The 72,089-nt window shown below is 47.5% G+C and overlaps 1 protein-coding gene across 1 annotated transcript; it reads right to left on the bottom strand.

The window, feature by feature from the left end:
* Nucleotides 1-42,451: 42,451 nt before the first annotated feature.
* Lgi2 (leucine rich repeat LGI family member 2) lies at nt 42,452-69,466 on the bottom strand. The gene is made up of 8 exons (XM_075943549.1): nt 69,034-69,466; nt 67,121-67,192; nt 65,240-65,311; nt 63,318-63,389; nt 58,751-58,822; nt 57,907-58,076; nt 52,775-52,939; nt 42,452-44,402 (listed from the first exon to the last, which is right to left on the bottom strand). The coding sequence occupies exons 1-8, from the start codon at nt 69,219-69,221 to the stop codon at nt 43,585-43,587; spliced, it is 1,629 nt and encodes a 542-aa protein (XP_075799664.1). The 5' UTR covers nt 69,222-69,466; the 3' UTR covers nt 42,452-43,584.
* Between the last annotated feature and the right edge of the window lie 2,623 nt (nt 69,467-72,089).

Here is a 72,089-nt window from a genome sequence, read left to right as displayed (position 1 = left end):
GTCTTTTCTGGATTTTGTTTAAATGTCTGTTTTCTCAGTAACCCAAGACAGATCTCTGATTTAAAAGGCAGACGTTGGGCTGGGGGAATAGCTCCGTGGTGGAGTGTGTGTTTAGAGTATGTAAGGCTCTGGGCTCAATTCCTAGCATTGACAAATGCATAGAATAAAATGAAAAGTCCTTGTAAAAGAATAAAGGGCAAACATAACTGAATGTTGGGACCTACAGGACAGTATTTTGCATTTTTTAAAGTGTTTATGTATATGAGTGTTTTGCCTGTATATCTGTATGTGCACCACATGTGTGCCTGGTGCCCACAGAGGACAGAGGAAAGTGTCAGATCTCCTGGAACTAGAGTTACTGATGGTGGTAGACACCATGTCATACATCACTGCTGGGATTGAACCTGGCTCTTCTGCAAGGCAACAGGTGCTCTTCACTGCTGAGCCATTTCTCCAGTCCCAAGGAAAACATTTGGATATGAGCTTTTTGTTTTGTTTTGTTTTGTTGTAGTCAAGTAAGCCTCGGGCATCAGTTAGCATTCCTAATATATTAACTTATCCAACAAATATTGATCAGTCCTGCAGTAAGTAAATGCAGTATTGTCCTAAAAAATGAGATTACCAGTAGTTAAAACTGCATTCTTATCTTGGAAGTAGGGAGATAGCTCAGTGGTTAAGAGATAGCCACACAAGCAGGAGGACCTAGGTTCATGACCCAGAACCCACATAAGAAAGCTGAGTACATAACAGAGGTATTACACACTTGTAATCCCAGATTAGGGGACGTGAAGACAGGTACCTGGGCTCGCTGACCAGCCAGTGTAGCCTGTTCGGCAAGCTCCAGACCAAAGAGGAAACCCTATATCAAAAACAAAATGAAGCCAGGCGATGATGGCACACGCCTTTAATCCCAGCACTCGGGAGGCAGAGGCAGGCGGATCTCTGTGAGTTCGAGACCAGCCTGGTCTACAAGAGCTAGTTCCAGGACAGGCTCCAAAGCCACAGAAAAACCCTGTCTCGAAAAACCAAAAAAAAAAAAAGAAAAGAAAAAGAAAAGACAAGATAGGTGATTCCTACAGAATAGACTCCACATGTATGCAATCACACCCATACTCTCATATGAACAAACACCTGTGTAACCATGTGCACACACATGGAAACGCATGCACACACACACACACACACACACATCCCTTATCTTTCCTGGTGCAGCAGCACATGCCTATAATCCAAACACTTAGACAAGAGGGTTGTGAGTTTCAAGGTAGCCTAGGCAACACTGTGAGGAACCAAGATCTACACACTATTATTTAACTGGCAAAGACCTATTTCTTGCTCAGTATCTGTAGGTGACAGGAAGTTCTTGTCTTAATCATTTTCTGTTGCTGTGAATAAATAAATACTTGACAAGAAGAAACTTAAAAGAGGAAGTATCTATTTCAGCTTACAGTTTATTGTGGAGGGGAAGACATGACAGAGGTGATTCCACAGTGGCAGCAGTGCTGAGCTGAGACACCTCACTTCTGAGATGGTGTCAGAACAGGAAGCGTAAAGATGACAGGAAGAGGTGAGCAGGGCTACGGAACCTCAAGCTATGCTCTTGTGATGGCTAGAAAGAAAATGGCCATCAAAGGAAGTGGCACTATTAGGTGTGGCCTTTTGGAGGAAGTGTGTCACTGTGAGGGCGGGCTTTGAGGTCTCTTTGGCTCAAGCTTCCCTCAGTGTGACAGTCAGTCAACTTCCTGTTATCTGCAAGATATAGGACTCTCAGCTCCAGCACCATGTCTCCCTGCATGCTGCCATGCTCCTTGCCATGATGATAACTCCGAAACTGTAAGCTAGCCACCCCAATTAATGTTTCCTTTATAAGAGTTGTCGTGGTTATGGTGTCTCTCCACAGCAATAGTAGCGCTAAGAAAGCTCCCAAGGACCTACCTCCTTCACCTCTTAAACATTCCACAGATGAGCAGGCGAGATGCTCAGCAGGCAAAGGTGCCTGCTGCCAAACCTGGTGACCTGAGTTAGATACTAAGAGCCCACATGGTGGAAGTAAAGAATTGACTCCCAAAAGTCGTCCTCTGGCCTCCACATATGAGCTATGGCACATTTGTGCGCACACGTGCGTGCACACACACACACACACACACACACATACACACACACAAATAATAAGTTTAACTTTTCTTTAAAAAATTGAAGAAAAAGATTCCATGCCTTTTCCAAACAGTGCCACCAACTGGTTCAGACACATGAACCTCCAAGGGACATTTCACATGCAAACCGACTCCAATCCACTTGGTCAACCAGAGATTCAGGGAGATAAAGGTTGTGCTCTTTGAACAATAGATTATTTCATATCTCATTACTAAAGAGGAGAGGAAAAGATAGAGACTTGCACATTGGTTCTTATATGCTCAGGTATTGAAGTGATATACATTACCTCTGCTCACAACCATTGGTCAGAATTAGTCACGTGACTCTCCCTAACCATAAGTGGGCAGATACATATGGGAGAGTACTTGGAATTTGGTGATGAGTCAAAGAAGAGGGAGGTTGCAATCCTTTGTGAGTTTTAGGCCCCAAATTCATGCTCTTCTCTAAACACTGAATTGCATCCTTAAGGATATCTGCATGTCGGGGAGGGAGCATTAACCTTCTTCCTGTTGGAGCAAGTTATCTGAGAGAAATGATTTAAGGGAGGAGAGATTTATTTGGGCTCACAGTTTCAGATGTTATGATCCATGACCTTTGTGGTTCTGGGCCGTGGTGAGGCAGATCATGGCAAAAGGATAACCTGGAGTAAAGCTGTTCACCTCATAGTGGCCAGGAAGTAGAGAGTGCAGGAGAGAGCATACCTGCCTGCCAGGCTTCCTCTGAATTTTCCATCCTCCATCCTAGCAGACGGCATTCAGGATGGGTCCTACAAGTCCATTGTATCTGTAAATAACTTCACAGATAAAGCCAACGGTGTACTTTGCTAACCTTTTAGACATTTCAGTCTAATCAAATTGATAACCAACATTAGCTAGCATTGTAAGTATTTAATACTTTTGCATATGCCTTCTTATTTCGCTGCAAAGATGCTCACACAGAATGGTGGCCCGTACATGCTTGAAATCTCTTCTTGACTGATAGATTGATTGATATGTAACATGAAGTTCAGTCAACTGAAATAGCCATAGTTCACCCGGAAGACAAGCTCCAGGTAACATCTATCCAGTTCACCCAGGCCCTAAGAATGCATCTATACCACTCATCCCTTACTGGCATCAAAGAGAAGTAATATACCAAGTAGGAGGAATATGAGTTTGGGAATACCATGGGCAAAAAAGGGGGAACACAGTTTTTTTTTCTTTGACCATTAAAATAAGCTTTACTTCTCTGCAGGAAACAGCATTAAGTGCTTAAAAAATAAATACCTTTTAAAGATGCTAAATCTGTTGCCAAGGTGCAAGTACCCTCCTTTAATATAAGCAAATTTGGAGAGCTCCTATGTGCTGACTTCCAACGATGCCCTAAATGACTTGAGCAGATGATGATAATGATGATAGTGATGACGGCTATTTCAGGCAAGCATCGCTTGCGGCGTCATCAGAGCGCTCAAGGGCAGGTCCATTATTGGTCTTGGGTCCTGCCCCCGCGGCTATGCTTCCTCTCCCTTCCTCTCCCGTCAAACCTTCCTTTGTCCTTCAAGAGGTAGTTTTCCAGACATTTGCTGTGAGCACTGGGTGCTGCCTCGGGAGACAAGCATGGGTAACTTCTGGGATCTGCTGGTCACATTTTAGCATGAGTTCCCACACAGGTGCTAGCTAGGATCCACTCCTAGGCTGTGACTTGGTAGGTCCAGGGCAAAAACCTGAGAATTTGCACTTGCTAAGTAAATAGCCCAATCCATGCCCATCACAAACCTCAGAGTGTAATCCTATTGGCTTCTGAGATGAGATAAAACAGGACATGCTCCATGTGGTATGGCTGTAGATACAATGTAGCCGGACTGGAAGTAACAGCCTTGTAGATTGCTCAGTGAGGGTGAGATTGTGCTGGCTTAGGTTGGGGTCTAAATTCAATATAAGTCTTTATAAGAAAAATAAATGCAGCTCACAGACCCAGAGAGACATAGTAGAACGCTATGTCGATGTCCGAGGCAACATTCGGAATGATGAATCTGCAGGCTGAGAGACACCAAACACTGCTGGGAACGCCAGGAATGGGGAAGAGGCAAGAAAAGATCCTTCCTCTGTCTTCCAAGTATGTGTGGTCCTGCTGGCAACTTCATTGTAGCCTCTGGCCTCCAGCACTGTGAGAGAAAGATTGCCATTGTATTAAGCACTCTGGCAATGTGTTCCGCAGCCCTAGGAAGCAGATGCATCTTGTAGTGCTGATACTGTTGGCATGGGAACCATAACTTGAGAACCCTTGTTTCCAGGCCTTTCTATAGGTGGAAAAATAATAAAGAATTCAGAAGACGACTCTGCGTGAAAACGGACATTCTAACATGGATGTTTTTTCTCTTTTATATTGGATTTGTAGTGGACATATGTTGTTTGGGGGTCACCCCAAAGCATCCTGGATTTTATTTTACAGACTATTATGAAGTTAGAGGCCTCTTTCTGTGGTCTGATACAACAGTGGTCGGCGCATGACCCAGCCTTGACTGTGTTATACTCTCTGTTCCAGGACTTTGGATAGGAAAGTCATGCTGGTGCACAAATCTGGCATTTGCTATTCCCACTGCTGTGCCCAGACACTGCGATGAAATGGGTGTCCTAGCTGGGGTGACTTGCATTAACCTTCCGTCTCCAGGTCAATTCCCCAGCCTCCTGAAGAGTCTGCGAGTCCCCAAAATCCTTCCAGTAAATCTCGTTTTGTTAAAGCGAAGTCTGTTTTTGTTGCTAACTACAAATAATTTAACACAGACTATGTGTTGTCTGCCTATGTCCCTGGCGTGGTCTAAACTCAGTTAAGCTGAGTTTTTGTTGCTCTCATTTTGTTCTGAAATGCTGCCCCACTTCCTCACAAGCTCGTGTTTTGAAAGTCTAGTCCCCAGTGCAGCAGTCATCGAGGTGAGGTGACTGTGACAGGGTTGAATTGAGGGCTCCGCCCTCATGGGAGGAATCATGCATTTATGGATTCGGAATCTAACAGATCTTAAGGGAAGGGCTTTGTTATAAGCACGAGCTCTCTCTCTGCTCCCTAACCACAGTGAAGTGAGCAGCGTTGTTCCTTCGTGGGTATGATCACACCACACTCCTATGCTACACCAGACACAGACACAAAGCAAAGCCTGTAACTGTGAGCACCAAATCAGCATTTCCTCCAGGAAGTGGATTTTTCTGGGGCACTTGCCGTGCTACCGGAATGCTAACACAAATATCCTAGGGCTTTTCCTAGGTAGAGACACAAAGGGAAGGTGTCTGTCTGCTAAATATTTATTTTTAAAATAGCCTTTTAAGCTGCAGAGAAGGTTCACAGGAGTGCTTGCTGCTCCTCCAAAGGACACAAGTTCAGGCAGAATCCACATCGAGCGGCTCACAATTCCAGCTCTGGAGTATCAGATGCCCACTTCTGGCCTCTGCAGGCACCTGAACACACACGACGCACACGCACATGCACGCACGCACGCACGCATACACGCATACAGGCACAAATAAAAATTACTTTTCCAAAACAGCTCTTTGCTTGACTTTGGTTTGGCTAACCGCCATTGCACAAACAGTAAGAATGAGATTGTTGGTTGGTTAACTAGAGTGATCCCTTGAGGAAGGGTATTTCTACTGAGGACTTCTAAGGAGACAGCAGAAATGATGAAAGTAAATCTTTATCCCAGCACCGGGCAGGATGTTCACAATCACCAGCTTACCATGGAAGCTGATACTAATCTTTATAACTTATTATTAGAGGCTTGGTGACTGGCGTAAAGGTTCTTCTCGAATTCGTGTTTATATGAACTCCTCATATAGCCCTGAAAAAGATGCCTCTGAGTAGTATTCAGGTGTAGTCCTACCTTCCCGTTATGAGCTAAATGACCACCTCTTGCGGATATCACCTGCCTCCTCCCTCTGAGCCTCTTTATAGCGCTTTTCATGTGTTGAAGTCAATAGCTCCTTCGATTACTTAGAGGTCAGTTTCTCATGCAGGGCATTGTAACTATGTTTTGTAACCATTGGCTAAATTAGACTAACTTTCCTCCCTTTCTTGATGTAATAAAATGAAATCATTTCAACTCATACCTGCTCTTTGTTTGCCAAACTCCTTCCTCCTAACCTGGACACTTACTCAGACATCTTGAATGGAATTCCCATGGGCCCCTTCTCCAAATCCCATCTTCCCCTTCCATGAACTCCAAGCCATAGCTGCCCAAATTTCTTCAACAAGCTTCCTGCAAACACAGGAAACAAATTTTGCTGCCAACCCTCCTATAGGTTTCACAGAGCATCACAAAATGTTCCTGCTTAAAAATTAGAGGAATAGCAAAGTGCCTTCCAAAGTTCAGCCTGAGTTTAGAAAATTCATTACAATGAAAAGAGAAAAAGAATTTTTCTTTATTGCTGATAGTTAGTGGCATTGATGGATCACGGCAGAACCATCTGCAATATGGCCAAATAACTTCACTAGAGAGGGTTTTATATAGCTACAGCTAAAATTCAATGAACTGATTCAGAAGACTCAGTATAAAATATAACAGTGGCTTCCAGTGCCAAATCAATTTGGGGGCTCGAAGGGAGAGAGAGAGCCTTCGTTCCCTCCCCTTTCATGGATGTGACTTTAACTAGACTATAAATTCCGAGGCAGAGGAGTGGCAGGCAGTGGGTTACAGCAGGTGATTTAAGAGACCTACCATGAAAAATCAGCAAGCGGTGGCAAACACCAGCACTCGGAGAGCGTATGGCTATGGAGACTGTCCTCGAGAAACGTTGGAAGGCTTGAAGGATATCCTGGGCGAAAGGTGCATGTGCGTGTACGTGCGCGTGCGTGTACGTGCGCGTGCGTGTACGTGCGCGTGCGTGTAGAAGACAAAGGGGAATGCCATCTTCCTCTATTGCCCTCCACCTTATATTTTGAAACAGGGTCTCTCACTAGAGCTGGAGCTCACTGAGTAGCTAGGCTGGCAGCCAGCGAGCAGCTGGGCTCCTCCTAGCCTCACCTCTCGGCTCAGGGACTATGGACGTGTGCCGCCATGCCTAGCTTGTTACATGGACGTTAGATTCAGACTGGGGCCCCCACGCTTTAGCAGGAAGTGTTTTACTCGTGGAGTCATCTCCCCAGCCGCCCTCACTCCTGACTTTACTCTTCCCAATCTTTTGGCTTTCGCGTTCTTCTGTCTTCTCTTCCACGATGTCTCCTGATCCTTAGAAGGAAATTCCTTTTGGTTCCAAGAACTCGGCAATCACTTATTCCCAGTACTTTGGCCATCACCCACTTTTGAAAAGGCGTCTCTTATCAAGCCTGAGAGCCACGCTAGTCTATGTAAACAGAAATACGTAGAAGAAAATCTAACTACATGTCCATTTGGCAGACTACCAGGAGCTGGTTTTCCCATAACACCTGTGATGTGCCTAGCCACAGGCTTCTGAGCAGTTCCACAGAACCAAACATGTATTTCCTACCATGAAGTCAACCTCAAATTTGATCAGATAGTGGTTAATTAACTCCAGACCATTGATGCCAATATGGCGCCAGTGGGTGTATCATGCTAGGCAGTTAAAAACTGTAGCATATAGATGATATAACTGGGTATGTCTGTTGATGACTTCCCCCCACATCTTACATACAGCGTCTACTGGCACTATGAAAGCTAGCCAGCAGGAAGGAAGCTTCCAGCTCTGCATTGTATCCAGAGTCTCGTTGTCTAGTGTTGGTGGGCGTCTAAGAACAATGGTAGTAGCCTGCATTGTTTGGGGGAGCTGCTGGGGCTCTCTGGTCAACAACTCATAAGAAGAATCTCACCCCTGGCATCAAGATATAGGATTGAAAACCTACAACTTCTGGGAACAATGTTAGCTACCCATGCAGAGTACTTCTAGTCAACCCTAAAGAACAAACAAACAAAAAACCATAGTTTTTGTTAGGTTATAAAGTAGTAGGTTTCTATGTAGTTTTTTTTTCATATACTCTTAGTTTTGGTTGACCCACCCCCAACCTCCACGTTTCTTTAACCCCCCTACTTCCATTCCCTTTTAAACACCCCCCTCCCTTAGTATCCTCCAACCCCTTCTACTTCCATATCACGTGTGACTTACTGTCTGTTCCAGTTGGTTCTGTGTTAACTTGACACATGCTACAGTCATTTGGGAAGCAGGACTCTCAATTGAGTAAATGTCTCTATAAGATTTGCCTATAGGCAGGTCTACAGTACATTTTCTTAATTAGTGGTTGATGTGGGAGGGGCCAGCCCAGTTTGGGTGGTGCCGTCACTGGGCAGGCAGTCCTGGGGTGTCTAATAAAGCAAGCTGAGCAAGCCATGGGGCACAGACCAGTAACTAGCACTTTCCACAGCCTCTGTATCAGTTGCCGCCTTGACTTCCTGCCCTGAACGTTCCCTGATCGATGAACTGGAAGATTAAATAAATCCTTATCTCTCCAAGTTGTTTTTTTTTTTTTTTTTGCTCATTCATGGTGTTTTATCACAGCAATAGAAAGCTAACTAAATATTATCCTCCCCCTCCCCATTTAAATTTCCCCCTATTCCTCATCCCTCCCTCCTTTGTGGCTACGTGACCTTGACTACTCCAACTTAAACACAGCTATCAAAAATTAAATCTAAGAACTACGCAGAAGAGAGAACACGAGGTGTTTTCCTTTCTGGGTCTAGGTTATCTCATCCCAGTATGATATTTTCAGTTCCTGTTCATCTTCTTGCATATATCAAAAGCCCGTTTTCCCTTAGTCACGAGTGGAATGTCACTGTGCACGTGTGCTACATTTTCCTCGTCTGTCCCACAGCTAATGGACATCTATGCTGATTCCAAGTCCTAATATTGTGACTAGGGCAGCAATGAACACAGATACACAGGGATCTTTAGGGCAGGACATAGAGCCCTTTGGGTAGATGCCCAGGAGTGGGATAGCCGACTCGTGTGTTAGTTCTAGCTTTTGCTCTTGGAGAAACCTCTATACTGGTTTCCATAGTGACTATGTCAATCTATACTCCCATCAGACACCATCCCCCAATCGTATATTCTCAAGGAATTACAGTTCTAACACAGGAATTCTGGAACAAACCCCTAAACCATAGTCAAGCCTTTCCCCAACATGGTACCAGGGCCTCTGTTTGGGAGGAAGAAGTGGAAGCCAGGGCTTGCAATTATGTAGAAGGACTTGGTCCCTGTGATGGGTGATTAGCACATCTGTGGTTATCCCTGGCCTCTAGCTGGTCCCCCAAGTGACAGATCACACGTGTGCCTCCTCGTTTAATGTATTCTTATCTTCCAGATCTCCCTGTTGCCGAGTTTCCAGGGCAAGCTGCCCCAGATGCTTCCATGCAGACTGATTCATCCTCACTCATGTCTGGAAGCTTTTAAACCTGGGGGTGGACAGCGTGTCCCTCGGGAATGTGCTTTCACACATTAGCAGTTGATTTTCAGCACCAAATATGCAGCCGTCAGTCATGGAAGGACATCATAATACAGCCTCAAAAGTGCAGGGTCCGAAAGAAAGGGCGTTATTAATGGAAAAAAAATTTAAAGTCATATTAAAGAGCCTAGAGTCTAGTGGAAAAAGCCAAGAAATGGGAGCAAAATTAGCATTATTATAGCTTTTCATGGTAACTTACCCTGGGTTTTTATGGTAGCTTTATAAAAAAGGGAGGGGAAAAAAGGGAAAATGTAGCTGACCATAATTTATCCAACCAAATACATTTTCCATTCCCCGTGCACCTGCGATCCTGACTGGATTTAAAGGGTTTGCTTTTCAGGGCCCTTCTGTGGCCATTTACACCTCACAGCGTCCTTGGGGAGACAGCATTCTGTGTGGACCGGTAAACAGCAGAGCCCACGGAGGCCTTTCAGGAAAAGTTTAACTTAAGGGCCAGGGATTGTGACTATTAATTTACATCTTAATAATCCAAATCTTCACAAAGCCCCAGGTGACTGCCAAAGGTGACAGTCACAACAGCCTTGATCTCAGGTATCAGAGGACAAGATGGTCTGAGAGGGCCAGGCCTTCTCCTTCCCCCACTAAGAAGTCACTCTGGCCTGACTGCAGGGCACCGGTGCCCAAGGTCTTGAGGACGTCTTCTCAGTTCACATTTTGGGTTTGTCATTGATGTTTCATTTTGGTTTTGGTTTCGACAGGGTCTCTCTGTGTCAGCCTGGCTAATGTGGGGGTCCCCATGTAGACCAGGCAGGCCTCAAACTCAGAGAGATCTGCCTCACCTCATGAGCGTTGAGACTAGAGACACGCACTGTCACGCCCTACCTCAGTTCAGCTTTAAGACCCTCACAGTGACACTCTGGGGAGCTTTACAAGACACGCATGTGTACGTCACACAGACTGTGTATAGCTATGTGTGTCTTCTGTGTGTGCATGTTTCTCTGTAGATTTCTGTGTGTGCATGTGTCTCTGTAGATTTCTGCGTGTGCATGTGTCTCTGTAGACTTCTGTGTGTGCATGTGTCTTTGCAGATTTCTGTGTGTGCAGGTACAGGTTAGTCTGCTCATGTCCCAATGCCACTGACTGACTGGTACTTCATTGAGTCCTCCTCAGCCCACACCTATTGTAACTCATGCAGCGTCCTCCACAACGCCACAAAGGAAGAAACCAAGCCAAACTCAACCAACTGATTTACTGACTTAATATCTAGGTATAGGCCTAAAACTACCACCAGACTACAGCAAGAGAGAGAGACAGAGACAGAAAGAGAGAGAGAACTCAAGGGTTAGTTGCCAAGTGAGCAAACTCTGTTCTATGGGCCAAATCTCCCCCAAGTACTTGTTTTTATAGATAAAGTTTTATTTAAACAGCCATGCCTAGTCACTTTTATATTATTTGCAGCTTCATTTCTACTGTGACGACAAATTTGTGTGCTTGCAACAGCGACCAGATGGCAGACCAAAGGTAAAATATTTATTTCCTAGCCCTTTGCTTGCAGTTTGCTAGTTCCTTCCTTACTCACGTGGTTGTTAAGACAATATAGTCAAACTGAGAACAGAGAGGTCTGGGAAAGTCAGACGTGGACAGAGCCGTGGGGGTAGACACAAAGTGTAATAACGTTGAGGACTGCACGAGAGCTCATAAGAAGTGATATTAACTGCAGAAGAGATATGAAGCCATCAATGGACCAACGACTCAGTCAGTACACAGGAGCCTAAGCCCAGCCGTGATCCTGCCAGTTTGTGTGCTATGGGTTCATGAGTGGAGTCACTCTGGCTGTGACAGGAGCTTGTCATGGGCTCAGTAGCCCAGGTTATCTCTCACCAATGTTCACAGCTACTAACACTGCTGAACCTGTAAACCGCCAACCATGGAGAACCATGAACTGCCATTTCTCGGGAGTCCAACAGCCACTTTGAAGCCAATAGATTTTATCTGATGCCTTCCGGTATGAAAGGACAACTTCACCCTGACCAGGATGTGTCCTCGATATTGGTTTGCCTCCAATAGCATCACAATCAAAAGGCCTGCAAAGGTCTTCTCTATTTTACCAGAAATGCTAAAACATTTGCCACCCCAGCAGTCTCCAGTGGAAAGGACGAAGCAGAACCAGTGAACGCAAAGTTGGAATCCATCATATAGAAATAGCAAAACCACCTAAAAACTATTAAAAGACTCAGGTTGGACCAGCTGTGTCCTTTAACCACAACGGAGTTAAATTTGAAATCAATAACAGAAATAAATACCTCTGGAAATTTTGCAAACAGTCGAAGTGGTTTTTGTTATTCAGTTTTCCATTGCTTTGAGAGGAATGGAGGGAGGGAGGGGAAGCCGTGGTTGGGATGTATTGTATGAGGGAAGAATAAATAAAAAATTTTTAAAAGAAAAATACCTGAGATAGCCAATTTATAAAAAGGCTTATTTGGGTTCTCAATTTGAGAGGGTTCAGCACATGACTGGTTGGCCCCATTACTGCAGGTCTGTGGTAACATCATAACAAGAGTGCAGAGTGCAGCAAAACCATTCATTTCAGAGGCAGGGACAAAAGAGAAAGAACAGGTACCCATAATGCCCTTGACATACTGCTGATGACCTAAAACACCTCACTAAGGAAGGCTAAGTTGGACGTTTCCCAACGGGCTGGGAACCAAGCCTCCAGAAGTCAGGCCTGTTTGTTATTTTGAGACAGGGTGTCATATAGCCCAGGCTAACTTCCAACTCACTTTGTAGCTGAGGCTGGCCTTCTCCTGGTGAGTGCATAGTTACAGGTAAAGACCACCGTACCCGGTTTGGAGATGTGTCTTTATCAGCTCGTAGCTGCTGGAACCAGTCGTCTGTTCCCGGAGCACAGAGCGGCAGGTTAGAAGCCGGAAGAGCTTCGGCACCAGGCAGTTTGGTGAGAGTCAAGGTCAGTTGCGCCTTTGCTTCTCACGAGTATTTTTAGCGGCAGATAAACAAACGGGAACAAATCCTGCAACGGAGCGGAGCGCTCCTGTGCAGTCCACAGTCAAACTAGGTCAGCCTTGGCCTTGTCAACAGAGGCGTACAGGGCCGCTGAAGTGGAAGCGGAAGGTGGCCAGGAGCAGGCTTCTCGCCACGGAGAGGGCTAGCACCTTGGAACTCTGAGACTCTTGGACTTGAGCAACTTTGGAGTCATCAGCTCCATGTCCCCCACTTCAGTCGGTCACTGGACCTAGGATTTGGTGTCATAGCTCCTCAACCACTAAGAAGACTGAGGAGAACTAGCCACATGTCACAAAAGCACACACCCAACACCGGTACCTGTGTACAGCAAGCCTGAGTAACCGCCACTGAGCTAGGACTGAACACAGCGGCCCAGGGCATTGTGGCGCCATGTTTTAGCTGCCCCACCCCTAGCTGGTACAATCCTCAGTCCCTGTGGGTCTCCATTGCTGTCTGTCCCCAGGGGCACATGCGGGGTCAGAGTTAAGGTCTCTGAGCAGCTTCACAGGACCGGAGATGCGGTGGGGCACTGAAGATCTCTTCTTAACTCTCTCTTGCTGGGGACCTCTGACCTCTTCTCTCAGGGGAGCTCAGAAGCACACACCTCACCTTATGGCTGGATTTGGCCCCGGTGTGATCCCACTCTGCACTTAGGCCTACTCTCCTCCTCTTCCTCTCTCTCCTTCCACATCTTGTTGGAATGTTCTGCCCTGGTTCCTGTGGGCTGGATCCTTCCCCATCTGGCTCAGCTCAGCTGCCACTCCTGGCCTCCCGCCCACAGGTTCCCCTTCCATTGGTCTCTTCACCCTCAGGGAACCTGTCCTTGTCTGTAATGACCAACCTCACGTCAGTATACTTCCTATCTCATGGTCTGTCTTAGAGAAATTAAAATATTTGCCTATTTCTTCTGCTAACTTTATAACCTGTGCTTAGGGAAAAGTTGGCATCTACTAGATCGTGTATAATTCCTCAGCTCGTGACTATAGAGGGGAATCCTTTCAGAGCCTGGTTCAAGTCTTTGTTTTGTAGGAAAAACAAGACTGTTGACCAGGGCCACCCAGCAGGATTTGGCTGCTGCGGTATCCTGAGAGCCTGCTGGTCAGCTTGAGGAGAGGCCCTTCTGAGTGAAAGAGAAGACCGTGTGTGTATATGCAGGCAAGCTGGTGTTGCCGGCCTGACCTCCAGCCTCTCCACTGGGAAATGAAGGAGCCAACTTCCCTTACTCCCAGGCTGTGGGATCACACTCCTTCCTCCCATCCAAGGGAAGGTTTTGTTTCTTAAGCCCAACCTGGCCTCCAACCTATGATAACCTGCTGTTATCTCCCAAGTGCTGGGACTACTAGTGTGTGCCTCCATGGTTGGCTCAGAGCCCAGCATTTGATCCATGATGGCCTCTAATTGTAGGATTACCCCAAGGGTCGCTCAAAGCTGTCTGGGTTTAATCTGCCCCCTCCTCGACTACATTGGCAGTGTGGTGGTATTAAGAGCTGGGCCTCATAAGAGGGGGCTGGGCTGGCATTTCCCCTCCCCTGTGAACAGAAGCAAAGCCTTTCTGAAGAGGCATGTGTGGTGTTCTGCTGGCTTGCTGCCTTTGCCTTTCCTTCACCCAAGGACACAGCTGGAAGGCCCTCCCCAGGTTCCAGCACCTTGGTCTTGGACTTCTCAGCCCACAGAACTCTGAGAAGCAGATCTCTGTGTTTATAAATGATCCAGGATCCTGCATTCTGTTATAAGAGCCCAAGGACAGGGAAGGAAGGGAGGAAGAAAGGGGAGGATAAAGAGCTGAGGGGACTGAAGAGAGAAAAGGGAGTTGGAGAAGGGATGTTGGTCACTCACATGAGGCCAAACACTAAGCCAGTATCTTTCCTCCAAGTCAGGTTAGCTCTGACACATAAGTGGCTTGGTGACTGGAACAGGTGTAGAGGTCAGAGGACTTAGGAATCAGGTTCTCCCTCTCCTACAGAGTAGATTCCAGGAACCAGACTCAGGTTGTCAGTACCTTTATCTACTGAGCCATCTTGACAACCCTGTTATGTTCTTTTAAAGATATTTGTGCTCAAAAGGATCCCAATGAGTCAATCTGAGCCTTTGGGGAGACGCCTGGTCCGCAGCTTCTAAAGTGATGTGCTCTGTTCCCAGTCCCAATTATCCTGGGACAGAGAAAAAGACTGGGGCCAGTGGTATAGGGAGCAGTTAGGAAGGATGGGAGGAAGTATTGGAAGAAGTGAGACAGGAAAAAATGGGAGCCATGAAGGGGGAATTTGAAGCCTCCTATGGGCAATGAGGGCTCAGTCCTTGGGGGACACTTTGAGAAAAACAGAGCAAATCACAGCTTATAATTGTCCCACTGAGGACCGATAAGCTGAGGTATTTATTCTCTAAATTTTATTCCCTGAGGTAGAGAGGCAATCTGAGGACATTTACTTTCTGGTATTTTCAGCTGATGGTGTATGCCTCTGGGCAGAGGATGCCCCGGGGCAGAGGGCTGCAGAGAACCTTGGACGTGCAGATCGTGACTGCAGGTGAACTTTAGGAGGGGCTATGACAGGTCCAGATGGTGTCTGCAACACCACAGAAGACGGGGGAGAAATGAAAAGCCCTTGCTGAGTGTTCCTCTTTGCTGGGAGCAAACCCTCCCTGAATCCTAATATCTAGAGTTCTCTTTTATCCACCTTACACATTTTACATATTTAAGAAAAAAAGTAGTTTGGTGGTGAGTTTTCTGGCTTTTGCAATGTGATAATTTCTAACTCATGTCACTCCTAAAATTGTTCTCACAGCCAAATAGACTCTTGGTGACTTCAAAATCAGGAAACAGGGCCCGTGAGAAAACTGAGTCTTCATTTTCTTCCTGAAGCCAGAGTGCGTTCGAGGGTTAGAAGGTGAGGGACATGGCATAGGACAGTGGTTAATTCCTCTTTATAACCCAAAAGCCACCCTAGCAAAGCATCCTAAATGGGGACTTGACTCTGTTGTGGTTTGAATGAGAATGGTCCCCATGGACTTAGACATTTGAATACTTCATCCCTCGTTGGTGAAACTGTTTGGGAAGAATTGGGTGGTGTGGCTTTGTTGGAAGGGGTGTGTCACCCAGAGCAAGCTTGAGTTCAAAAGACCCTAGTAACTCCCAGTTAGTTCTCGCTGCATAGTGCTTGTGTTTCAAGATGTGGGCTCTCGGCTACTGCTCCAGCGCCATGCCCCCTGCCATAGTGGTCATGGACTCTAACTCTCTGAACCTATAAACCCCTAGTAATCTCTTTCTTCTACAGGTTGCCTTGCTCATGGCATCTCCTCATAGCTATAAAAAGGTTACTAAAACAAAAGTTGATACCAAGGAGTGGCTGTGTCAGTTCTGACCACGCTGGATTTTGTTTTGTTTTGGTTTTGGGAAACAGGTTTTCTCTGTGTAGCCGTGGCTGTCTTAGAACTTAGCTCTGTAGATAAGGTTGTCCTTGGCCTCGAACTCATAGAGATCCACCTGCTTCTGCCTCCTGAGTGTCGGTATGAAAAGTGTGTGCTACCCCCTCCCCTGCTGCCCTTGCTGGTTTTTAAAGGGTTATGGAAGACACTAGAACTCTGGAATAGGAAAGTGGTTGAATACTATAAGCCGGCCTTAATGGACCATTCTAGAAGGGACTTGGAAGACAAAGCTGAAAACAATGTGAACTGTGGAGGTTTCAGAAGGGAACAATATCAACAATTGGGCTAGGAATCATTCTTGTAGTGTTTTGGCAAAAAAAAAAAAAAAGGGAGCTGCTTTTTTTGCCCATATCCTGCCTGAGGTGAAGTTGAAAAATATTGGAGTAATTTCATTGGCAGAGAAGATTTCAAGACAGCCTAATATTGACTTTGTCATGTGGTAATTAGTAACCATGGTTATATAATTACACAATGAAAATGGACAGATTGGATAAAAAGAAATACAAAATATACAGTTTGAGGTAAAAAAGAATGCCAGAGAATTTAATGTTGGAGCCAGGGCTCGTGCCGAAAGAGTTAAGGTGAGGCCCACTGTGGAATGGAGTAAAGGTGGGGGATCCCTCAGGTGAGACCCCACATGGCTAAGCTTCCAATTTATAAGACTGAAAGGCCTGGGGAATTTTTCTACCTCTGAAAGGCACCAACACAGTAAAGCTTATGCAAATATAACTGAAGGAGAGGGCCAGGCTCCATCACAAGAGGGCAGCTGAAATTGGCCGTAACGTAGGCAGCGTCAGGCGGCTCTGGCTTTACAGTTGTGAAGGGCACACAGTAGAGGGGTTGTGGAATCCTCTTTGGTGGTTTGGGAGTGCTGCTGAAGCCAGGGGTGGCAGGGGAGTCCTGCATGGAGGCCCAGGGGTGCTACCGTATGAAGATGAGAGAGTAAAGCTTGGGTTGTGTTAGAGACTCTGAGATGCTAGAGGTGCTTCCCAGAGCCTCGGGATATCTGCCAAGGAGAACTGCAGATAGTGAGTGGGCCCAGCCCAGGAGAGAAAAGTGTATTACAGTCAGCAAAGATGGAGGGGTGGAGCCATCAGACATGGAGCTACCGAGTTCGGAGTTTACCCTGCTAGATTGTGGTTTTCCTTTGGTTCAGTATTTCCTCACAATACCGCCTTTGCTCCCTTTTGGAATGGTACTGCACATTCTATGCCATTGGAGGTTGGAACTATGTGATTTGCCTTTTGATTTTACAAGGGGTTACAGTTAAAAGATTGTCTTGAGTCTCAGAAGAGACTTTGAGCTTTTAAACAATTTGTTGACACTGTAGAAGACCATGGAGACTCTGCAGCTTGACTAAATTCATTTTGCATTATGATATGGCCATGAGCCTAGGGGAGCCAGGAAGTGGAGTGTGATGGTTTGACTGAGAATGCCCTTCCTCATAGACTTGGATATTTGAATATTCATCCCCAGTTGGTGGAACTGTAAGGGAAGGATTAGGATGATGTGGGAGTATCATATATCAATCTGTTGATTTCATTGGCTAAGCAATAAAGAAACTGCTAGGCCCATTGGATAGGCCCACCCTTTGGTGGGTGGAAGTAAACAGAACAGAACGCTGGGAGGAAGAGGAAGTGAGGTCAGACACGACAGCTCTCCTCTCCGGAGCAGACGCAGGAGAGACGCCATGCTACCTGCTCCAGGGAAGACGCACGCTATGAAGCTCCGACCCAGGATGGACTTAGGCTAGAATCTTCCCGGTAAGCGCACCTAGGGGCGCTACACAGATGATTAGAAATGGGCTAAATTAATATGTGAGAATTAGCCTAGAAGAGGCTAGATAGGAATGGGCCAAAGCAGTGTTTAAAAGAATACAGTTTCCGTGTAATTATTTCAGGGCATAAGCTAGCCGGGCAGGGCAGGCGGCTGGGGTGTTGGGGACACAGCCCCGCCGCTCCATATTACTACATTAGGAGGTGTGGTCTTATTACAGGAGTTGTGTCACTGGGGCTGGGCTTTGAGTTTCAAAAGACTCTAGCCAATCCCAAATAGCTCTCTCATTCATGCTTGTGAGTGACGATGTACGCTCTTAGCCCTACCCAATGCCATGCCTGCCTGCCTGCTGCCATGCTCCTCACCATGAAGATCGTGGATTCTAACCCTCTGGGACTATAAGCCCCCAATAAACTCTTGGTTATGGTGTTTTCTGCAGCAACAGAAAAGAAACCAAGCCATTCTCCCATCAGCTCCACCTTACAAACTGAGTACAGCTCCAGCCCATTGGTATTTACCCCCAACGTGGAATTCTTACAATCTCACTGTGAAAGGCTCCTGCAGGCTTCCTTGATAGCCAAAGAATTCCCATAAGCAGTAAATAGGAAATAATCAAGAATTATTTAATATGTATTACAGAATAATTGTTTTCATAAATCTGATAATGCTAAACAGGAAAAGGAGGGATTTCTTTTGTCACCAAAATGATCTCAAAAAAGTTCTGTGGAGTCCGAAACACCGCGTTTCTGGAAGATTGGCTTAACCTCTGAGACCTCCTGACTGCCCTTTCTCTAGCACCCAGTCTCGGGGAAGAGATCCTTTCCACTCCCCATGTGGCCACAAGAGGGCACACTCGTTGGTCTCCTGCAACTGGAAAGGAAGCCCCGGTGGGTAGGTGAAAACTAACAAAAGAAAACTTGGCTTAAAAGGCGTCGTGGGATCAACCTCTCCCGACACCCTGCCCACCCCTTTCTTGCTACAAGCGGAATGCAATCAGCGGAACACTTCCAGTCTGCCAGGACCCTTCTCGGGATGCAAGAAGTGCGGTCCTATTAAATCTAGGTCATTTGATGATGGGCATCCCCATATCCCGAGAGCTGCTCCCTACACTTTACGAGGTGACTGTCAAAGCACCAAGATTCAAGACGCCGAGAATAAGGAAAGTTAGTGCTGAGCCCTCGCCTGGTACACCGACAATGGAGCCGGAACAACTGTTTACCTCTCCGAGATGCCGGTCTTCCTTCCCGATTGTTTCTGAATAATGCCCCATCACCTCCCTTCCCCCGCATTTGTCTAGATCTTTTCTATTCATATTTGGATTGATCCTCGCTCACTTTCCCTTTTTTATTATTATCATTTTGCCTGGGACTTTGGATCATTACAAGATTGCGGGTAATGACAGACTGTAATTAAGCTTAACACAGATTTTTCTTTTAGGAGAGAGAAGAATCCACCAACTGAAACTCAGATTGCCTGGGCTGTAATTTGTGGCGCTGTCACAAAGGGGCCCTTTTCCGCATGGTGCGCAGCGGTGATGAGCAAGCGCTGGGCCGAGGGTGTGCGCTTCTCTCTCCCTCGCTCGGGAGCGAGCTGCAGGACTCGTAAATAGCTAAGTATAGCTTGAAGCTGATTACAGCCCCGCTCCTCCTATTGTGCCTCATCACTTGTCATTGTTGAGGCGGCAATTGCCGCTCCACGTTTCTCTTTGTGGCTGGCTGCAGCCGGTTTCCAGGACAGGAGGAGCCTCGAGTTGGGGAGACTGGTTCTTCCCATAGGATGGGCGTGGCTGGTGTTGGCAATGAGATTATAGAGCAGGCTCCCAGGCCGGACACCTGTTGCCCCAGAATTGCTGTTTATGCACAATGTCAATCCATGAGGATGGCAGTTGTCACTGAGACAAGACTAGCTGCGGGAACGTGAGCAGGCAGTTCAATTTCTCTGGCTTGGTTTACTCATCTGTAAAAAGGGACCATAATATTTAATCTCTTACTCACAAAGTAGATTTGAGGACCTGGGAAATGAGTATAGGAATACCCTAGGAGCAGGTATAGTCCCCAAAACACTTGAGCATCCCCCTTCACGTAGGTACGATACTCATAATGTATAGACTAGGCATAGAAACCGCCTGCATGCCTTATTGTAAGGAGTATGGTTGTTCGTGCACACGTGTGAACATGGTTTCAAGATATAGCTATTTGGGGCTATAACAATGACCACTGGCATCACGGGGGCTCTTCCTGTGAATCAGGCACCCTTCTGAGCTTTTCTCCAGAACCAAAGAAAAGCCTCCAGCAGGAGTAGGAACCTCCCGGGACAGAGCAATTCTTCATCTTCAGGACCTTCCTTGCTCTGGGTGTGTGGCTGCCACGGGTCTTTCTGTACCTTCAATAGGTCTGCTGAAGTCAGTGAAGTCAGGTGACAGCCTCACCTCCCTGGCCTTTTGCAATCCCCTTCCTGGTGGGAGGGAGGATGGAAATTGTAAGAAAGTAATAGCTGTTTGCCACGATGTTTCTGGATCATCCTCGAAAATTGAAATGGCACACTGTACCCCAGGAAAATATGCAATTAGTGTGTCAATAAAAATTAAAATATACTTAGAAATGTACATTCCCATAGTTGGTGGGGGAGGGATTAAAATACCCCTCTGCGAACAAGCTTCCCAAGCATAGGTGTGGTGCCAGGTGCAGCTGTGTGGCCGCAGGTACCACTGAGCGCTGTAGAGAAGGCCGCTGTTCCCAGCAGGTCGTGCTGCAGTATAAGTGGTGCTGATTTGTATTCTGGTCCAGGGTAGCCTCAAACTTGCTCTGTAGCCGAGGACAACCTCCCAGCCCCGACCATAATCCCACGGTTAGATTACAGGAATAGGCCACCCTATTCAGTTCATGAGTGGCTGGAGATCCATCCGGGACCCTGGGCACGCTCTGTGGACACCCCACCCACTGAGATACAGCCCAGTCCATCTGTACTGGCGACTTTTCCTGCCGCTGTGTGCAAACATCTGACAAGAAGGAAATTTCTTTGTCTCATGTATTGAAGCCACAGCCCACCATGGTGCTAAAGCCGGCTGCAGGTGAAGTTTGTCCTGTGGCAGCAGAAGCAGGAGGCTTCTTGGTGGGTAAGGAAGCAGAAACAGGACAAGAAACAAGGCTGACTATAAGCATCAACCCATTCCACGAACACTCACTTTCTCTAGCGAGGCTCCACCTTCTAAATATCCCAACCCTACCACCACCCAAAACACAGCAACACGAGCTGACAATGAGTGTTCAAATGTATAAGCCTGGAGGAAGGGGCATTTCCCCTCCAAACCATGACAGTGTCTCATTGCTGTTAATTGTATCATTGTATAAAATGATGAAAAGCAAATGCCTAAAGAAGATGTTTAGATTCATCTCATCCTTTGATTGTTTATTTGGTTATCCTGGGTTGGGTCTCACTATATAGCTGATGTCAGTCTTTTATTCTATACTCATTCTGAGTTCTCATGTGCTGGGACCAGGCGTATGCCACCACTCCCAGTTTCTTTGCCATTCTTTTTTTTTAATATTTATTTATTATGCATACAATATGCTGTCTGTGTGTATGCCTGCAGGCCTGAAGAGGGCACCAGACCTCATTACAGATGGTTGTGAGCCACCATGTGGTTGCTAGGAATTGATCTCAGGACCTTTGGAAGAGCAGGCAATGCTCTTAACTGCTGAGCCATCTCTCCAGCCCCTTCTTTGCCATTCTTAATGTAGCTACTCGAGCATGTGATCAAGTGCACTCCTAGCCTGCTTTGGGGTTTGAATTCTGTTTTTGTAGGACAGGGCTTGTCTAGACAGTGGGATGTGGTGAGGGGTTTTGAGCCAAAATAGCATCCAGCTGCCATGGCTCACATACCGCTTCAGTCTCGCCAGTATCCGTGCCCTCTTCTGTCTTGGCTTTGTCCTGGATGGGCTTGTGCTAAAAGACCCTTACTCTTACATTACTGTGTGATTTCTGTCGAAAAAAAAATTCTAAGTGGACATCAGCTGGATGGGACCGAGGGGGTGTTATTAACATAAGAAAAAGAAGGGTCGTCATGGAGACACACACCTGCAACCCCAGCACTCAGGATGCTGATGGTGAGGCCTATGCCAGCCTAGGCTATCTAGCAAGAACGTGTCTTAAAAACAAAGCAAAGGCTTGGCATGTGTCTCAGTGACAAAGAGTCTGCCTACATGCGGAAAGGACTGTGTCTGAGTCCCAGCACTAGGGGTGGGGGAAGAGACAACCGTCAACCTTTTACCCTTCACTCTTCCTTTCTATTTTTGCTTAGAGTGAAGACACAAAGTCAAGGGGTGGCCAGGCGGTGGTAGTGCACGCTTTAATCCCAGTACTCTAAAAGCAGAGGCAGGTGGATCTCTGTGAGTTTGAGGCTAGCCTGGTCTACAGAGTGTGTTCCAGGACAGCCAGGGCTATACACAGAAACCCTGTCATGAAAAACAAAACAAATAAGCAAAAAAACAACAACAACAACACAAACAAACACAGAGGTGATGCAGCCTCCTTGGCACCAGAAGACTAGCAGTCACAGAGGAAAATGGAGGAAGGAGACTGGATCCTTGAGCAGCATCTCCAGGTCAACACAGCCCATCTGGGGCTCTGTATCCTGTGAGCAGAGGGAACATTACCTACGGTTGGGCCACAGCAGCTGGGTTTCTGTTATGAGCTGGCTGTATTTCTGGCTGATGTCCTCATTTCACACAGAGTCAAGGCAATGAGGGTTTGATATTTTCAGTTTTCCCCTAGCCTTTGAGCATCCTTGCTTTGCTGGAAAAATTCTGAGGGGGACCCCCATGCAGACTAACCCAGAATCTTCCATAGAAGTGGCCATCCCTACCACCAAGCAAGAAGTTCTGTTGAGTGCTTAAAAACCTAGAAAAGAACACTATGCACCCCAAATGCTTTTTAGTAAACCCCTTCTGCTTAGCAGCTGAGTCGGCTCAGTTGCCTGCCTTCGTATTCTAGCCAGGGGTCTCTAGCAGAACAGAACCAAGGATGGTATATATATATATATATATATATATATATATATATAGAGAGAGAGAGAGAGAGAGAGAGAGATCTAGATAGATAGATAGATAGATAGATAGATAGATAGATAGATAGATAGATAGATAGATAGATAGATAGATTCAGAATTTATTAAATGGTCTTTAAAATAGTAACAATGGTCAAATGACAGATAAGAAGACAGTCGTGTGCCCTGTGGTCTTAGACAGGTCACTTACCCTCCCTGAGCTTCTGTTCCCTCCTCTCCCAGGCTACTGCCAACAACACAAGAACTGTGCACGATGCCTCCATTCCCAGCTCCTCTGCTTAGCTTCCTGTCTAGCTATTCATCATCGTTAGGAATTCTTGAGGAGAGGACTCGCCTTTCTGGTCTGCATCAGGCCCTGCAGATTATGTAAGCAATCCTGCTACTCTGTAAAAGAGGAATGCTATTTACCTCAAAGGCTCACGGTGAGAACTAAGTGAGAAGACATCTTGTATGTGCTTAGCCAAGTAAGAGGGAATAGAATGTTCTCTAGAAGCGGCAGCTGTTACCTGCTAGCCGGGTTAATTCTCTCGCAGTATCTTTCCCAGCAGTAGAGCCCCACTCCTCATGGACCTCACTACCCCAAAGACCGGATACACATGAAAGTGGGGGCGAACACGATACCCACTGCAGCAGTGAGTATATGGGAGCTCAGAAGCAACCTTAAAGTCCCTGAGTGGGGACCTCATTCCGTAGCACCCAAACACACACTTGTGAAATTTCCTGTGTGACCTGACACTGTGGGTGGTCTTTCCTAGAGGACTCTGGGCTAAGGAACCCAGGCTGTGGCTGTAGGACGAATAGAAAGGCTACAGTGTCGATCCTCTCCACCCCCATCCCCATGAGCTGACTCTTGTCTCCACAGGAAGGTTTAGAGAGCAGACACACCTGTCTAAAACGCTGCGTAAGGCCTCCAACCTTCCTCCAGACGGCCATTCCCACAGTTACCGGATGCACTGAACCTTCGGCTAACTTTTGGGTAGGTGTCACCAGCTCACACCTCATTCTTTCCCACTGGGAAGAGTTACAGCCTGAGGTTACCTTGCAAGGCACCATGGGAGTTTGCCCATCTCAGATGTGGGGTAGCTAAATATAGGGTGTGGTCCCCCCCGGCCCCTAGGGAATGAGAGTTGATGGCAAAACACATCTCTTTCCATCACCTAACTATGTAGCCTCCAGACCACCACAGCCCCCCAGGAATCCTAGGGGCCAGCCGCATCTTGAGCACCAACGCACTGGTCACCTGCCAGCCCTCCCTCAGCAACTAGGGCTATGGCTCAGTAGGACAATTCTGGAAGCCAGGCCTGTGCCCCTGGCTCTGCCTGCTCCCAGAGTCCCTCTGTCTCCCCTGAAAGGAAATCCATTTGCGATATAATATAAACTCCCTCGGCACATGCTTTATTACATCGATGTTCTGTTAAGGTTGGAGTGTAAAATACTCCCCGCAGGTTGATGTTCTGGTGGCGACGCTCTGGGAGGTTGTAGAACCTCTGGGAGGTGGGGTCTAGCTGGAGAAATGCATCCTGGGGAATGGGCCACTAGAGCTATAGAACCCAGGTCTGCTTCTTGTTCCCACTCTGTTTTACTCAGCTGTAAGGTTTTCCAGCTAAGCTCCATCACCATGATGTTGCCTGCATGATGCCTTCCCGCTGTGATGGGCTGAACCTTCACATTGTAAGCCAAAATAAGTCCACCCTCACTTTCAACAAATGTTCAGTCCTGGTGGAAGAGAAGTCACTAGCATGTTCGGTATTCTAACGGACTGTTACTGAAATGAAATAAATATCTATCCCGGCCACAGTTGCCTAAATAGTCAAGATGGCTATGAAGTCCGGGTACCTTCCGATGGACTTAACCTGAGAAGAGCTCACCCAGAGGAGGGTCAGGGGCCAGCTCTGCCCTTTAACCCCAGGGGAGGGTCAGGGGCCAGCTCTGCCCTTTAACCCCATGGGTCTTTTGACTCCTTTGTCTTGAGCATCTTCTTCCTCGAGGCTGCAGTATGGCCTGGTGCTGGTACTGGTTAAGGAGCATTCCAGATCTCTCTTGACACAGTCTTCCAATCTTCCTGCCTTTGCTGGATGCTCATTCTCCCGTTCTGGCCTCTCCGCCACTGTTAGATCAGCCACTGCCAGTGGGAATATTAATACCATCGCTTTTCCTGAGCATGTACGCCTGTCAGGCACTGACGTGGGGCCCTCGCTGGGAGGCACCATGGTCCTGGGAGTAGACAACTACCTGGATCGATGGTGGAAGAGGAGATAGATGGGCCAGGGAATAGCTGAGGGTGGCAGAGGCAGCTAAGCAGATTCCCTAGGAACATCATCGCACAGAGGGGCCAGTCTGAGTAGCTGCTTTCTAACTGTCCCCTATTTGGGATGCCTGCTTCTCCAGTGACCCCAGATGTACAATGAATGGCCCTAAAAGCTTGGGGCTTAAAATCATAATAATCTGTTTTTCATCTGTTTTTCTTCCCGTGTGTCTGTCAGTCCACACTTTCAGGAGGTACTCAGCCAGGTGCCCAGGTGATGGATGGAGTTGCAAGAGCGGGAGACTGAAGTGGCCAGGCTGTGGCAGCTCTTGTCCCACAGAGGTACAGGACCTCTCCAGAGATCTCCCTGCTGGAGCTGGCCTGTACTTCCTTACACCATAGAGTCCTCAGGACAGTGATCCTTCCCACATGGACGCCAAGAGTCTTAGGAGCAAGTGAACCAGAGAAGAGTCACCACATCTCTTGTGGTGGACTTTCTCAGAGATGCCCTGGGAGTCTTACTTTCCCAGTCTCTACAATGAGTATAAACTTGTGATGTCTATGGTGCATTGTACTTCTCTAAAGTCTATACTGTGTACAACCTGCAAGGTCAACCTTGTGTATGGTCTGTATTGTGTGTAATCCCCTAATGTCTACGCAGACAACACTGTACATGATCTCTAATGTCTACATTGTGTGTGATCCCCTAATGTCTACGCAGACAACACTGTACATGATCTCTAATGTCTACATTGTGTGTGATCTCCTAATGTCTACGCAGACAACACTGTACATGATCTCTAATGTCTACATTGTGTGTAATCCCCTAATGTCTACGCAGACAACACTGTACATGATCTCTAATGTCTACATTGTGTGTAATCCCCTAATGTCTACACAGACAACACTGTACATGATCTCTAATGTCTACATTGTGTGTGATCCCCTAATGTCTACGCAGACAACACTGTACATGATCTCTAATGTCTACATTGTGTGTGATCCCCTAATGTCTACACAGACAACACTGTACATGATCTCTAATGTCTACATTGTGTGTGATCCCCTAATGTCTACACAGACAACACTGTACATGATCTCTAATGTCTACATTGTGTGTGATCCCCTAATGTCTACGCAGACAACACTGTACATGATCTCTAATGTCTACATTGTGTGTGATCTCCTAATGTCTACACAGACAACACTGTACATGATCTCTAATGTCTACATTGTGTGTAATCCCCTAATGTCTACGCAGACAACACTGTACATGATCTCTAATGTCTACATTGTGTGTAATCCCCTAATGTCTACACAGACAACACTGTACATGATCTCTAATGTCTACATTGTGTGTGATCCCCTAATGTCTACGCAGACAACACTGTACATGATCTCTAATGTCTACATTGTGTGTGATCCCCTAATGTCTACACAGACAACACTGTACATGATCTCTAATGTCTACATTGTGTGTGATCCCCTAATGTCTACACAGACAACACTGTACATGATCTCTAATGTCTACATTGTGTGTGATCCCCTAATGTCTACGCAGACAACACTGTACATGATCTCTAATGTCTACATTGTGTGTGATCTCCTAATGTCTACACAGACAACACTGTACATGATCTCTAATGTCTACATTGTGTGTAATCCCCTAATGTCTACGCAGACAACACTGTACATGATCTCTAATGTCTACATTGTGTGTAATCCCCTAATGTCTACACAGACAACACTGTACATGATCTCTAATGTCTACATTGTGTGTGATCCCCTAATGTCTACGCAGACAACACTGTACATGATCTCTAATGTCTACATTGTGTGTGATCCCCTAATGTCTACACAGACAACACTGTACATGATCTCTAATGTCTACATTGTGTGTGATCCCCTAATGTCTACACAGACAACACTGTACATGATCTCTAATGTCTACATTGTGTGTAATCCCCTAATGTCTACGCAGACAACACTGTACATGATCTCTAATGTCTACATTGTGTGTGATCCCCTAATGTCTACACAGACAACACTGTACATGATCTCTAATGTCTACATTGTGTGTGATCCCCTAATGTCTACACAGAAAGCACAAGGCAGTGCCATGTTTAGTCACCACAGTGCAGCCATTTGTCACACCACATTCCAAACTGACATGCCTTCAGTGATGCAACCTGGGATGCCACAGATCCACTTCTGTAGCACTGTATTGGTGACAAGTGAACCATAGGCCCATCCATACTTCAGTATTGGAAAGCGATGTATTGCCGTGGCTGGACAGCAGCTCCCAGCCTGTGACATCTGCAGAATTGAATTTAAATTTGTGGCCCATAATTAAAAGTAGAGCTGGCTCTCTTCATTCGCATCATCTTAAATTGCACTGCAGGTCTCCCATTCTTCACATTGTGCTTCACGGGAAAACCACGTGAGCTCTTCTCAAGGGTAGAGTCCCCAACTCACACAATGGCACGAGCTACTGTGAAGCAGGCTGTTCCAAGCATGCCCTCTTTACTACACAATGTCTTCATAGGCAAGAATGTGATGGGCTCAGATCTGAGCCTGGAGGACACCCAATGAAGCTTCTAGATTTTTGTGTCCAGAGGCACATAGTTAGCAGTAGAACTAGAGACCACTTACTGAGAAAGAAAGTGCTCTAAGGATCAGAGTGGTCTAGTAAGTAGGGAGAGAGCATTGGCCCCAAAAGCACTGAGCCAACAGGCTCATATCCCTTTGGTGTGGGACAATTCAGTTTTCTGTCAATTATGTTTTAAATAAATGCTGATTGGCCAGTAGCCAGGAAGGAAGTATAGGTGGGACAACCAGACAGGAAATAGAAGCGGGTTAATGAAAACAGGAGAACTCTGGGAAGGAGGAAGCCCATTCCTCTGCAGTCCTGCCCAGACCACGGAAGAAGCAAGATGTGACCTACCCAGCCGAAAAAGGTACCGAGCCATGTAGCTAACGTATACTAGAATAATGGGCTGGTATACATTATAAGATCTAATACAAAGTCTGAGCTAAGGGGCCAATCAGTTTATATCTAATGTAGACTTCTTTGTGATTCTTTGGGGCTAAACGGCTGTGGGAACTGGGCAGGAAAGAAACCTCAACAAGCAGGCCCTCGTGCTACATCCCTTTGTATGTCATTTACATAACACGTCTCCCACATCTGTATGCTGGGGAGTTTTCTTGAGCATGCTCTGACTGTTGTGTGTAGCCTGGGTGGGGAACAGTTTCCAGTCTTCTCTTGCCCACTGGTTTCTTTGGTGTTAATACTGTTCCTCTCTCCAGTCTCCTTCCTCACTCGCTGCAGGAACAGTTGTGTCTGTCTGTGAATTTCCCTCATCCCTTACCCTTCCCACCACTGCCACCTGCTTCCACTGAGCACACCAGAAAGCCTGGGCACTGGTGAGTGTGTGCCTCAGTCTCTTGTGAAGTGGCTTGTGGCATAGGAGCAACCAGCCAGTTCTCGGGGCTACACCTCTAAGAAGTCCCTTCTGGCCCTGCACTGTTCCAGAGACCCAACAGAAAACCCATTAGCTGTGATGCCGGCTCTTGGACTCTCAGTAAGGAAAGACATTTAGGCCAAGCAGACTGAACTGGGGCTCAGTTGTCTTCTGCAATACCCCCACCTAGTGGATCTGCTAGAACGCTTCTCCAAAGGGGATGATGATTCCCAGTTGCCCCAGGGAAGGAAAGGAAAAGTTCTAGTCTGAGAAAGAGGCCATCGGGCAGCTGGAGTCTTCTTTCTTGACCTCTTTAGCAAAAGTATAGACTTGAGAGCAGCCCCTGTCAATTGAGATGTGAGTTCTAGATGCCCTCTTATTACCACACTGAAGCTTGGCTGGCTGTATCACAGAGCTTTTATGAAGACACAGAGGAGCAAGCAGCCATGGGATGGTGCAGAGAAAGTGGGACCACCATGCCTTCTGATCCAGGAGATTGGGGGTGAACAGGGAGGGAGGCAGGGGCAGCAGAGAGCATCTGACTGAGGTCCTGGGTGTTGGAGGTGTGCTTGGAGGTCAGGCAAGGACCAACAAGGATGCAGAGTCTGGGACACCCCCTCTCACACATCCCAAGATAAGCTTCCTCCCTTCAGTCCACACCGCCCCCCAAATGCACACACCCTCAGCATCCAGGAGAGAATCCCCGTGGGCTCTTTCAATATGGTCACATGAGAGGCAGCTTCACTGCCAGATGTAGAACTTCCGGCTCCATGGAGCTCCGAATGTATACATGTACTCTTTGAGGTGAGGTGACCTTCAGGGACTGAGAAGATAGGGAAGGGGCCTTTGAGAGGGAAGGCTGCAGGAAAGTTCTTCACTGGGTCAAGTGGCTACTACACAGAGATGCTCCTGTTCAAGTACAGTAGCACTGGATGCCACTGGACCCCTTCCCAAAAGCACAGCATCATTGCAGGGCCATCCACCCGTTCTCTCAGGTAAATCTTTGAATCCAATGTTTAGGTTAGGAACAATGACGATCCTCATTTTGGCACAGGAGGAAACTGTGGCACCTGCCTAAGGTCACTCAAAGAGGCTAGACAGAACCAACTTGACTTCAGGGCTCATATTATCAGAGTTTAAACCAAGACAAGGCAAAGGGTAACCAGTATCCAGAAAGTTCTATGTGTGTCTGAGGACTCTCCCTGCCTGCTCCAAAGACCCTGAAGGAGTCCTAGAAAAACTTATGAGGGTGGGAATCTGGAAGACAACGAACTGGTTAAGGCTCATTAAAATATCAACTTCGTTTAGGGTTATTGGGTTAGTCTGAGAATACTGGATAGGCCTATGTATGGTTTACTTGCTACTCAGTGTTGTGGGATCCATAAGGAAATATTAGCATAGGCTGGACTTGGCATATCAGTCATTGCAGAACCTAAGAGACTGGGGCAAAAGGATCAAGAGAGCTCGGGAGTAGCCTGAGCTCCACAGCAAGTTCCTGGCCAGCCTGGGCTATGTAGCAAAACGCCGTCTCAAACAAGCAAGTGAGCAAGCAAGAGAGCAAGCAGAGGGAAAATGAAGAAACTTGGCTTCTGGCACACCTGAGTTGCCTGATGCCCTGATTGACTACTTAGCCCAGTCTACCCAAGTCAAGTCTTGATTTGAACTTCTAAGTCAGGCAGTTCCGGGTTGGAACGCACCTGAGCCGCTTACTGGTAGATCCACTCACTTAATCATCAGGGCTTCATTTTCTTCACATCAAAGTGAGTAGAACAAGTGTATTTCACGTGTGGCATAGCACCAGCAAGCATCTTTTGAGACAGAGAGTAAATACTGAGGGCTTGAAGTTCACAGGGCCTCACCTGCAGCTGCTTCACTCTGCCACCCAGACAGGAAATAGCAGCAGACAATACTGAGTAGGCCCTATGTATCAATAAAGCTTTATTTACAAAAGTAGGCAGACAGAAAGCCAGATTTGCCTCAAGAGGAGTAGTTTGCCAACCCCTGATTGTGGTAGAGAACATTTTAAACATCACCCCTCAGCTAAGGCCAAAGTGTCATTCAGTTTTGACAGTCTAGCGAAGACCATGTAGGCAGGACAGATTTGCTCCCACCGTCCCTCAGGGACCAGGTTTCTCTCAGAATCCTGGGGAATATCCAACAGCAACAAGGCTGAGGCCAGTAAGACTGTGGCTGAGAACACGGAGGTTGTAGTAGAAAACATAGACAGCAAGTTAGCAGTGTGATGGTTCTGGAGTGAGAAACACGGACGTGGCATAGAGAGGAACTGGTGTTTGAAGGCCACTGTGAGGGGGTTAGCACCTGTGACTGACGGGAAATGGTGGAGCTTTGCCCTGAGCCACCTAGATTTGCCTTTTCACAGGATCCCTCCAGCCTGAGTGGAGGACAGACTGTGGGGAGTCGGGCAGGCAGCGGGGACCCACAGGGGAGCCAGGGTGGAGATATGGGACAGACAGCAGCAATGGGGCAGTGAGAAGCAGCAGGTTTGGGACAGAGTTTTAAATGCTTTTTCTTCTTTCTTTTTCTGCTGAGAAGGTTCATGATTTCGCTCAGTTTATCAAAAAAAATTACAAATCACTCACCAGTGACCAAAACCCTCTGTGGGCAACAAAAGTTTGCAGGGGGCGGAGGGTTAAGTCAGGAATTCCTCTCCACAGATACAAGAATTTATGGAAGTCCACTGCGTAGCAAGTCCCCAGAGTCAGTCATAAAGCAAACAATGTGTCACCCTCCTTGAGATGTAGACCTTTCAAGTATTACAGTTCACTTCCTGTGGCCTGCAGATCAAGATGTAGAATTCTCAGCTCCTTTTGTAACACCATGGTTGTCTGCACCACCAAAATAATAATGAACTAAACCTCTAAAAGTGTAACCCCCCCCAATTAAATGTTTTCCTTTCTAAGAGTTGCCACGGTCATGGTGCCTCTTAACAGCAATAGAAACCCTAAGACAGAGGTTGGCACTAGGGACTGGGGTATTGTTGTGGTAGACCTGACCATGTTTTCATTTGGAGGCATCTGGACTTTGGTGATTTGGGTTAGGAAAGCAGTGGAATCTTTAAGCACTGCTTAATGGGCCATACTAGCAGGAGCATGGAAATTTTGAACTGTGGGGACCTGACTCAAGAGATATCAAAGGGGGAAATTTTTAGTATGTTGTCTAGAGATTGTTCTTGTGATATTCTGGTAAAGAATGGCTGTTTTTCACCTTTGTCTGATGAAGAGTCTGCCTGAGGATAAAGTAAAGAGATTTGGATTAATTCCACTGGCAGAGGAACTCTCAAAACAGCCTAGTAGAGACTCTGTTGTGTGGCTATTAGTGTTAACTCTAATGAAGATTTATAACGGAAAGGTGCAAGTTAAGCAATGGAATATACAAAATGTACAATTTGAGGAGAAAAGAAGCACCAGGAAGTGGAAGGGAGCTAAAATCCTGTGTTCAAGGAGATAAGATTAAGAAATGATATAAAGGGAGTGGTGACCTCAGGGTAAGATCCCACCCAGCTAAGTTTCCAACTTGTGAAAAAGAATTTTAAAAAGTTTAGAGCTGGGTGTGGTGCTGCACACCTTTACTCCCAGCATTGCAGAGGCAGAGGCAGGTAGATTTCTGAGTCTGAGGCCAGCCTGGTCTACAGATCCAGTTATAGGTCAGCCAAGTTTAGGCAGTGAAGGAAACTGAAAAGTTTCCATGGTCCCATAAGCCTCTCCACCAATGCAACAATCCAAATCAGACCAAATCAAACCGAATTAGGATACCAGCGCTCCTGGATGGCTTTCAGGCCCCAGAGAGGAAAGACCAGGAAAACATGGAGAGGGGAAAGGAGAACCAGGAAGACCACGGAGAGGGGAAAGGAAAACCAGAAGACCATGTGTTCGTTCTCTGGGGAGCAGTTTAAACAGCTTGTAGGAGTGGTCTTGAGTCTCTCTGGGGAGGAGTCATTGTTTGGTGGGCTTTCTCAGAGGTGGAGTCTGGATTGCAGCAACTCACAGGGGAGGGGCCTGGGGATGGAACTTTCCACCAAACATTCCAGACTCCTTGGATATATTTATGCTAGGGGCTGGGGTGAAGCCCCAATCCAAGCATGTCTGCCTGTATATCACCATGTCCCACCATGGTGATAATAGACTGAACCTCTGAACTGTAAGTGAGCTCAATGAAATGTTTTCCTTCATAAGAAAAAAAAAAAGTAAACTTTTCACTGTAGAATTCTGTCAGAAAAGAAATCAATCCCAAGGTGAAATGGAGGTGTGGCACAGGCTAGTCCACTTTACCTTGAGAAGCCCCAGACTCTTGGGACTCCTCTGGAGATGGCAAGGCCATGGGCCTTCATGGTCCTGCTCCTTCGGCATGGAGGTGGGTGAGGAGGTTCAGCAAGCAGAGGGATTCCAGTGGGTATCATGAACTTCACCTTGGACAGTAAGGGCAAAGAATAAGGAGGCTTGGGGAAAAACACAAAATCTATAAATCTTGGCTTCCTCCCAGACCAGCCAAGGGCTCAAAAAGATCCCAACCTCGTACGGCCCATGACTCGTGATCAGGCTTGGTCTCTCCCATGGCCTGGTGTCAGAGGGAATGGCTGGCTAGTGGGGCAAGTGAGTGAGCACAGTGGACAGGAGAAATGACTAGCCTCAGAAAGTGTCCCTCGTGCCTGTCACTAGGCAAAGGCTACATCAGGGTCAGGTAGGACCATTTCCATATCACTCTAAGCAAATGTCATGGACTGTCTGAGTCTCAACTTCTTCAGTCATATTGAAGTTGCTCTTGTGAAACATTACATAAAGCACAAACTGTCCACATATACAATCTAAACGAGGCCAGCAGTGCCCTGCCACGATGCCCTTATGATTTGTTGAAAAATGCATGGCAGAAGTTAAAAGTATGGGCTTTGAGGGAGGGTCACAGGATTTAGATGCGTGAAGGAGAGATAAAAAGGAAGAAGAGACACGGAAGAATTTAATTTATATTTCAGGGTGGTGGGAAGATGGCTCAGCCAGTGCTGCGCCTTGCAAGCACACCCCCTCCCCCAGCTTTAATTCCCTGCATCCAAGTAAAAAGTGGAGCATAGCGATGCTGGAAAGTGGGGACAGGAGAATCCCTGGGGCTCAGCAGCCAGCCAGTCCAACCTCACTAGTGAGCTGCAGTTTGTCTGAAATTTAAATTTTACTTAGCAATCCACATTGTATCTGGCCCCTCTATTCTAGGGGTAAATGGGTTGTGCTCTGCTGTGTTCTGGGTACAAAGCTGAATAAATTCTCTAGCCACTCCAGGCCCTGTCACCCTAATTTTGCCATCCTTTCACTGTGTGACCTTAGTGAAACCTCTCAGCCTCTCTGTGCCTCGACTTCCTCATCTGTGAACCGGCAGATGGGGAGTGTCTACCTCCCAGAAGACTCCCTAGAACTAATGAGCGAAGGTCTAATCCACTCTGCTTGGTCCCCAGCACCCAACAGGGCCCGCCCCTCTCTGTACTCCCAGGGCCAGGGGCAGGCTAGACCAGGCTCAACTCTGCAGCCAGCAGTTTCTCCTGCCCCAGCCCCCCAACCACCACCCCTGCAACACTTGGCTGGGGTTTGCTCTCATTCCCTTTCCCAGCTGCCCACTGTTTCCTTCCTCTGAACTGTCATGACTATAAGTCACTGTCTTGGATTCCTGGACAAGGAGGAGCCTGGGCTAGAACCTACATACTGGGGGTTCTGTTGGGGTTACTTACTGTGACAGAAGATGCGAATGGCTCGCAGTCAACAGAGGGAGGGAAAGCCACCTCAGCAGCATGTGACACTGTAAATACAGATGGCAGGGCCGTAGGGAGCTGAGTGTTTCGTAAGTAGAGCAGATACTCCACTCAGCTGAACATACAAATCACCAGAAACTCCAGACTTGCTTTGTGAGAACTGACCAGTTTCTCTCAGGACCTCGGATGACACTGTGGTTCACTGTCGCTGGGGCGCTGCAATGTCAAAATCTGAAGGGAGAAATTGGTAAGAAGGGAGGGGGTGAGGAGATTGGTGTCTACCTCTTCACCTCGGGATGAGTCCTTCCTTACCAAACAATTCTCCTTCCCTAACCTGCTTCAGAGAGAAAAAAAGCTCTTCTCCACCAGGGTAAAAATAGATTCTCTGGTCTCTGGGCAGAGCTTGCAAAAGGAATCGGGAGAAGGGGAGCCAGGCTCTCGAGCTTCTCAGGGACACCAGAGCGTTGTCTTGTCCTCAGAAGGGGACGTGATTGACAGCTGGCCTTGGTGGGAAAGACTTTTCTCCTACTTCATAGGATTCCTTTCCCTGCAATGGGAGTTCTGCCATGAGGCCCCTGACCTCCTTGGGGCCTTGCTCTCTCCAGTTCCTACACAGTGAGCTGAGTGACTTAGGAGCAGACAGCTGGGGCTGGAGAGATGGCTCAACCGTTAGAGGCTAGGCTCACAACCAAAAAGATAAGGAGTAGGGAATTGGTCATGGAGATGCTTGCCTCAGCCTGGTCTCTCTGGTCCTCCTGTAGAGAGTAAGAATTTCCCAGACCTGCTTACTCTGTTAACCCATCAGCAAGGCTGCAGCAGAGTGAGCATTACAAACCCCACAGTATGAGTCTTACTGCTCAAAAAGGTGCTGTTCAGACGTTTCTCTGCTTTCCAAGGGGTGCGGCACTCGGTTGAATGTATAGCTTGGGACAGGGTGACTTCACACCCCAGAAGCTGGCAGGGACATTGTTCTACAAGGCTCAGAGACTGCTGTATCGTAGCCATACCTTCAGTTTCAAATGAGTGAGTTTAAGGATGTAGCACAGCAGTGGCCAAGAGATGGACAAACGTCATCAAATCAGGTGCTTGCCACATCCAATAGAGACAACCGGACTTGTCTGACTAAGAGAGAGCAAACAGAGGTAACATACACCAGCCCAAGTTTAAATTATTTATGGAAAATGCATCTCTCAATGGTGGGGCAAGTATGTGTTGGTTCCTAAGCCTTCTTAAAGTGATGTGTCTATCTAAAAGTGACTTCATCCTATAAGGCAATAAAAAGGATATATTACCCTTTGATTCATGCCAAACTTTCCCCAAACACAACAGAAAACAATAAGCACTCACCAGGCAGTGATGATGAATGCCTTTAATCCCAGCACTCAGGAGGCAGAGGCAGGCAGATCTCTGTGAGTTCAAGGTCACCCTGGTCTACAAAGCAAATTCAGGACAGCCAAGGCTGTAACAGAGAAACCATCTAACAAACGAACACAAACAAGCACTCAAATCTTATACCGCTTCTGTGAGCTAGGAAACATGCAGTGGTCTCACGGCACAGGGAGGTGACATTCAAGATGGCAGCCGGACCTGTGGTCACCCAAAGGCTTGGCAGTGGCTGCCACAACGGCACTAGCTGTTGATATGAAGCAGGTTCCTCCCACGGGCTCCTCAACAGACTACAGGAGTGGCTCGCATGGCAGGCCTTCCTCAGAGAGAGAGTGATCCAGGAGATGAAGAGACACCCGGTATATTTTACCAGCTGTTCCCTTGAGTGTGAGTCCTACCTAGTCCAGCCTGATCTACATGGCAAGTTCAAGGCCAGTCAAGACTTCTTCATGTGACCTTGCCTCAAACAAAAATGTCTATTCTTATACATCTTTAACCATTCTCTTAATTTGTGACCTAGAAGCAAGTCTCCAAGCACAGCTCACACCCCAGGGTGGAAACCCAGGCCCCACTTCTTGATGGAAAGGGCATGGAGAATTCTGGGGAAATGTTAAGTAGAATGGTGTAGCGGAGGGAAGCAAAGGCAGCAGGACTTAACAGTAGGCTGAACTGACGGTAACAGCAGGAACCATACATGAGGGTGAGCTGGCTTAGGGCATCCCCCGCCCCCTTCATCCACAAAGGGAAATGGATGTGGAGAAAGGAGGAGAGGCTGGGCATGAACGGAGCTGGGCATGTGGTGAGTCTGAAGAGGACGGAAACAGGAGAGAGCAAGAGGCTTGGGGATGCCGCCAATCAGAAGTGGCTCATGGAAGGTTAGACGTAACAGGCCTTTCTCTTCTGTCGGGGGCATGAGGAAAAGGATCAAAACAGCTTGCCCTGTCTGTGTGGCTTGCGGACTAGTTCGTTAAGAGTTACACTCTAATTAGTCCCCCTCCCCCCTCCATTGGCAGGACTTGGGCTCTCTCTGTGTAGACCAGTCTAGCCTCATACTGGGAGATCTGCCTGCCTCTGCCTCCCGTGGCTGGAACTAAAGGCATGTGCCACAGTGTCCCACCTTTCTCTCTCTCTTAAGACTTTGTATTCTCAGCACACTCACAGCACTGGCCACACGGTGGGAACTCAGAATTAACTAGAAAGAACCCGATGAACAAGAGAATTCGGGCTTTCCTGTGACTCGGGCTCCAATGTGCTGTATCCTATAAAGGGACTGGAAATGGATGGAAAGCTGAAATTTACCTACAAGTCTTATGGCCATGACTGGTCCAGAATCCATGGACCAGTGAAAGGAAATAAAGGTGGGAGCCTTGGCCAGCACAAGCATCCACAGTGAAACTCTACCTGATTAGTCCTCATTGTCCGCTATGTTCAGAGAGTCCGGTTTTATCCCAGGCTTTTCCAGACCCAGGCCAGCTGGCCTTGGTGAGTTCTTGAGAACTCAAGAACAATGGCAATGGGTTTCTGATCCTACTGCATGCACTGGCTTTGTGGGAGCCTAGGCAGTTTGGATGCTCAGCTTACTAGACCTGGATGGAGGTGGGGGTTCCTTGGACAGGGAACCCCGATTGCTTTTCGGGCTGGGGGGGGGACTTAATTGGGGGAGGGGGAGGGAAATGGGAGGCGGTGGCGGGGAAGAGACAGAAATCTTTAATAAATAAATAAATTTATAAAAAAAAAAAAGAAACTCTACCTGAAGCCCCTCCCTTGTTTTCACTGGAGCCAATGGCTAACGAAGCCCTCCCTGGGCAAACTGGTTTGGGAGTGGCTGCCTCTCACCCAATCTGGAACTGGAGACAGGGCTCTGAGCTCTATACTATCTTGAGGATGGGAGCAATGAGAGTCTTAATGCAGTGAGATAAACTTTCCTCATGCCCTGAGGGAAACCCAGCTGTCCTTTCCCTCCTGTCTATTGGAAACCTCCTGGACCAGACATCCAGAGGTCTGGACGGGACATTCTGGGGCATCCATAGAAGGCAGCAGTTGCTAGGTTACCACCTGAGGAAGCCTCTTACCTTGCTGGGCAGCCTCCCTGCTTGCTCAGTTTGCTGTCTGACTCCGGGCAGGACCAGAAATTCGCATTTAAAAAGAGACTGCCTACAGCAGAGCCCAGGAGGTTGGGTGTTTTGGAGACCTTCAGCATCACCTCTGCTACCAATTTGTTGTTCTAAAAAGAGTCATTTGTGCCAATTAGAGCTTGGTTAGTAACGGGTGTCCTGTCTGGGAGGCAGGTACAAGCCAATTGATCAGGGAAGGTGACACATTCCTCGAGGCTCCAGTTCTTCCCGGACAGTTCAGCTTCAATTAGAGCTCTGAGAAATGGGGAAAAGAAATGTCCTTGCCTCTATCGGGCTGCGGAACCTCGAAGAGCTCTTGATATCCAAGACCAGCCACCCCAGGGTGTCAGGATGGGCCTCTGCCTGAATGAGTTTCAGGATCGCAGGCCTGGGGATTTTTGCTTTCGTCACTTTACAAACATGACACCATGATTTCAGAGCAAAAATCAGGCACAAAGGGCCAGATCCTTCTCCTGTGTCTACTGGATGAAAAGGTATTTCCTGTGGCTCACAGTGACATTTCCCCTAAGAATCGATTCTCTATATGGATGGCTCAAAGGAAGGGAACCAGGCCAAAGGGATGGGTTTTCTCTTCTGGGGCTCCAGGCGACCTGAAGAAGCCAGCAGCTGTAGGGTCGGAGGACCAATGGGAAAGAAGAAAGACCTGGGCGGGGGGGGGGGGGGGGGTTCTAGATGCTGACAGAGGCATCCAACCAGTGGCCAGCAAACGAGGTGGGGACCCCCCCCCCATCAGTCACAAGAAAATCAACTCTACCAACAATGTGAACAAGCTGGGCCTCCAGAAGATCCAGGCACAGACTTGGGAGACCTTGCACAAAGGCCCCAGCTAAGCCATGCCTGGGCCCCCACCCCTGGGAAATGGGATACAGATGTAGCGATAGAAAGCCAGTACTATGTCATGCCTGGGCCATCATCCCTTATCTATAACCCTAATGGTCGTTTTTATTGATCAACTAGTCACACAGCCCCCATGATGGATGCTTGTACCTACACCCGAGCAATTTGTAAGGAGCCCATAGCACAGCAGAGTGCTCTGCACACAGTAGGTATTGCCTAATTCACAGTAATGAGAATAGGCTCTTGACCCTTCCTTTGTCCAGCTAAGCCAATGTGTCTTAGGTTGAGGTACATGTGGCAAGCATGTGTTGAAGACCGATTATCCTCCTTTCTTTCGCCACAGACAACCATAAGCTCCTCAGAGATTCCTAGAACCCACAGCCCGTCCACCAGGTTTCTGAGTCCACAGATGAGGTAGATATATACTGGAAAGTTCTTCAGGGTTTTTTAGTGGCTTTTAAATGAATTCTTAGTTTCCAAGCGAAAAAAGCCAAGGGCCCCCATGGCACCTATCTTCCATTTAAACAGCAAAGAAGGTATCTCCATCCTCCCCAACCGCCTCGGCTCTCTGCGGCACCCTTGAGCCGTGACTCAAGTGGACACAGCCGTTTTTAAGCAGACCAGACATCGAAACTGTGTTAGGCATTTGCTACTTTTTATTCACAGGATTACAGAATATATAGAATTAAGAGGCATATCATGTGTTGACTCTATTTTCCAAAAAGAGCTAAGTATATCCACAGCTTGAAAACACATCCATCATTGTCTGCTGGAAAACTTACTTCCGTACACATAGAAAGTATTGTTTCGCCTAAGTTGTACATTTAAAATACATAAAAACAGTACCAAATGGCATATTGGCCTATTTTATCACAGTTCTCATACATTCCTGATAGTCAAGGGGCTGGACAGGGAATGCATAGTTTCCCACTAGAAAGGTGGCTGCCGGTGCAAGCGATGAGAGGGGGTAGGGGCCTCAGCTGAGAGCTCAGAGGCCCGATGACGTCATTATTTGAATCAGCATCACAATGGACGCTGTTCAATTACTGGCATGCTGCTGATTTGCCTGGTCATTCTACCCTCTGCTAAGGCAACAGAAATTGTGATTACTCTTTCCTTTCAAGCGTATTCCCACTCTCCCCAATGCATTTGCTCTGTAGCCATCTGCCCTGCGCTTCTCCCCCCTTTTCCGACGGCGCCCCGGATCTGAACCACCTTGTTCACTGCACCTGCTGGTAGACTGCTGATTCTGTCCCAGCACGCTGTTCAACAAAACCCTGGGCACTGCCTAAGGAGGTAACTTCCTTTCGAAGCTTCACACAAGGCCTGGTTCTTCTGCAGAAGGATCTGGAAACTGGATAGAGGTTTCCTTTTAGGTGACATGCAAACAGGAGCCCCTCCCACAGACACCCATCGTGAGCACCCCTGGCGGCTCAACTTCCAGCATCTCACACTGATTTCTTTCCTAAAAAACACGGCAGCCTCACTCCTCAGAAAGAAGAGCACAACACTGTTGCTCTCCGTGAGCTCTCCAAAGGCCGGAGAGGGCCCCAGAACAATTCATCATTGCTTCTGCATTTGGGTTTTTCATTTCTCTCACAGAACTCATCTTTTCTGGTGGACATTGTGACAAGAACCAGATGTGTCCAGCCTCAGCACTCCTCCCATGGCTATGTGGGAGGAGTTACAGCCATGCCTGCTAGAAATCCTCTCCAGACAACTGAAGCTATCCGACGTTTCCAGAAGGCTTTCTCGAGCCTGGCTGGGCATGTCACAGAGTTGTGGGGTGTTTGCTAATTGTTCAGTGTTACTGATGGTTGAATGGTGTCTGTCAGGAAGACTTTTCTTCTGGCTCTTCGTCCTGCTTGTCTACTTTTACTTTAACCTACAAGAACTGCTGTCTTCATTGTCATGGCAACAGTGTCTGTCTTTGGGTGGGCACAGCAGAGCATTAGAGAGAAGATGCAAAACCCACCATCCAAGGGAAAGTTCTAGCTTTGCTGCTTCTAACTGGATAATGGCAGGCAGGCCATCCACTTGGGCTCTGTGTCTATTCCCTTCTCTCTGAAATTAGAGTAACACCTGCCCTCCGTAAACCAAAGACACATGACACGTGAGAGGAACACAGATACACAGAGCAGGGACACAAAGCATCTGGGATGTGAGCTGATCCTATCCACAGCCCAAGAACAAAGCCCTTGTCAGCCCGAAGGTTTATTTTTCGTCTTTATAGAGATCTATGACTGATCCTACAGAGTCTGAGGACTAACCCCCCTTTCAGGTTATGGCCTTAAAGTCACATGACTACCGACTGGTGGGATCAGCCTAGGAACCCAGGTGCAGAGATGACAAAGGGTAAGCCGAGAAGGTGACAGTGTATGGGTGATGGGAAGAAAGAGAAGGATGGGGAGGGGAGACGAGAGAAAGGGAGGGGGCAATCCCCCTCGGCTGGGCAGTCCTATGCTTTTCTCTGCCTTGGGCTTTTGTCATGGTTGTGTGGGTGGGTTTTGTTATTGTACATCATTACTGGAAGAGAGCCTTTTGCAAAAATTGCTTAAAACTTCAGGGATTCTTAGGAGAGAGCAGTAAGATTAATGAAGCAAAGCTCTCCCACCTTATGCCAAGAACGTCTCTGCTCCTTCGCTGCGTTTTGGCCAGAACAAATATCTCCCCGCACAGCACAGAACGCAGAAGACTGCAGACTCTTGTATAAACTTAATTTAAAAGAACAAGGAACCTTGACTGTAGCAGAGAGGACGGCCAGTCGTCTCACACCCCAGCCCCACCACCTACTACGGACCTTTGCGGTTATTCAAATGCTTCTTCTGGGTGTAACAAAGACCCCATCCCAAGCTCAAACCCCCGTGTTTTGTGACTTTCCAAACTCTATGCAATGGCGGGGCGGGGCTCTGTGGAGGCAGCACCCTCAAAGATGCCCCTGTGGGTTCCTCTCTGAGCAGCAGGAAACAGGATGTCAGTGCTACCAGCCTGTCTGGGGGACACATGCCTGGGGAGTGGGGGGGGGGGGCATGGCTCGCTTGTTTTCTAGGGGAAGGAAGAGCAGAAGCCTCACACCTTCAGTCTCCAACATGGAGAGCTGGAAACTCGTGGTCAATTCAAATGAACCAGGAAGACAAAAGAATGCAAAGAAAGAGTCACTTATACTTAGAAAGTTAAAGCAGACCACTCATTCTGTTTGCTTGGCATTTAGCACCAACGTTCCAAGCAACCACATTAAAGAGTGTGAGTGACAGGGTTCATTAAAGTCCTTGGTCCCCTAGGCTGGAAACAGCAGCCAGGAGCACTGCTTACCATCCATGCACAGCTCTCCAGTGTGGTGTATCTATTGATCAGTCCCTGCCGCTTACAGAGAAGAACAGATCCATTCATATTTCTGATACCCCCTCTACCTATCTACAGGGTGGCGATGAGGGTTTGAACTCCACAGCACACTGCAGTGGGATTATGCCACCTTCATGGCTGGAAGGGATGTAGTGGGTTACTCTGCAAAGGGCTCCCCTAAAAAAGCATCTGCTTTATCCTGCTGTCCCCATGGGGAGGCCTGGTTTGAAATAGCCCACCTGGTCCTGAGCACAGACACGGACTATGAGATGCTGGTCTGTCCTGACGCTCTACCGGATGCCCCACCACTAGCACATGGCCAAGCTTCCTTTGCCTAGTGTGCTGGAAGAGGGAGGTGTGCCCCTGTTGACAGCAGCCACACTGGGATTTGGATGTTTGCACGTGCAGAAACTGCAGCAGGGTTACACAAGCCAGCCACTGTCATCGCTGCGACTCAACAAAGCCTTGTTCCAGGAGCAAGGGAGGCAGGTGGGCAGGGAGACAGGTTTCCATTCAACCAATTACTTGAAATATTAAGTTGTCCAGAGGGCAAAGGCATGCATCAATCAAAGGGCCCCCTCTGAGCCTCAAAGCGCATCCAGATCTGAGTAAAGTCCCCTCTGACTCCGTACAATCTCACTTCAAAAGCCCTCCCCAGCGCGCAGTGGATGGAAACACCTGTTCCATCCCTCCAAAGGACAGATGAAAAGCACCGCTCAGCCTTTGGCCCGTCTGCCAGTTACCCACAAACTAAAAGGATGGGTTCAGAGATGCAAGTGAGCAACAGCGCACATCAGACACACATGATTGCTCCAGCCACCTCGAGGGTCACCTTTGAACCACAAAAAAAAACCAGGGGGAACCCCTTTATCTTGCTGCTGCTGGACCCACAGCCCATGCTGGCCTAGACACGTGTCACCAGAATATTTTCTCTGTGGCAGAGGAAGCGATATCAAATATTAACCTAGGAACACACTCCATGAGGGGGATCAATCCAAACGAGGGCAGAGCCAAGGTTCTGCTCCAAGGAAGATGCCGGAAGACTGGCCCTGACTTTCAGGAAACTGAGATGGCTCAGAATAGCACTGCAAAGTGTTCTGAGATGTTCAAGCGGATGATCAGCAGCTCTTTTCAGCTCACTTTGGCTTTACAGCTCTTAGCTGAAAGATTGCGAAGATGGGATGAGGCAGGTCTGTGGGCTTAGTGGGGCGGGGGCGTTTTGGTTTTGTATTTCACTAAAAGGGCTGGCCCTTCTTGCTCGGTGTTCTCCTTTCTCATTGAAAATAAAGTAGTAGCACGCTGTTTGCTAGATGGTAAGATGCTGCGCTCTTTTTTCAGAAATTACAGGCTTTAAGATGTCATATTTAAACAGCAGCACGGGCCTGTCATGCAATCAGCCAAAAAAAAAAAAAAATGCAATCCCTGGTTAAAATGTGACTCCTAAAAGTTTGAAAATGTCTAACTACTTCCCCAGTGCATTATGAATTTTAATTTCAGAGCTCTGAGCCTGGCTTATTTTATGATTTTTTTTTAAATTTTATTTCTTCTTGGTCCCCTTTCTCTCTTGCGAGAGCTAACACTACACATCTTTGAAATTCCCCCAATCACACCTTTTACAAACTTAAATCAACAATGATATGTTCAAAAATCTTTGTCTTCCCTTTGAAACTGGATGCAAAAAAGAAATCTCTCCTGTCGGTGGAGACGGCTGTGAAAGACCGGGGAGCCTGCACATAGATTTCTTTAAACTTTTTAAACTGCTGTTTCTCTTTATCCCACTGGTATATCTGTGAGAAGGTGTAGTCGCTCCCCAGGGCCAGGTAGTGGTTATCTTTGAAGGAGAAGGGTTGCAAGGTCATGGCCCCCCGGGACGGAAGAGCCTGGACCTCCACAAACTGCTTACTGTTCCACCGCATGACCCGAGAGTCCCCGATGAAACGGGTGAGCGAAAGGTAGAGGGCGTTCTGCATCCGGAAGCTCTTCACAGCCAGGACATCCTCCATGTTGGGGATGTCACCGTGGGGGACAAACTTCTTTGAGCTTTTGTTCCACTGCAGGATAATGGGGACCTGGGAGCGGCTGGACAGGATGAGGTGTGACTTCCCATCGATGTCCACAAACTCTGCATCCGTGTCCCTGAACCACTCATGCAGAGACTGGTACGAGTAGAACCCTTTGCTGTTCCACTTGTAAACCGTGGACAGGCCGGCCTTCGAGCTGTCGGCGATGATGAAGAACGTCTCATCGTCGATCTCAAACAGCTCAATGTCGTTGGGCTTGGAAATCCGAGACACTTCTATGTCTTGGAATTTGACAAACTTGGTCCAGCTCTCATCGTATTTGTAAATGTGAGAGCCACCAAAGAGCTGGGCCACCACCACAAAGACCTGGTCGTCGATGAGGATGGCCTTGCAACCCACGATGGACTGGCCTGTGGCCGAGAGAAAGAGAAGGCTTTAGTGTGGATGAAGTGAGTGCTGAACCTCCCCGACCCCAGACCCTGCTTGCCCAAAGGGACTGTGGTGCTGTGGAAGATAGCATGGTGGTTCCTCGCAAACTTAAACATTGACTAGCTAGGTGACAATTTTACTTCTTTATACAAACCAAAAAGAGCTCAAAGCAGGGGCTGGAATAGAAACCTGGATAACAAATTGAGAGATCAAATGCTCATGCATACCTCAAAGTCATACACCGAAACCTGACCTTGTTAGGTTTCAAACAAATGTTAGGGTTGAAAGAGTGAGGCTCGTGTCTTAGTTACGGTTTCTATTGCTGTGATAAAGACATCACCAAAGAACATGTCCAAAAAGCAACTTGTGGGACAAAGGCTTTATTCCAGCGTACAGTTCCACATCACAATCCATCACTGAGGGAAGTCAGGACAGACACTTAAACAGAACAGGGCCCTGAAGACAGGAATTGGATCAGAAACCACGGAGGAGGGTAGTTACTGGCTTGATCCTGTGGTTTTCTCAGCCTGCTGTCTTCTAGCATCCGGACCACCTACCTAGGGGTGGCACCACCCACAGTGAGTTGAACCCTCTCATATCAATCATCAGTCCACAAAACGCTGCACAGATAGATGCAAAGACATATCTACAGGGCAGTCTTATGGACGCCTTTCTCAATGAAAGTTTCCCTCTTCTTCCAGGATACGTTTAGGTTTGAGTCGAGTTGACAAAAACCAACCAGAACATGGGGAAAGATAAAGAAGAGGGCTTGCATGGGGGGTCTGAGATAGCCAAGCAGACCATGTAAGAGGAAATCCAGGGCTCTGGGAAAACCATCAAAGCCAGTCTTGGCCAAATCCCACAGAAGCCCTCTTTGGGGAACGCACTGGCTGGTTTTATGTCAACTTGGCACAAGCTAGAGTCATCAGAGAGAAGGGAACCTCAATTAAGAAAATGCCTCCATAAGATCTGGCTGTACTCAAGACTGTAGGGCATTTTCTTAATTAGTGATGAATGGGGGATGTACCCAGCCCAATGTGGGTGGTGCCATCCCTGGGCAGGTGGTCCTAGGTTCTATGAGAAAGCAGGCTGAGCAAGCCGCGAGGAGCAAGCCAGTAAGCAGCACTCCTCTGTGGCCTCTGCATCAGCTCCTGCCTCCGGGTTTCTGCCCTGCTAGTGCCTGTCCTGAATTCCTTTGATGATAAACTGTGATATGAAAGCATAAACTGAATAAACCCCTTCCTCCCCGAGTTGCTTTGGTCATGGTGTTTCATCACAGCAATACCGACCCTAAGACAGGGAACATGCACCATTGTACTTTCTCCTATTAAACGTGTTGACTATATTGGTAGTTACTCCTTTATATGCGTTCTTGCACCAAAGACATTTAATGACAACAGACTGAGTTGTAGGTAAAAATGATTTCAAGAAAATCTTCAGCTGTTCTGGAAAAGCGATCACCCCAAACCACCCCACGGCTGGCTAACTGGAGAAGCAGTGGGTTGTGAAGGTGGGGTGGCTGGTGGCCACGGCTTGCCTGGGTCTGTCCTCCATTCTAGAGGGACCTCTTTTCTTTCACTTATCCTCCTGTTGAACATCAGCAGCCTGCTCACTCTAGCTGCGCCCCTATGTGAGCTCTCCCTCTGCAGCACAGAAATCTGTGTTGCCATGACAGGGGGCTGGAGGCCATTAGGGAGTAGGGCTTCTCCATCCCTAACAACCTTGGGGGATGGGACCAGGAAGCAGGGCTTGGGGAGGAGACTAGGTCACTCATGACTAGAATTACCCCAGAAACCCTAGGGATCTCCTGCTCTTCCACCATGAGGAGACTGGGGAGGGGTGTGGGGACCTGAAGGACTAGGGAAATGGCTCTGGGTGTGAGTACTAGGATCCTAGAATCCCTGTGCTCCTACAGCAAGATGGGAGGAGGAGACAGGAGAAGTCTACGTGGTGGAGGAGGAGACAAAGAGGCTAGCTTGGTGCAGACAAACAACAAGAATCCATCTCAGACAAGATGGAGTGCAGGAAAGACCAGAAAGGATACCCAGGGTTGTCTTCTGACTTCCACAGATGTAATGTGGTACATGTGCCGGCACACACACACACACACACCACAACATACCACACCACACACACATACAACACATACACAAACATACCACACCACACACACATACAACACATACACAAACATACCACACCACACACACATACAACACATACGCAAACATACCACACCACACACACATACAACACATACGCAAACATACCACACCACACACACATACAACACATACGCAAACATACCACACCACACACACATACAACACATACGCAAACATACCACACCACATACACAACACATACACACACAACACATACACATGACACACACAACATACACGCATGACACACACATACCACACACACAAATTCACACACCACAGACACATACCACACACACCACAGACACGCACACACTCCACATACACCACACACATACCACAGACACACCCATACATACTACAGACACACACCACACACATCACAAACACATACACCCCACATACACCGCACACACACCATATTCATACACCACATACACATCACACTATATACATACACCACACACACACACACACACACACAGCTATGAGATGATGTGGCACCAGACATTAAATCTGCCATTATCTTGAACTTGGATGGCTCAGACTCCAGAACTTGAAAAAGAAATTTCTGTTGTTTATAAGCCTTCCTATAAATAATAACAGCACCAAAACGAACCAAGACAGTCGTATTGAAAGCATTGTTACACACAAGAGCTGGAAGATGGATGCAATCCACGCTCCCACAGACAGATAAACCAGCTGTGGTCCATGAGCACCAGGAATAGTCTTCAGTCTCCAAAAGGAAGGAAAGTCTGCTGCATACTGCAATATGGTCCAGCCTAGACGGCATTCCACTAAATGAATGAAGCCAGCCCCGAAAGGACAAAGCTGTCAGCCTACCTGCAGGAGGGGTCCCAGGGACAAAGACTGGACATAAAGGACTGGGGAGGGGGTGCAGTTTACTAGATGCATTATGAAAGAGACGTGAAGATTGGTCACACACAACACCAGTGTACCTAACCCCATAGCACAGTACATAAGAAGTAGTCAGGATGGTGAGTTTTGCACTGGGTATCTCCATGGTCCCCGGGGTCTCTGGAGAAGTCAAAGAGTGTGCAAGACTGTTCAGAGCAGAACTCTGAATGCATGGTGCAGGCACACAGGAGTCTCACTGCAGGATAAGCGAAGCAGCTGTCCTGGCAATCACGAGACAGCCCCCGCCCCCTTAATGCTCGCCCACAGTTCAAAAATGCCTGTGGGATAGTGATCTGAGACCCAGCTCAGGCGTCACAAGGAACCCTGCTCCCGCTCCGCTCTGGGTCACCACTGGCATGCTCTCTACAATCGATCCCATCCCCCGCTGAAGAAGGCCACCCTCTTAATCTTAGCTAGAGGACCACTCATATCTCAAAGATCACCATCCCTCCCTCGAGATCATTACAAGTTTCGTCTTTCTTTTAACTCGCTCGGTAATATGACCAAAGTGAATTTGGTCTGTAAATTACAAGGCTAACAATCCAATTTCTGTCCTGCAGATTAGCTTAGGGGGCAATGGGAATCGGTGGCTTCCGGAGAGGTACTTTCTCTTTCATTGGACTTCCTAGAACCTGGCCCTTTGCCTGTGTCTAAATTGTTTTTCTGAGTGCTTGTTCACCAAATGTGATAAGAATGATAGGTAGAACCTAGAAAGTGGACTCCTGTCACCAGGCACCACCCTGAGCACTTTAGCATATCTACTCATTCTTTCCAGTCACCACTGGAGACAGCTACGACTCTTACCAGCATGTCCATTTTTACAATGAGACACAGAAGGGTTCAGCGATTCATGTAAAGTCACACAGCCAGTATGTAGTAGTACCTGGGTTTTAATCTAGGTTACCGTACTCCATCACCAAAGTGCCAAAAGACACATGCACACAATCTACTTATGATGCAACCAAAAAACTCTTAACATACTTCTTTCATCTTTGATTTATTTTATCAATGTCTATATATTTACACACACATATATATATATATATATATGCATATAGCTATATATGCTTCCTTTAAAACATTGGGGCTTGTATTCTATACATGCTTTTTAAAGCCTACTTTTGTATGTATGCACATGTGTGCACATGTGATCATATACATCCAAAGACAAGAATACTGGTCTCGGTATCATTTCTCATTGTAAGTCCCAGGCATCCACCTGTCCGCCTCCTCAGTGTGACACTATAAGCAGGAGACACATCTTTTTTTTCCAGTGTGAGTTCTGAGGATCAAACACTGGTTTGAGGATCAAAACATTCACAACTGAGCAGTCTCTCCACCCCTAGAATCTATTTTTTCACTGAATCCCTATGTTATCAGTCATCTTCTACAACTAAATTTTTTTTTAAAAAAAATACTATACAATGGGGCTGGAGAGATGGCTTGGAGTTTAAGAGCACTTAATGCTTTTCCAGAGGACCCAGGTTTGGTTCCAAGCACCCGCATGGCAGTCATCTGGAACTTGAGTTCCAAGCGATCCCATGCCAACTTCTGGGATTTTTGATCACCAGGAATGCAAGTGGTGCACATATATATAAGGAGGCAAAACATGCATAGAAATAAAGTTTAATAAAACTAAAAAGGAAAAACCACAATACTATACAATATTACATGGCATGAATGCACCCCATCCTATTCAACTAATCCTCTGCTGTTGGACATAGCAGTTCTTTCTTGTTTTTCATTATTGATAAATGACATGTTTCCCTTCACATATTGTTAAGTAAACATGCTTTGATACCATCTGGTACTGTTCTCAGCTGTAAGAATCTGCTAGAATAAGTGTTTGGTATCTTTTGTAAGGCTTTAGGGTATAAACTGCCAAAGTACTCAAGAACTCCCACCCTACAGACAGCAATTCTAACTCAAGCTTCTTGTCCCTCTGGGCGGGGGGACTGCAGAGGTACCTATGCCAGGAGGGGGAGACTATAGAGGTCCCTATGCCTGGGGGTATACTTAGAAGTCTGTCTCTTTTAAAGAACAACTTCAGTCCCACTGTCAAGGAAGAACATATGCTGATTGGCCAGTAGCCAGGCAGGAAGTATAGGCAGAGTGAACAGACTAGGAGAATTATGGAAAGAGGAAGGACAGTCGCAAGCCAGATGCAGAGAAAGCAAGATGAGAATGCCTTACTGAGAAAAGGTATATAAGAATTATGGGTTAATTTAAGTTGTAATAAGCAATAGGACAAACAACATATAATTAATATGTCTTTGTGTGTTTGTTTGGAACTGAACTGCTGTGGGACCAGGCAGGACAGAAACTTCTGTCTACAAATGATGCACAACAGGGGGCTCAAACCCACAACCCTAAGATTAAGTCTCGTGCTCTACCAACTGAGCCTGTGGGTATGTCAGCAGCAAGAAAGATTGTTTGTGTGTGTGTGTGCCTCATCTGTTTGCCTGTCTGTCTGCAAAGATTACAGGCTGGAACATGCAGAAATCCCAAAAAGAAAAAAGAAAAATACAAAAAGCAAGAGTGAATAAGAGAAGAAGACAGAGAGGAAGCCACAGATGTCAGTGTGAACATAGCCACTGGGTTCCTCACCTGGAGACATCTGACCAGAGCCGCAGCAGAGAAATGGGTGCCTCTCTGATTCCTCAGAGACGCCATCTAAAAGGCATAGACTGAGAACACACTGAGAAGCTTCTGCTGACTTCAGAGTCTCTCCATGACAAAGTAGAATGCTGAATGAGGCAGGCCCAGCCCAAGGAGGTGAGAACTATCCACGCTCCCTCCCTTACTCTTGTTGGTGGCTAATGGCCCCATATGTGGCTTTGCTTTTCCACCACACCTGAAGACTTTCATACCAACTCAAACCTCAGCGACCAAGAGACAGACAAACGCCCCCCTGCCCGAAGTCTCAGGCAGTCTCTGCAAGTTCTGAGGTTCCCTGTGCCTACACAAGTCTTAGACGTCTTAGCTGAAGCCAGAAAGTTGGGGTCTCTGATGGAATAGAGTGGGTCCCATTGTCCTCAGGTTCTGCTCACTACACAGGTTACCCATTACCTCCCCACTAGATTGCCAAGTCCAATACTACACTAACCCATTTTTAAAAAAAAAAAGCCACAAAATTCCCATTGCAGATGACAGAAGCATATGAACATTAATGTGCTTGCCCAAATACTATGTGCCCACCCACAAGAACACAGCTGGCTCAGAGGAAGTGCCCACGTAATCTTTATCAATGAGTGAATGCAGGAAGGAGGAAGGGTTTGAAGTTGCCACCAGGGGTAGAGTTCCTGACCAAGAAAATAGAGTCTCTGGGCGAGATGGATACCATTCCAGCTAGATCAGTCACCTTGACTAGGGAGCACCTCTAGGGAGGAAGGCTCAGCTTAAGCCATGCTAAAGAGTTAGATGGAGTAATTAGTCCTTTAATGAGATTTTTCCTTCCCAGAATCCTCACCTTTAGTGCAGAAGCTTACAGACCCGGACCACAGCCAAGCAGGTTCGTAAATCTGACTGATTCTCTGAATTATTCAGATAAATGCCTAACTTCCCTTTTTAATCTCTTTTCTAAGTCTGCTTCCCTTAACACTTCGGGCTTCTCCCTGCTTCCTCACTCTCTCTGAAGCTCTTCTCTCCACCATGGGGCTGCTTCTTCGTCTGTGTCTGACTGTGCCAGCTTCAACGCATGGCTTTTTCCTTCTCTCCTCCACCACCCCTTTCCAGGCAGCTGCTGAGATTTGGTGTTTCTATGCCTTGCACTTTTCCTTTTAATACTAAGAAAACTGCCTTCGTGGTTACATTTGAGCTTATTCTTAAAACCTTGTATTGGTGAGACTAAGAACCCTAAGGAGGACCCCAGTTTGCCCTCTATCGCCAGCTGCAGTGAGTGGCAACGGCAGGGAGACAACGGTGCCACCCCATACCTGGGACAGGGACACAGAGATAGGTTCTGTCCCCAAATAAATAGAGTAGGTCACTTGCAAAGCTGTACCAACTGTACTGACACCCAGGGAGAAGACAGCCCACACCAGGCTCCAAGCCCGAAACCATACAGCTAACTCTGTTCCCCAGGATATCAGGTTCTTACATCCAAGGCTCTCCACACAAATCTGCGCTGAGTCTGTGTTTCCAGGCCCTGCTCCCTAGACAGTAAGCGCCACACTGGAAGGCCAGCTGGCTGTGGCAGCAGCAGCTAGCTCATCTGAGATGGCATCTCCCGGACATCAGCACTCATGATTAGACTCATTAGTAGCTGGTCCCCCAGGAGTGAAATGCCACTGCTTCTGACTACGTATGTCCCTGCATTTGCTGTGTAGCCACGTGTGCCTGAGAAACGCCTAGGATCTTCCCGATCCAGAGTTTCTACCATGGTGCACTCCAGAGAAACAGTTCAACGCCCCCTGGAGCCTGGGAAGGGAATCTCCAGAGGACAGTGACCAGGCTTCCAGAGGGCTGTTTCTACAGCCAGTATCAGTTACACTCAAAAAGCTGAGAAGATTGAAGAATTGCTATGATCTTAATTTTATCCATTTACTTAAAGAGCAAGCAGATAGTTCATTTTTAGTATCACTAAAACCCTGGGAACCCACAGCAGCAGCACCGAAAGAAGCCAAAGGCCTGAATTTATGATTGGTCCATTCTCATTGCTATGCTTTTAGTAAGTGTGAGCAGTGAGCATCCAGACCCAGCAAGGGAGCAAGCAGTGTGTGTGTGTGTGTGTGTGTGTGTGTGTGTGTGTGTGTGTGTGTGACCCAGCAAGGGAACAAGCAATGGTTGTGTGTGTGTGTGTGTCCCAGCAACGGAACAAGCAATGTGTGTGTGTGTGTGTGTGTGTGTGTGTGTGTGCGTGTCCCAGCAACGGAACAAGCAATGGGTGTGTGTATGTGTGTGTGTGTGTGTGTTGGTACATTAGTTAGTAATCAGCTTAACAAAAACAAAACTATGATTTAGTTCTGGTAATCAGGCTGACTTAGCTATGCAGGACCATGAGATTCCCACATGACTTCTTATCATAGAAGGAAGATGCTTTTCACCTTTCTCGTGGAGTTCCCCCCCACACCCATCTCCTATTTCCCAAAAGGATCACCACCAGTGTGAAATCACTACCTGAAGTTCTGTGATCACCAATATCTGACTGTATGGAGAACACTTCAGAGTGACCATCAGTGTGGGCTGGAATGTGGTCCCCGCCTCTCCTGGAGGCAGGGCCTCAAGCCTTCCCGTGGTTATAACAGGGGGTGTCTCTTTCCACAACACACCTGTGATATTGTCATAACTCCGGAAATTCATTTCTATGTGGTCCCACTCCAAGACCATGCAGTTCTCCATGCTGGGCTGAGCGATGGCCACGTACACGTCATTCTTGGAGTTGAACGTGTCTACTGACACGGACTGGTAGGGCAGAGTCTGATGAACGACGAAGTCTGGGGGGGAGGGGTAGAAAAACAAATATCAGTTCATAAAACCCTGTGAGAATCCCAACTGCAGTTCTCTGGCTTTGCATCATCAGCGTAGGTACCTGGGGAGGAGCAGGGAAGGTGGGGCCAGTCCACTCCACACTGGCCCGTGGAACGCTTGGCTCTGGAGATTCTGCAAAATGGGACTGTCAGGCCAGTGGAGTTTTTTTTATATACTTTCTTTTTTTAAAAAAAAAAAGATTTATTTATTTATCACATATGTTAGAAGAGGCCATCGGATCTCATAGATGGTTGTGAGCCACCATATGGTTGCTGGGAAATGAACCCAGGACCTTTGAAAGAGCAGTCAATGCTCTTAACCTCTGAGCTATTTCTCCAGTCCCACCAGAGGAATTTTTGATACTGCTTCCTGGAGACAGTGTAACAAGTTACTAACAAGATCTCAACTGTCTAAGTGGATCTGGGAGACCTGGCTTTCAGAAAGCCAGGGCAGGAAGAAGGCTGCAGGAAATTCATGAAGTGGCATGCTGTGTTCTAGTAAGTTCTGAGAATGCTACACTTCTAGCTCTCTCAGAGCAACCCCTCCGGGAAAGAAGTTGGCTTAATATGGCTACACTTCTCAAACTCACAAGAAATAGGGATCCTGTGGTCACTTGTCATTTACATTCAATTCTACACACCCCTATGGGGAAACAGCGCCTCTGCAGGCCATAGTGAGTACTACACTTCCAAACAGGGCATGCATATAAGTCTGGGAATCTTCTGCAGGGACGACCCCTGAGGAAACGAGCTGCCTGGATATTGGACTTTGGTGTGCTGTGCCTAGGGTCTAGGCATCAAGACAGAGCAACAAGCAGGCAAAGAATTCTGCAGGAACGCGTGCAGCACAGTGGCATGGGTCCTCTTCTGTCTCCTGAGGATTGAGTGGTCTTCATCCACGCTGAGTCCATAAATGACCACTAACTCTCTGTGGAACTTTGGGTATGGCACAGAATTGCCAAGGGGCAGAGGGGGGTTGCCCATGGAGTGAGCATAGCATACACACACACACACACACACACACACACACACACACGGGGGGGGGGGCATGTGGCACATATGCTTAATCCTAGTTCTTAGGAGGTAGAGGCTAGCTCCCATTTCTCTCCCACCTGTGCTCCCAAGTCTCAGAAATGTAAGCCTCTGAGTCAGAATGTGTGTGTTTTACAGAAGAATAAAAGGTTTCCCCCTTTACTGAGGAATCCTGCAACAGAAAAGATCTACCAGACTGGAGGCTGGAGAGATGGTTCAGTGCTTAGGAGGACTTGCAGCTCTTGCAGAGAACCCAAGTTCAATTCCCAGCAGCCATGTCCAATGGCTCACAACTGTCAGTAACTCCAGCTCCAAGAGCTAGCACACCCTCTTCGGGCCTCCACGGGCACCAAGCATACACAAATCCATAGAAATACACACAATTCAAAATCAAAAGACAGTTTTGTCTGAAATAGTTCTACCTGGATTCAGAACTTACACAAATCAAGCTTCCATGGCCCTATTACATTTTTTTTTTCAAATTAAATTCACCGTTTCATGATATTTCCTATCTGGCATGGCACAGACTGTTAATCACATAAATGACAAATCCTTCGTAGAAGACAGTTCTACTGCCAGCATCAAAGGAAAAGGAAGGAAGGCTCAGGGACAGTGACTGAGACAGGCGTCTAGACGTTCTGAGGAAAGGCACTAGACAAATTTAAATACCTTTTCCTACCCACATCTGAACCCGACTTCCACAAAGCCAAAGGCGCGGTCATTGTAAAGAGACCTCAAAGGACACACATATCGAAGTGATACCAATTTCCTAGTGTTAAAAGATTAATAGTGCATTCCGCCCTGAGAGCCGCGGCTTCCATTCACATCAGATCAAGTTTATGATGTCAGTGGGTCTCTTACAATTTCGGCCTTTCTCCCACTGGAGTCCACGGATTTTTACAGAGCTATTTATAGAACTTGCAGAAAATAAATTATACATGGTGCGGAGCCTATGGGGAGAGAGAGTGCGCATTAATGCATTATTTCTCTTTGCATTTTCATCAGCCTGAACAAGGGAGGCTAACAGGACAATTAGGATGCAAAACTCACTCCCTCTAAGGAATTTGGTGAATTATCCCCCTAACATGGGATCATCGGTGGGTAACAGGAATCTCTGCCTGGTTAAAAATAGCCTTGAAGGGGAGGGTGTGGAAGGATTGTGATTAATCTGAAGAGCTGAGACAGCTTGGTGGTGGCTACATGCTCATTGCTCCTCTCTGTGGAGGAACAGAGTCCTCTCTGGGGCCAAATCGGGAGCGATCAGATCGAAGGAAGCCATAAAGTGACCCCGAGCTCCCTCAGTGAGTCTGGCTCTCCACCCTCCGGGCACCCTCTCACACATACTTTCCCTGGCCTTTGGTAAAACCTCAGAAGCCAGGACTTGAGATGAACAGAAGACAGGAATGTCAATACCCTCACAATTTAGTGACCACACACTTATGTGGCAAGGGCAGCGTCTGGGGACAGGACGCCTTATTGTATTATCACCCTGAAAAAGAAAAATCTTGGAGCGCAGCTAGCGTGTCCATGAGCCTCAAGGCAACAGAAACAGAACAGTCAGTCACTGCTTACCTGAAAGTTCTATGTGGACTTTGCCAAGGAGTGGAAACCTTGTTAGCAAAAACAAATAAACCCAAGAGATGGCCCAAATGCTTGAGAGGACGCACATTGTCCCCAGAAATTCTGGGACTTAGGTCCTGGCTGCTCCAGTTCTAAACAGTCTCCTTCCCAATGAAAATGTTCAGTCCCAGAACACAATAAGAACCATCCAGAAGGCCCTGAGGTCAGAAATCCTATTTTCTTATATAAATGATGCTCTGTTCCCAGAACAGCAACAAAAGCCTGTGTCATCTTCTCCAATACGGACACTGTGACCAGGTGTGAACAGAATGATGGGAAATGCCATCATTTAGAGAATTCTCCAGAAAAGAACTGAAGGAAAAGCCAAGAGGAGGCTCAGAAAGCTATAGTATAGCATTTAATGCCAAAAGGTCTTAAATGACACCTTTTTGTACAAACGCCACCAACCATGACCTCTGATTTATTGCACTGCCCAGATAGCACAATAAATAACATCTTAGTGGCTAGGCTGAATAACGGGTACCCGCCAATCACACAGCTGAACACAGCCCAGCTCTGTGGTGCAGAAAAGGTTACTTGCTTGAAATTTCCAGTGTCCCATAAAAGAGCAGAACTTGTGAGTTCCTCTAGTTGCTGACACACATATGCACATATACACAAACACCTGGAATTCATTTCTACGTGGTGGGTTTTGGCTTGTTTGGAAGGGAGCAGTAGATTTTTCTAAATGCAATACTTTGTTCTTGGGATATTCCCCGTCTTCAGGGTTTCTTAGCTGTACTCTGAGCTCTCCTCCCCACTGCTCCTCCTGACATGCCTTCAGGCTTTGTAGATAGCAACTCCTAGCCTCGTGGTTTATTCCCACCAACATCTAGGAAGCAGGCTGCACACTGTGGGTTGATCCTCTCGCCTTGAAAATCCGGCTTCAGAAGCCACGGAAGCCTGCTTGAACCTTTCAAACGGAGGCATCCCCTGCCCTTTACCTGCGGGGACCTGGAGGGAGTTGGCATTTTAATTTTATTCCATAACCTCTAAATATGTGGAAATGGAAACCCCGAGGTGGGCTCTGAAACAAACAAAGTCAAAATCTACCTTTGCAGTTCCCCTCGACGGGAATGTTTTCCTTTAGCAAGCACTCGCCAGCTTACACAGTCTACTCTGCCATAGGCTATAATTTCCCTACTTATCTCAGCCTACTTGAAATGGAAAATAACTTAGAGATACAAGAATCTGGTATTAAACTTATAATAAGTATTATCTTACTGGGAGGCGGGAAGCCAGTGACAGTAAAAATATCCAGACTTCTCTGTGTCTGTCTTTCCATGAAAGGCAAATCAAATTCTTAAGTCTGTATTTCAATCTTCAAAGAAAGACAGACAGACAGACAGGCAAGCTGGGGAGCTAGCTCAGTCAGAAAATTAGTGTCTGCATATGAAGACTTAAGTTTTCTTCCCCGGAACCTACTTAAAAAGCTGGACATGGTGAGGCGCACTGTAAGCTCAGTGCTGGAGAGACAGAACCAGCTAGACTGTGGGGCTCACTGGCTATCCAGTCCAGCTGAGTCAGCAAGTTTCAGACCATGAGAGATACTGCCTCAAAAAGCAATCCCGAGGAATGGCACCCCAGTTCCATCTCTGGCATCCACACACCCATGCATGCACATACATGAACATGCACACACGCTCAGAATTGCACACACAATTAGAGGGAAGAAACAATAATACAACTGGAGGATTTGGATTTTGCAATGAATCAAAATTAAAACAGGCTTGGCAAAAAAAATTACCTGTAATAGCTAGCCTTTGGGGAGTTGAAGCAGAACAATTGCTTCAAATTCAAGGCCAGCCTGCTCAATGTGACAAGAATTAGGCCAGCCTGAGCTACATAGCAACACCCCATCTCAAAAGGGGGGGATGAAGAAAAAAAAGAAATTAAGATTAGAGCCAGGGTGGCTAACAAAATCCTTCCTATCTGTTGAGATATTTTCCCAACCAAATTGATGATTTATTTTGCGTGTGTGGTGTGTGTGTGTGTGTGTGTGTGTGTGTGTGTGTGTGTGTGTGTGTGTAGGCCAGAAGACAGTTGGTAGCAATCAGTTCTCTCCTTCAAGCACATAGGTCCCAGGCAGTGAACTCAGGTCACCAAACTTGGCACAAGCACATTTACACAATAAGCCACTTTGCCAGCCCTGGTTCATTTCTCTAAAATGACTTCGATCAGAAACATCTCCATTCACTTTCCCTCATACGCAGGTGGCAGTCCAGAAGGAAAAGAAAGAATTATGCTACGTGTCCATCTCTGAGGAGACAGGCTCTGCCTACCTGTGGTGGTGCACTCATAGTCGAAGCTGGTCACATCGTTGAGCTTCTTCTCCTGGTACTCTGGTGGCCCGATGCACAGCACATCAGACACAGTGGAATTCGTCATCTTCAGCCATAGATACAACCATTTGGCTTTGCAGTCACATTCAAACTTATTACCCCTTAAATCTCTGGAATACAAAGCACAAATACACACACGAGGAAGCAGACGCATTTGATGTGTTTTGGTAGTAACATGAAACGGTGGGGGTTTTCAAAGCCTGATACATCTAAAACAATCCAATTACGGAATTTCTATAAAATTACTATGTTTCATGCATCCTATTTCTTGTATTTATTGTTATCTTCATTGAGTATTCCCTGATGCGCGATTTGAATGGAACGGCATACAGACGGTTCTCAAAGATGAGACAGCATCCCTCTTAAAATTATCTCAGTGCAATGGTGGAGGTTGGGAGGGATGGGAGAACGTCCCAATATAGGTTCCCATAGACAAAAACAGGAGGTAATAGGAAGACAGTGTTCATAAACAAAACTGGATCATTCCAGGTCTTATTAAACAGAATCCGGTACAAAGTGCTACAGTCACAAGGCTTCTAGTGAAACTTGAGAAGGCAAAGCAGATGGAAAGACTGCTCGGGGACCACCTATCTAGCAAGCCTAATTTACCATCGGACACAGGGCACGGTAGCTAATGGCTGGATTCAACACAAGGCAATACATATGCTGTTCCTCCGTGTGCGCTACTCTGTGAGAGTACTACTTAGTCAAGAGCAAAGGGACCTGAAAGACAATTGACTAGGGCCTGGAACCAGTATACACAAACCTCATCTGCATGACTTACAGTTCAATCAGAGAATCGAGATCACTAAAGACGTCCCTTGGAAGTGCTTTGATGTGGTTGTTGGCCAAAGAACTAGAAAAAGAAAGTCACATTTTAAAGTGGTTACCACTTTCCTGCCAGTCATTCTGAAGTCCCTTTAAGAACATCTAATGATTCATGGAGAGCTCTGAGGCTCTGCATCAAAACATGGTGCAATTCATGGCTTTGATCAACACCCAGAGAAAGATACAAGTTCCATTACACTGGATTCTAATGTAACCTTTTTTTTTTATTTTGAGCTTTATTTATTTATTTATGAGCACTTTATTAAGCTCTATGCAAAGCTATTAAACTACAGAAGGCTTCTCTGGTTTTTGGAATAAAAGCCAAAGTCCTAGGCCTCGCGGAGCAACAAAACACCTTTAATTCCAACCCTTGGGAGGCAGAGGCAGGTGGATCTCTGTGAGCTTGAGGCCAGCCTAGTGTCTATAGTGAGTTTCAGGCCAGCCAGTCCTAGACAGTGAGATCCTGTCTTGAAAAAAGGGAGTGGGGGGGGGGGAGAAGTGCCAATGTTTCATTTCAAGGTATGTAGACCTCTCTATAGTCTAGAAACCTCCCCCATTAGGTGAGACTCCACCACCCACTACTCCAACCCAGCCATAACTCTGTCATGGTTCATTGGACTCCATTGGAAGATGGTCATTTGCAAACTAGGTTTTAATTATTTGTTTGCTTCTTGACTGGGTACCTTCCTGACACAAAAGCAACAGAGACTGCTGTCTGTCCATGGTTTTCCCTCACCCCCTGAACAGTGCCTTGAACTCAGCACGCTGGGAAACTTGGCTGGTAAAGACAGATATGCTACTGTGGGAATGAATGAAGCATCAGTAGGAGACTAACAATGGAAGATGTACGAGCTTTACCTAAGAAGTTCTCTTACGGTCATCAAAGCATATTTGGTCATCTGTGTTTCTCAAATGGACGCAGCGAACACTCTTTCCCATGAAGACACTCCACACTAACACGCTAGAATAGCGTAAGATCTCGGGGAAGTGGCATGTTTCCTGAATAACTGGCTGTGAGAAATCAATTCCCTGTTCCTCCTTAGTGTTGAAGAGGTTACTGAGCCACCAGCCCACCCCCACCCCCAGCTACAGCAACCATTAGGTTGAGAACCAGCTCCTGTTGATTCAGGATTCTGTAGTGCCCTGCCGCCAGCCAGCCGAGGATGGATGCCCACAGTGCAGTGTCCTTGCGGGAAGATGTTGAGTGTGGAAACAATGTACATCAAGTCTATGCTTTCCCCAGACACCACACAGGAATGCAAATTGGTAGAGAAATGGATACTTTCTTCTAGAGTTTTCTTCTACTTGTGAGTATAAATGGCAACATGTTTAAACGATAAACATGCAGGTAGTTTATAAAACAGTGAGTCATTCCCGGTCATAGCACGGTCACGGCCCATCCCGGAATGATTGGCAAATAAACGAGCACTTCTACCAGTCAGTGGGGTGTAGTAGAAAGTTTAAGCTCCTTTTTACTCCAAATATTCTTCCTTCAAATACTGACTGAGAATGGGAGGCCAATGGTTCCTAATTATTCCTCTTCCCACTCAGGCAGCCATAAATGGATCAGAATACCGTTTCATGTGCTGTTTTACCTTGCTTTTCTTGATGAGGTACTTGCACAGTTTTTGATGTGTTGGGAAATAAGCTGATTATGTAATCACACTGACCATACACTGGGGTAACTTTTGGAAACTTTAGAAAGGGTGGGGTGTTTGTTTTGATATGGAAAGCAAAGCAAAAAAAAAACCCATTTTATCTAAATATCAGTTAATGATTCAGCTAAAACTGTAGTTACCTGGAAGCTATCGCACTGAAATGGTAATAATATAATTAGAAACGGCATGACCAAAGCAAGCAAGAAAACCAACAAGAATATTTAGCAACTGTTCCAAGGTTGCAATTTAGGTTTCAGAAGTCAGCCCTATAGTCCACCCTGCCCATGCTGAGAGGTTAACATTAACATCCTCCGTTCAGTTTCATTTAGTCTACGAACACATAGCACTTACTTCATTTCTCAAACTATTTAATAGCTTCCCGTCCCCTGGGTTCTATAAGACCGCTGGAAAACAAATGTCCTAGATTTTAGTTACAGATTGGCACTGCTCCCTCTATGCTTTGGAACCCGGCTCGTGTTTTAATATGAACGTGAGTATTCAAATGTCTGGAAAGTTCACAAAAGGCCAACACAAAACATCTCGTTTAAATGAGAAGACTTGGGGTAGTGACTTCCCTAAGGAAGTGAGTGAAGTTTAGAGCTGAAGCTTTCTCTGTGTGTGATGTTTAAAGGCAAGAAAAGGGAAGTTCCCTCTATAAAGCAATGTGTGAGCTCTGCCTGTAGCCTGTGCCTAATATCAATGGCCGTCCTTCCCAACTTTTGGGGTCCACATTTATCTGCTCCAGCTGTTCCTCGCCAGACAGCCGTATCTATCCTTTCGGCAGTCTCTGTCTGGATACTCAACTGGCCAAGAAAATTTATCAATCCAGAGAGAAAGCCAAGATTTTTTTGGACTGGAAGGATGGAATTGGTATTGTCATTGAGGAGGAAGAGGAAAATGATGATGACAATGATGATGATGGTGATGGTGGTGGTGATGGTGAGGATGGCGAGGATGATGATGATGGTGGCGGTGGTGGTGGTGGTGATGATGGTGGTGATGGTTATGGTGAGGATAGTGAGGATGAGGATGATGGTGAGGATGATGATGGTGATGATGGTGGTGGTGGTGATGGTGGTGATGGTTAGGATGGCGAGGATGATGATGATGGTGGTGGTGATGATGGTGAGGATGGTGAGGATGAGGATGATGGTGAGGATGATGATGATGATGGTGATGATGGTGATGATGATGATGATAATGCTGCTGCTGCTGCTGCTGATGATGATGATGATGATATGATGATGATGCCAGTCATATCCTTGGCATTTACTGGGGGGAATGGGGCTTCTGTTTTTACAGCCAAACATCATAAACCTATTACGTATATCAGCCATCTACAGTCAGTATAATCATCATTATCTCAAGAATGAGGAAACTAAGGGTCAGAAAAGCCAGGTAATATCAGTAAGTGATGACCTGGAGTTTTGAACCCAAGCCTGAAACCTCAGTCCATGAGCAGTAAGGGCTCTGGCCTACAGCTTGACTCTGAGAGACGCCTGCACTTCCAAAGAAAGACAGAAACCCTAGAACACAGCAGGACACAATCTTCCTCCATGCACTGTGTTGTCAAGAAAGCTTCAACTTCTCCTGGCTGCTCCCTCTCCCCTACCTCTCCAGCCCTCAGCTCAGGTAGGGCTTCTGCTTGGTGGCCCCAGAACCCAGATTCACTGTGCCCACTGGCAGATGCCTTCACCAGGATCATTGTGGCTAAATGGAAAGACTCTTAAGTGACCACAGTCCCTACAGTATGGTCAGGGTGACACTCAAAGGCGCCACCATCCCTGCCCGGCAGCCAGAGGCAGCGCCCTCCAGTTTCCTCAGCTGTCTTTTTAATCACAGGCGGATGACTATGGATATAGGACCCATCATCTTCCTCAGACAAAATCTTCTACTATGCAAATGGAGCCCAAGTCTCGGCTACTAAATGACTCCTACGTGACAATGTCCGGTTTTACATTTTCACAAACATAGCCATTCTTTTTTTTCCAATCTTATTCATTTTTCTAAGTGTGTGTGCTTGTTTCCTTCCGATATGCAGATCAAGTCAGATCAATTCTTTTTCCTGCTTTGGTCTCTGGCAAGCCAGTAAGGAATCAGAGATCTTAGCTGAAACTACAGATTAACCTAATGTAACAGAAAAAGCGACTTTCATCTAATGGGAGGACACTGGATGTCTCTGTGCCACTCTATCTGATGTCCTTCGCTGAGTAACGTAAGTCTCAGCTCCCGATTCTGCAGAATAGGAACTCACAGATGATCATAAAACACAGAGAAGATCTTTGGGTACCTGGCACCTGGCACCAAGTGAGTATAAGAACCATGCCTCCATCCCACTTCCTCCATGATCTCAAGACCCTCACAGCACTGAGGGGCTCTCACTTCACATGGAGTCACATGGGTTCCCACGGTGACACAGGATGGCGGAGACCAATGTGCAGTTGGTCATCACAGTAAGTGTTGTCTGACAGCATAGGAACCTCTTGGGTGATCCGGAAATGAGTTTCCTTTGAGAGATATTGTAAATATGGAAACATCAAGGGAAACCAATACGGTGGGTGTGCATGTGTGTGTGTGTGTTTGCACATGCACGTGTGCACATGTGACCACAGGAGCCGTCCACACTATTTTTTGAGACAGAGTTTCTCCCTGGGACCTGGGGTTCACTGCTTAGGAGAGGTTGGCTGGTCAGCAAGCCCCAGGGATCCTCCTGCCTCTGTTTCTCCAGCACTGAGGTAACAAGTATGCACCATAATGTTCGCCTTTTTCCATGGGCTAGGGGGATCCAACCATGGGCCTCATGTTTGCATGGCCAGCATTTTACAGACTGAGTCATGTCCCCAGAACAGAGCTCAGAGAACTTACAGGTGAGTCAGATCACGGAGGCCCCGAAAGGCATTTCTCGAAATGGTTTCTATTTTGTTCCCTTCAATGAACCTAAGGAGAGAAACAACATAATATAACCAAATTCCCTCTCCTTAATAGCCCCAACAGATGACCTACTGTGCTTTAGCAGTGACATCGGAAAGCACTCAAAGAAGTATCGAAACTCCCACGTTAGTAGCAAGCTGCGCTAAACTCCATGAGGGAGCCGGGCGTGTGAACAAGAACACATGCGTGCCAGCTTCTCTGCTCCCTACAGATCAGCATAGATGTCTCCAAATTCAGAGCTGGCAACAGAGCGGATAGCATCTTGGGTGTGAGGAAGGAAGAAGAATGTACCTGCACAGAGGCCAGAAAGTCTCCCATCTCTGAGACACTGGAAAGCTTCCAGGCACTTTCCCCACTCCTCTTACACTGCCCTGTGCCCCGCTAACCATACACTTTTGCTAACACCCTAGTCCCTAGAAGGAGCCCCATTGTTTTACATCTCTGCCTTTTAGTTTCCACTAGGAAGAGTTCCATTACACATGGTTTCCAGCAAGCTTGAGCTCACCCTGTCCTACACAGCCTCATCCCTAGGCAAACGGTCACAAGGCAGGGATGTTCCCGAGCTCTGACCGATGCTAGAAAGCAGAAAGGACAGTACAGGGAGCCGCGCTGACTTTCTTTGAGCTGAGATGGTACAGGGCTTGCGCGGGGACAATGACACTCAGGATATGACAGGAATACACTGCGACTGTTCCCAGGGGCCAAAGGGCTAAGTCAAATGCTAGCAGGTCTTTGACGAGATGGTCCAAGGGGAAGGCTTTGCCGCATCTGCGACACAACTGACAAGTTAGTTCTCCCAGAGAGAACTCTCCGATGCCTGTTTTTAAAAACTCTGATGTCTGTTCAGCACTAGACTTTAGCATTCCCGAGAAGCTAACTTTCTCCCTGAAGCCCCGGGTGGCACATGAACCCCCCACCACAAAAATTCCCAGGTACCCCACAGCTATCCATGGATTTTTGGCAGACCCCGGTGGATTCACCCCTTCGGCTGCGACACTCTTTCCACATCAAATACATGCCAAAATACTGGATTATGAGCGGGTTCTCTGGAGAAAGAATTCCTGGGGAGACCTTGTTCCCGGAGACTTCACATCAGCAGAGAGCTCTTCCTACCTGGGATGTGTCTAGAATGCCAACGTCTACCTGTTCACCTCAGATAAGACAGCAGGCTTTGCAAATCCTTTGAATGCTAAACAAGGAAATCCCAACTGATAGCAGGATTAGCATTATTACAGACTCGCCCAACACAAGGCTGGGACAACTTAAGGGGGAAGGGAAAGACTCGGATGGGACAAAGGCTGAAATAAGAACCACGGCTAAGTTCGCTGCTAGAAGGGGAAGCGGTGTGTCTGAAGGGGGGAATAACCCCCTCTCCTGTTTTTCTGTTGTTTATGCTTTGGTTTGGGTTTTCATTTTTAGGTAAAGGAAAGGAAAATCTAATCATACCCTCAGCAGAACTCACAGGAGATAGAACGAACGGGATATGGGACAGCTGGATACAAACCAGGCAGTTTACCCTCAAATAGGGAAACTTTGTTTAAAAATAAGTAGCCCTGAGAACCATCCAGCTCTATTTCTGGCCCATCAGCAAATCCATGCCTAGTTATGGAGGTAAAAATACCCAACACAATTTCCAGCCGTACTTACTACATGACAAATTAAATGTCAGCCGAGAATGAATGAGCCAGCGGCTCCCTCCTGAGCTTTGTCCCCAGCCTCCTCCTGCCCCCACGCTGGGAAGAAAATCAACTCACAGGCCAGTGCTGGCAAGAGAATGGCACTTTCTGCACCCCATCCCCTCCACAGGACACAACTCAGAAAGCCCTTGGAGGTACCAAACTCTCAGCAACACTTACAGGTATTCAAGATGAAAGAGGCCGGCAAAGGCATCGTCGCGGATCACCGTGAATGAGTTAGAATTCAGCAGTCTGAAAACAAGACAGGCTTTAGTCGAGACAAAAAGGGCAAGTCGTGTGGCAAAGCCATTTTTCTTAGGTGCTGATCCGTGGGCAAATGAAGGCTCTTCTCAGCCTAAGGACAACCCGTTAGGTTCCCAGCTGTCCTCACCATTGTGACGGGGACAGTGAGAAAGGGATCTCTTGCTTTCTGAATTTTCTGCTATCTCCAGTACAACCTTTCTGCCCCCATCTTGGAAACTATGAATCCTGGGAAATATGAACTGGTGAGCATTATTCAAAAACAGTTTTCTGCTAGGCACAACTGAATAGCCAATGAAGTCTTCATGATGCACAAGAAACCGTGGAATCACAGACGTATGAGGATCTAATCCAATTGTATTCTAGAGATATTTGAGCCCAAAGAAGACAAGAGGGTTGACCAAAGTCACACAGTGGGGACGAAAAAGCAAAAACCCATTCTACCATGCTAGACATTCTCAACAGAAATAATCATTCTTAAAAGGTTAAGAAATCTCTAGAAGATTATCACTATGTAGTTTTCTATTTGAGTAGCCAGGTAAATACTTTTTATAAATATTTATAGAGACCACCTAAGTTTATTTAGCCAAATAATAGGTAGGCTATACTATTCCAAAAGAATTGAGAGTTAAAGTTGTGATTTGTTTATGTATTTATTTATCATATAGCTGTACGACATGTCTGTGGGCACAAATGTGCCGCTACACATATGTAAGGTCAGAGGATAATCTGAGGAGTCGCTTCTTTCCCTCCACCATACAGGACCCAGGGATCAAACTCAGGTCATTAGGCTTGGCGGCAGACACCTTTGCCTACGGAGTCACCTTGTTGGCATATGAACTGAGATTTTAAGTGGTGAGTTTAATGTGATAGTAGGTGTAAAACACACCAAGAAGAGAACTATCAATGGCAATTTGCTGAGGATGGGTAGTGATTTGCGCCTCTGTCTTTTTCTACAGCGCGTTGCCTGCTGTAGTTACAGGCTCATTGAGTCCAAGAAACAGGCGAGCATCTGTGTCATGGACTCACAACGGCCTGCTGATTTCCTGTCTTGTTTATGTGATGCTAAGGATGGAACTTTGTATGGTAGACAAATGCTCTACCACTGAGCTACATACCCTCCATACACACACCCCAGCCTAGGGAATTACATTCAAAAGTGACTTGGGGACATTTATTGTCATTATCAAACATCAACTGACTTGGGGTTACAGGGTCCTCCTGTTCTAGCACTCATCACGGTGACTTGGGCATGGTTCACTAAGAGGAGCAGGGGCAAATGTAGCTTTGGGCTTCGCGCTTGGATCCTCACTCCATGGATCAAGGCAAGGTATTTCCGTGTTCTGAGCATCCATTTCTTCATCTCTCAGATTGGAAAACCAAAGTACCTTTCCCGAAGAGATGCCATGCCAGTGAGGTCGAAGCATGCACACCTACGATACCCAGTATGCTGCCTGCCTGCATGTACGCGAGACAAACTGGAAGTGGTCTTCGAAGAGTTATATCGAGATTTTCAAAGATAAATTTCTTTAGAGGTGAGATGTTTGGGGGAAACTATTCATTGAGGTGAAACTCTGGTTATGGCCAAGGCAGCCTCCCTCAATTGCCTGATCTCTGAGTGGGATGTACCACAAAGCCTGGAGAAGTTGTTGGAAAGTCAGGTGAGAAAGCGGAGCAGGACGGTGGTTCAATGTGGAGTCAGCAGGGGAGACTCTAGCTGTTGTGTTACAGGAAGACGAGACCACCCTTCAAGAACCACACATTGGGGACCCCATTTTGCAGAGAATATTCCATACTCACAGCAGCTGCAGGGAAGGCAGATGGGAAAACATCCGGTCCTTGATTTCCAAAAAGGTTCCATTGACTAGGCTCCTACAGGGCAAGAGAAGGGCAGAGGGATGCCCAGGTTGCTTTCAGGAAATGCCAACTCAAGTTTGCAGTTGGCCTCATCCTCCCCCTGAGCTTCACCCTATTCCTCCCTGGGATGAAGCTACATGTGTTTGGCCATCATCTCCCCAGGAAACAAGCTGACGAGAGGTAAGCTGCCTCCAGTGTACTCGATCAATAGGGAGACTCCTCGGGCTAACAGAATCCTTGGTCTGTCTCCTTGCACAGACACTGTCAGCTCAAAATAATCCTCTAGCTTCCTTCATTTCACCCCAGGAGGCCCCTGCTGAAGGTGGGTAATTACTTCACCTTCGCCCAAGGTTCTGTTTGTGCACACACAAAGTTAATGTTGGCCCACGGAACTCCGGGGTAGGATTAAGTATCCCCCTCAGAAGCATGCGTCTCGGGAAGACACTCAGAGCACTTCTGATTAAATGCACTGTGAAAGCCTCGTGGGGGAAACTCAGAGACACCTGAACTTGCCCAAGAAGGAAGAGGTAACGCCATCTGCCAGATAAATAGTCAATAAATAGTCAACTCCAGGAAGAAGCCTGGTTGCTTCGGCCTCAGGGTCTCCTGCCCTTTCTGGCCACAGCGGGGCTTCCATACGCTATTGGAGTTAACATGCAGAACTCTTCGGCTTTGGTCATATCCCAAAAGCTTAACAAGAGAAATGCTAGAATCCCCCACGTGATCTAATTTATCAATATTATGAGTCAAACAGGCCTGCTGTTCCCCACAGCTTACTCTCCCAACTTTTCACAAATGTAAACAGGACCCAGGACCTATCCATCCCTGGCCGGTGATGATGTTTTGCTTTGGAAACAAGGCACGGGAATGATGACACGCAGGAAAAAGCACACAAACAATGTTATCCCCAGGACTCCCTCACCCTCAGGATTCCCTCCTCTACAACTGTGCGTGTGGGGGGGGGGGGTTGCCCCCAGCACTTTACCCTGGAACAATGGGCTGTCCTAGCAGGACATGTCCCAGTAATAAGGTAACCCCCTAAGGTCCCTTCCATAGTAACATTTTGTCAGTGTGATTGTGTGAGACCAGTTGAAGTCACTTAGCAAGTGGACAGAGGACCCCTTCTGATTAATTCTGTCCGTGCTGGTAATATAATCTCCTGTGGAGAAAGGTGGAAAAAAGAGAGGCCCTCTTGAACTCAAGGCAAGAAGTCGGGTGGCTTCCTACCCTAGAGGTTCAGCTGGACGCCTCATTATCCCAAGGTACTTGGAAGCCCTCTGGGTTTCCCCTCTTTGAAGCCACGTGGAGCACCCCTCCTTTGCCCACGCCAGCCTCTTCCCAATCTGCAGTGTGGAGAGGTCCGGAGGGTGGCTGCCATGAGGCCTCACCCATTCCTAGTTAGTCCACTCAATCCGGGCACATTCAGCTACCCTCCAGTCACGCACACACCCACCCAGCAGCACAACAGAACCACTCAAAACTTTAAGGCACCCCCAACGATCATCCCGGGGCGCGAAATACAGGCTGTGAACTCTGGTGCAAAGACCCTACCCCACTGTGGGCCCTGGGTCTGCAGTAACATCAGCTCCCCCAGGTAGATCTAATGCAGGTGGCCACGGGCCACAATGAGAAACTGTCACGCGGACCTATCTGGATTTTCGCGCTCTGTGGTTCTGAGTCCCCTAGCCTCCCCGCGGCACAGACTCCACCCACGTCCCGTAGTGCGCCCCCAACCCAAACGCAAAGAAAGAAATTAGGGAGCAGGGTCAGGTGGCGCTGCCCCAGCACCAGCCGCAACTCCGTGGTGGCGGCCGGCACAGGGCAGGGCGGGGCGGGGATGGAGGGGTCCCACTCACAGGGAGCTGATGTCGCCAGGCACGATCCTGGGCACCCAGGAGGAACCCACGCAGATGATGGACTCCTTGGTACAGCTGCAAGTGGCGGGGCAGCGCGCCAACCGCCTCACCTGCGCGCTCGGCGGGATGAGGCACGCGGCGCTCAGCAGCAGCAGCCCCAGCGCCCCGCCGCCTCTCCGCAGCGCCATGCCAGGACCCCTGGTACCCGCCCGGGCCCGGACCCCTGCTGCCGCCACCGCCCCGCGCCGCGCGCTCCGACCCGGCGCCGCTGCAGACGCGGGTGCCGCTTTCCGATCGGCCGCCGGCGCTGCTGGCGAGGACGCGGGCGCCGCGGGTGTGGGAGGCCGAGCCGCAGCCGAGCAGCATGCTGGCCGCCACCCCCACTCGGCGCCCCCCCACCCGCGCCCGGGCTGCTGGGCGGCCGCCGCACCCGCCTCACCCGCGCTGGCCTGACATCAGCACCCGCGCCCGCCGCGGGCCCGAACCAATGAATAATGCACGCGGGGGCCCGCCCCGCGGGGGAGGGGGAGGGAAAAGTTGGATGACCTTGGGGGAGGGGCCGACCGAAGCTCAGACCCCCTGGGATCCCGGCTGAGCTTAGCCGGAGCCGGGACCCGCAATCCTTCTGCGGGATGCAAAGAATTTCAGGGACACTGGACTCCTTTCTGCGGAGTCAAAATGTGAGCTTCCATCCCCGCAAAAAAAATAAATAATTTTTTAAAAAGTAGAAGCGGTAACGACAGGAGGTTCCATACCCCCCAGAAAAGTAGGGGTGGGGAGAACTAGCTTGAGCTGGGAGAGGGGTCTCTGCCCTGAGAGTTCGGAAGAGGCCAGACCTTTGAGCATCCTTCATTGATCTTGAAGAGGACCTAAGTGAATGTGACAAAGGGGTTTGGCTGGGCCGCCTTGGCCGGCCAACCATGTGACTGTGGGGTTTGAGTCGCCACTGCACCTGAGCTCACTGAAGCCAGTCGCTTTCCATTGCCCATGGAAAGTAGAATCGCAAAACAGCTACAGCATCTCCTGCCACACTGGGCCTTGCAAAAAAAGATCCTGCAAAAACTTTCCCCTGGCTCAGCACAGTAACCTACACCCCATCCCCCTGATAGGAACAGATTTACAGATTGTAAAGACAGACCGGAGTCTGACTCACCAAGCCCTGCGCCTTTCATCTCTAACCCTTAGCCGTTCCTATCTGCTATCCCACCCTCCAGAATTTTCCCATGAGAAAACTGAAGCCCAGAAGGCCTCGGTAACTGTAAAGTCTGGTGTAACCGCACCAAGAAGAAAGACTGGAGCCTGAGATGGGACTTTGTAACTGACTTCAGGGAACCCCTTTTCTACTCTGGAGTTTGTCTCCAGGAATTCGAATGTTATCATAAGGCAGTGTGCCGCTGGGGAAATGGAGGAAAACGCCAAAGCAGAACAAGCTCTGTAGCTCCCCCGCCCCCGCTGCTGCAAAGGTTCAGAGCTGGGACCTATCTGTTCTGTTGTTAGCATGCCCCTCAAACACACACAGGCGATGCCGAAGAAGGTAGGCATCAATACTGTCACTTAGTCCTGAGTCATTTCAGCACCAGTCACAAGGGAAACATCTCGCTGTCCACTATGGCAAAGAGAGGAATAGTCCCTATGAGCAGGGAGCATCAGTCAAGCTGGGCAGACAGCCCAAAGGGAGGACTTTCCCAGGGTTACATGGATATATAGACTGGCCAAAGGAATGGAAAGTGGGCTGTTAGTAGGGGACTTAGTGGGAGAAGTTAGACACTGTCTTAGTTACTATTCTTGTTGCTATGGTAAAATACCCCGGCCAGAAACAGCTTAAGGGACAAAGCATTTATTTGGGCTCACATCCAAGGATAGTCCATCATGTCAAGAAAGTCCCGGTGGTAGGGGCCTCAGGCATCAGGTTGCATCTGACTCTAGAAAGTGGAGAGCAATGGATGCTCACTCTTGACTAGCTTCCTCCTTCTTACACAGCCCAGGACCCAAACCTAGGAAACGGCACCACCTTGTATCTTGGGGATCTGCCTACTTCAGTTCACCTAATCAAGATAATCCTGCACAGGCACACCGAGAGGCTATCTGATCCAAACAGCCCCTCAAAGGTGTGCCTGAAGGCATGTCTCCCAAGTGATTCCAAATCTATCAAATTAACACTCAACAGTAGCCAGCTAAGATATCACTGAAGTTACCGCGCATCTAACAGCTAGCAGTGACATGAGCTATGCATCACCAATTACACACACACATACATACACACACGTATACACACACATACATACACATACACACACACACACACACACACCTTGGGGAATGGATCTTTCCATTTTCTGAGTAGGAACTCAGAGGCATTTTCCACTTACCCAAGCAAACCAAGGACCCAGCCAGAAAGGTTATACTCCAGAACTGGCTGCGGGGCTCCGCGGAGGGGAGCAGGTGCCAGGGCTGCACAAAAAGGGATCCAACCTCCAATAGCACTGTTCCCTGTTCCTGAAAGGGAACATGAGGCACATGTCTAGGGCTGGCCCTCTCTGACAGACAGCCTTCTCGGTCACACCACTCGGTCACCTGTAGCACGAGGCTAATCGTCATTATGGCTGTCACGAATGCCTCCAAGTATCTTGAAGTAATATTAATAGAATTCCTATTCTATTACTGTGAAGAGACACCATGCCCAAAGCAACTTATAGAAGAAAGAGTTTATTGGGTGCTTACAGTGTCCAGTAGTGAATCCAAAACCAACACAGAAGGGTGTGTGGCAGCAGCCCAGTAGGCAAGCATGGTGCTGGAGCAGGAACTGAGAGCTTGCATCCTAATATGCAACTAGGGGACAGAGAGAGGTTGCTAACTGGGAAATGGCGTGGGTCTTGAATCTCAAAGCCCACCCTCAGGGACGCTTCTCCCCCAACATGGCCATACCTCCTATCCCTTCCAAAGCAGTTCCACTCACTGGGGATCCAAACATTCACATATGCCTGGGAGCGGGGTCATTCTCATTCAATTCAACCATCCCATGCTAGAACCAGCTGCAGTCTGTCCGAGTAGAGTGT

This window comes from Microtus pennsylvanicus, chromosome 12 (genome assembly GCF_037038515.1).
Source record: "Microtus pennsylvanicus isolate mMicPen1 chromosome 12, mMicPen1.hap1, whole genome shotgun sequence".
Taxonomy (NCBI): Eukaryota; Metazoa; Chordata; class Mammalia; order Rodentia; family Cricetidae; genus Microtus; species Microtus pennsylvanicus.
This window is presented reverse-complemented; position numbering and strand designations above follow the sequence as displayed.

Bases quoted from the DNA above. Each gene is read 5' to 3' on its own strand.
- Lgi2 (XM_075943549.1), bottom strand. From the start codon at position 69,221: ATGGCGCTGCGGAGAGGCGGCGGGGCGCTGGGGCTGCTGCTGCTGAGC. The intron at 52,940-57,906 runs GTAGGCAGAGCC...CCTCCCCCCCAG, and splicing joins CTATGAGTGCACCACCACAG to ACTTCGTCGTTCATCAGACT. The intron at 44,403-52,774 runs GTGTGTTGTGGA...TCTCGGCCACAG, and splicing joins GAGTTATGACAATATCACAG to GCCAGTCCATCGTGGGTTGC.